Consider the following 71,193-nt stretch of genomic DNA (forward strand, 5'->3'; position numbering starts at 1 on the left):
AATACTAGTCCTCCAATATACACAGATTTTTCCATTTTTCTAGTTCTTTGTCTCTGAGGTTGAGCTTTACCTCTTTCTCTTGTCCTCCAACCGCTGTAATTTTTTTGTCTTCTCCGTGCTAATCTTCAGTCATAATATTCTGCTTTCCCGGTCTACCTGGTTAGTTATTCTCAGTACAACCTCCTTGCTCAGTGCACTGACCTTGAGATCGGCCACGAATCTAAGGTCGTGCACTTCCTGCCACGTAACGTGGCTCCTCCCATTTCATCTCTCAATGCTGCGGCCATTATTGCTTCTGGGACCGAGCTGAACCAATCTGGTGACTGCATGTGTCTTTGTCTCACTCCTGCAGGCATCCTGAGCCATCTTGTCGGCTTCTTCTCCACTCTCGGGACACTCATCAATGGGCTGCCGATATTTTCTATCAGCTTGATCAGGTTTTTGGGAATGCCGTACCGTCTCGCAGCTTGCCACAATCCTTTCTGCCGGATGCTATCAAAAGCCTGTTTGATGGCTGTAAAGTGGTCGGTTATGTTCTGTGTACTTCTCCGATATCTGCCTTATTAAAAATAAACCTGATCTATTGTCCTTCGTCCTAATCTAGATCTGGCCTGTTCCTCCACAAATCCTGCTTCCATGTATCTCTTCATTCTCCTCTGCAATGTCTTGGGGAATGCTTTCCCCGGCACGCTCAGTAAGCTGCGTCCTCTGGAATTCTTTTCTCATCTCCTTTTTCATAGATCAGTACTATTAATGTTTTCCCCGATTCGCTCGGCACTTGCTCTTGTTTCTAAATCTGGTCAAATAGCTTGTGCCTCCCCTTAGACATGCGTTCCTGGCCTGCTTGCAGCAGCTCCGCAGTGACATTGTTACTTCCCAGTGCCTTGTTCCTTTTTAAACTTTCGATTCAGATTTTTACGTCTTCTGCTACAAATCCCGGCATTGCCTGTCCCTCGTTGGTTGCCGGGAAGCTTCTCTGGAGCCGTTTCCTCGCCTGTGTTCTGCACAATTTACAGCTCTTCAAAATAGTCTTTCCAGCTCTTAGTCGTTCTTTTTCATCTTCAATCATCTGTGCCACTCAGTTCTATTATCTTGCCAAGGAACCCCTGTGTCGCACTGTTCTGCTTCTTTACATTATCTACTTATCCAGTTGTTTCTGTCTCTCTTCACTTTATCTCTCCAGTCAGCCTATTCCCCAGCTTGTAGACTTACATCTTCCTTCTTATTCCCCTTCAGCTTCCACACTTGTCATGCAGCTACAGCACTTCATCTGTTATCCACCTTCACATCTTCACTGTGGCCTTGTAGCTGCCACTTGTTCAGCCTCTCTCATAATCTCATTTTTTAACACCGTTCCCTGCCTCTTCAACATTCATTTCTTCTTCCACCAGAGACATGGCGTTTTCCCACACGGCTTCTTTGTAGTCTTTGCTGATATCTGCCTCTTTTAGGGCAACCAGATGTCCCGACTTTATAGGGACAGTCCCGATTTTTGGGTCTTTTTCTTATATAGGTTCCTCTTAACCACCCACCCCACGCCTTACCCCTCGTCCTGATTTTTCACATTTGCTGTCTGGTCACCCTGGGCTCTTTCAGTTTGTCATGTCCTAGATATTAGTTCTTAGTACTTTTTCTCAGTTGCTTTCATGCTCAACATTACTAACTTATGATCTGCATGACAACACCTTTGATTTCCACCTGCAATTCACAGGCATAAACTCTGTCATTCTCTTTGTTTGCCTGTTAGGTTAAATCCATGTCCACTTCCTCTGCTGAAATAGCGTGTTCGCTATCACCAGGTTGTTGTTTAGGCTACTAAATTTCTGACTTTCTCCTCGTTCGTTTTCTTCATCTGGTCCAAATTTGCCTATTGCTCCAGCCCAGGAATGCCAGTCCAGTCCTACTATTGCATTAAAATCTTCCATCACTCAATAGCACGTCTTGCCATGAAACATCTCACATTGTTCTCTATAAAGAGTTATAAAATTCATCCATTTCTTCCTTGGGTGCTACTGACATATGCTGTTGTAACTCCACTGGATTTGAATCTGGATTTGAGTCGGGCTCAGACCCACTCTCCAGGCAGATCCTATGATCCAGATCCTGAGTGCTTCCAGAAATGAGTTGGACAGGTTTGTACATGCACAGGGTGTGGAGGGGGGTGGGTGAAGGGGGTTGAGTTCAAACCTGAATCCAAGCCTGGATTTACAATGCAGTGTAAATATTCCCCCACTGGCCTGCTGGGTCACCGTGGGCAAGTCATGTCCCTGCTCTGTGCCTCAGTTTCCCCATCTGTAAAACGGGGATGGTGATACTGACCTTCATTGTAAAGTACTTTGAGGTTGACTGATTAAAAAGCTCTATATAAGAGCTAGGGATTATTACTGATATTGCTGTATCACCTAGAGATCGCAGCTGAAATCAGGGCCGAGTGCACTGGGCACTATATATAGGGTGACCAGATGTCCTGATTGTTATCGGGACCATCACGATATTAGGGGCTTTGCTTTATATATGCAAATGTACCCTCCACCCCAGGAAAAAGGTGTCCTGATCTTTCACACTTGCTCTCTGGTCAACCTATGTGGATAGACCCATATAAGGCCTGGTCTTATATTCAAAGTTGCATTGGCTTAACTTTTATTGTTGCTATCATTATTTATTTATTTATTTATTTATTTATTCGTTTGTACTGCGGTACCACCTAGAAACTCTAGTCAGGGCCCAGCATCCATTGTGTTAGGGGCTGTACAGACAAAGCACAACAAAAAATGCTCCCTGCCTGAAAAAACGTACAATCCAAGTATCAGCTTCAAAACTGACTTAGCTAAATGAGTGCAAAGCTCTGTCTAGACCAGTGGCTCCCAGACTTGTTCCGCCGCTTGTGTAGGGAAAGCCCCTGGCGGGCCGGGCCGATTTGTTTACCTGCCGCGTCCGCAGGTTCGGCCAATCATGGCTCCCACTGGCCGCGGTTCGCTGCTCCAGGCCAATGGGAGCTGCTGGAAGCAGTGACCAGTAAGTCCCTCGCAGGAGCGCCGGCAGCCTTTTTGGCGCCCTAGGTGGTGGAAGGTTCCGCCCCCGAAATACCGCCGATGACTGTGGCGGCCGGATGTTCGGCCGCCGCGGTCGCTGCCCCCCAAATGTCAGCACCGTAGGTGACCACCTAGGTTGCCTAATGGGTTGCTCCGGCCCTGGTCCCTCGGTCCGCGCCACTTTCTGCAGCCCGCATTGGCCTGGAGCAGCGAATCGCAGCCACTGAGAGCCGCGATCGGCCGAACCTGCAGACGCGGCAGGTAAACAAACCAGCCTGGCCTGCCAAGGGCTTTCCCTGCACAAAGGGCGGAACACGTCTGGAAACAACTGCTGTAGACACTTTGAATTCAATTTAAAATCAGCTGACATCAATTTATCTGAACTTGATATCAATAGACGTTAACTGGATCCTTTTTGTCCAGAAGCCCCACTTTGGGGCCTGATCCCACCCCCTAATTCTTGACGGGGGTATGCCACTACTGAAGAGATTCCCCTACGTAAATCACACAACCTTGTGTCTGAGTGAGATGGATAATGCAGCTTTAACACACACTTATTTGTCACCTAAGCAACTGGGGAAATCAAATCAAGGCTTTTTAAGCTCCTTCAAATTGCACCCGTTTATTATTGTCTCTCTCTCTCCCCGCTTCCCTTCTCTTCCTTTCTGATGTCCTGAAGATGTGCTAATTACGAGCTCAGGTTCGTCTATTATCATTTGGCGCTGTGAGCCAGCTCCGTAAAAGCATGACAACGAACATTAGAACTAAGGGATGCAAAGTTTTGCTCGAGCTGACAACACCACGGGGAGAGTTTCGTTGCTTTTAGACGAGGCACCAGGGAGCTGACAATTCAAAATAGCCCCAGGTGGATAGCGAAAGACGGCAATTTTACACTTTTTCTGGACATATTATCGACTATTAAGAAAAAAAAAGGATGTATTTTTATGTGCACTAAAGGGGCGGGGGAAAGGGACCTGTATTTTACTAATAGGCACTTGAATATTTAAAAAAAGTAGCATTCTTTTTATTTATTTTTAATTCCTTTTCTGTTTGGTTCCCCATTTTGTTTTGAAGGCCATCTCTCCGCTCCACTCTTTGACATTGATTGACAGCTGTACCGATCATTTGAAATGATGCACTCGTTGAAGTAACTTTTTTTTTATTCAATATATAGAATAATTATTTTAAAGACTCTTTTATGCACAGCCACCCCTTGATGGAAAGAAAGTTCTGATTTTAAATGGCAGGCACAGATCAATGCAGGAATAGGTAAATACGAAAACAGAAAATTCAGTAATAATGGGGAATTTCAGCTATCCCCAAAGTGACTGGGAACATGTCACCTCTGGAGAGGATGCAGAGATGAAATTTCTAGACACCATTAACAACTCCTTGGAACAGCTAGTCCTGGAACCCTCATGGGGAGAGACAATTCTTGATTCAGTCCTAAGTGGAGCAAAGAATCTGGTCCAAGAGGTGAATATAGCTGACCCGCTTGGTAATAGTGACCACAACATAGCACATTGAAACATCCTTGTAAGGGGCGAAAATACCAAAGAAACCCACCACTGTAGCACATAATTTTGGAAAGGGGAATGATACAAAGATGAGGAGGCTAATTCAATGGAATTGGCAAAGAACAGTCACAAGTGTGAAATGCCTGCAAGCTGCATGGAAACTTTTAAAAAAGACTATAATAGAGGCTGAAGCTATATGTATATCCCAAATAATAAATAAAAGCAGTAAGAAGACCAAAAAAAAATATATGCCACTATGGCTAAACAGAGTAGGCAGTCGGGGACAAAAAGACATCTTTTTAAAATTGGAAGGAAAATCCTACTGAGGAAAATCGAATGGAATATAAGCTCTGGCAAGTCAAATATAAAAGTGTAATTCGGCAGGCCAAAAAAGAATTTGAAAAGCAACTAGCAAAAGACAGAGGAAAAATGTTTAGAGGCACCAGAAGCAGGAAGCCTGTCAAACAGTCAGTGGGGCCACTGGACGATCGAGTGGTGCTAAAGGAAGATAAGTCCATTGCGGAAAAGTTAAATGGATTCTTTGCATTGGTCTTCACTGCCCGGGATGTGAGGGAGATTCCCACACCTGAGCCATTCTTTTTTGTGACAAATCTGAGGAGCTGTCCAAGGTTGAGGTCAATAGGGGAGGTTTAGGAACAAACCTTGGTAAATTCAATTGTAATAAGATGCCAGGGCCAGATGGAATTCACCCAAGAGTTCTGAAGGAACTCAAATGTGAAATTGCAGAACTAACTAACTGTGGTATGTAACCTATCGTTGAAATCATGCTCTGTACAAGATGACTGGAGGATTGCTAATATAACACTGATTTTTTAAAAAGTCTCAAGAGGTGATCCTTGCAGTTTCAGACCAGTAAGCCTAACTTCAGTACCAGGCAAATTGGTTAAAACTATAGAAAAGAACACAATGATCAGACATGCAGATGGACACGATATGTTGGGGAAGAGTCAACACAGCTTTCGTAAGGGGAAATCATGCCTCGCCAATCTATTAGAATTCTTTGGGGATGTCCGCAAACATGTGGACAAGGGTGATGTAGTGGACACAATGTACTTGAACTTCCAGAAAGCCTTTGACGAAGTCCCTCACCAAAGGCTCTTAAGCAAAGTAAGCCGTCATGAGTTAAGAGGGAAGGTTCTCTCATGGATCAGTGACTGGTTAAAAGATAGGAAACAAAGGGTAGGAATAAATGGTCAGTTTTCACAGTGGAGAAAGGTAAATAGCAGGGATCTGTACTGGGACCAGTGCTGTTCAGCATGTTCATAAATGATCTGGGAAAAGGGGTAAATAGTGAAGTGGCAAAGTTTACAGATGATAGAAAATTACTCAATGTAGTAAAGTCCAAAGCAGACTGTGAAGAGTTACAAAGGGAATCTCACAAACCTGTGTGACGGGATAACAAAATGGCAGATGAAATTCAGTCTTGATAAATCCAAAATAAGGCACATGGGGAAAATATAATCCCAACTCTCCATACAAAATGATGGGGTCTAATTAGCACTCAGGAAAGAGTCATTGTGGATAGTTCTCTGCAAACATCTGTTCAGTGTGCAGCAGCAGTCAGGAAAGCTAACAGGATGTCGGGAACCATTAAGAAAGCGATAGGTAGGTAATAAGACATTAAATACCAGAATGCCTCTATGTAAAGCCACGGTACACCCACACCTTGAAAACTGCAGGCAGTTCTGGTCATGCCAGCTCAAAAATATATATTAGAATTTGAAAAAACACAGAAAAAGGCAACAAAAATTATTAGGGGTGTGGAACAGCTTCCATACAAGGAGAGAGTAAAAGACAGGGGCTGGGCAGCTTAGAAAAAAAACAACTAAGGGGAGAGATGGCAGAGATCTGTCAAATCATGAATGGTGTGGGGAAAGTGACTAGGGAAATGTTATTTACCCCTGCACGTAACACAAGAACTATGGATCACCCAATGAGATTAATAGGCAGCAGGTTGAAAGCAAACAGAAGGAAGTACTTCATCACACAACACAGTCAACTTGTGGACAGAGGCGGATTAAGTTTTTGTGGGGCCCTGAGCCAGAGCAAGCGGGGGCCACTCCCCACCCCTTCTGCCTGCAGTCCCTCTGCCCCGCCGCCATACTTCTGTTGGGGGAATGGGGTCAGGGTGTGGGGGCTTCCCCTGCCCACCCAGCGATCCTGCCAGGGGCCCCCAACCCTGCTCCCTGGTAGGAGTGCTGGGTGGGTGGAGCAGGTCGGGCCATGGGGGTGCCCATTTTTCTAGAGACCCCCCAATTGCCCCTGCTTGTGGAACTCATTGCCAGGGGATGTTGTGAAGGCCAAAAGTATAACTGGGTTTAAAAAAAGAATTAGATAAGTTCATTAAGGAAGATCCATCAATGGCTATTAACCAAGATAGACAGGGACACAACCCCTTGCTATGGGTGTTTCTAAACCTCTGATTGCCAGAAGCGGGGACCGGGCGACGGGATGGATCACTTGATAAATTGCCCCGGTCTGTTCATTCCCTCTGAAGCACCTGGCACTGGCCACTCTTAGAAGACAGGATGCTGGGCTAGATGGACCATTGGTCTGACCCAATATGACCGTTCTTATGGCTTATGTTCTTAAGTCATTATTGGAACTAGATAGAAACTTTCTAGCTCTTGATTCTTTGGGTCTGTTGCTCATTTACACCAAGAACTCCTCTGCACGGCTCTGGTAGCATGAAGGGACCTTTGAGTGGGCGTACATAGCCAGAGAGGTGTAAGATCCTGAGTGTGAAGCCTTTATCTTTAATGCAGATAGGTTTGATTATTGAGTATTTTCTCCCCCAGTGAAAACTTTTCACAGTGGCCTTTCCAGATTGTCCTTGAATTAATTCCAGAGGACGCCCTCCTGTTGATGCGTGTAACATGTGTAATTCACCCTCTCAAATGTTTGTTTAAAATATTTCCCCTAGACGTTATTTATAGAAGGGTCAAGTGAAGCCGCGCCAATGTCCTTTGGTTTGAAAAGGCCATTTTTGACTTTTCTCTAATGGGCTTTTAAAAACCTGTAATAAAATATCGCCGCCTTCTGTGTGGCGATTCCCCCCCGCTCCTCCCAGACTTTGATTTCTAAGAAGGCTGTGGGTCCTTTCTGCTCGAAACATAGTCTGAGCAGAGATGCTGCGGACGGGAAGGATGGTCTAGTGGTTATTGCCTATTGGAGACAGTGAGAGCTTAAGCTAAGCCAAAGCTATCTATACTTGTAACGCAGGGAGTGGCAGACTGGCTCAGAACCAGGGTCCATTTGACACTGTGTCCCATCTCCACCATCTGCTTCAGAGAATGGTACGTTAGCCTTTGCAGTGATGGGATAATCTGCACCCAGGGATGTTTTCCTCCTGACCCCATCAATTTGAGGTTGTTTTTGTGCCCTGAAGCATGAGGGTTTACAGCCTTTGGGGCCTTTTAAAATCCCTGTTATCATACCCCTGGATATTCTTGTGTGTCCTATCACTGTCCCATCACTCTGGAGTTCAGGCTACTCGGCATCTTGCTAAATTAGGTCCTAACAGAACAGCCCAAGGCCTATATTGGCCGATAATTGTTCTTTGGTGGTGCGTGTGTGTGTCATCATTTCTGTGACTCTCAGTCCAGCCAGTACCTAGTAGCACAGTAGGGCTGAATTACTGCCAGAGAAGACACCAGTGGCGCATCGTCCAAGTCTGTGGAACTGGCCGCGAGAGCTTTGGCTGAGTACAAGGGTTGCAGTTGATTGCACGGACAAAGCAATCTGTTGGTGTTATGGAATGCAAATAGTCCTGCATCTGCTGACTTGCATCCTCCGCTTGGCAAAGGTTTTGCACTGAATCCAACCACTACACTGTTCTCTCTTCTCTTCTCTCTGGGTTCTTGTACCGCCCCTCAGCACCATCCTATCTCATCCCCTTCCAGTCGCGCATTAAACAACAGGTCTAACTAACATTGATCTTGGGTCGTTCATTCTCTCATCCTCACACCAGCGTTAGAGTTTTGCCTGCGTGGTGGGGTGATTTATTTTGGTAGGGTCTCCTTTTTTTGGAATGCACTGCTGTGTGTTTATATTAGAAAAGGCAGGTCAGAGACACGCACTGTGTGCTTAGATCAGCCCTCATCCCATGACGTGCGGTTCTTAGAGATATGCAGGGTGACATATGCTGATCCCAGGACTGGTCTCGTGCACAGCAGACAAGATCTCTGAATCTCCCTTGGCTAAAGCAGTTTCTCTGTTACGGTGCATCTCCCCTGCATCTCACCCAGACATCCCCAGGCTTACTGGCTCCGGACACCTGTGTTCCGGCTGCCCCATCAGCGAGTGCCCGAATCATGCTCTGGGGAGGTTTTTTAAGCCGCCTTCAAGCGATCAGGAGACGGAGAATAACAGATAAACAAACAATTAGGCTATTGTTGCTCCCGGCTGACAACAGGCACGAGGGGTGGAAGATTGCTGCGTTCAGCTTGATTGTTCCCAGTGGAGCCTGCCCCTGGCAGCAGTTGCTGAACAGATGGATAATAAGATGATGAGTTCCTAATGGGATATGCTCAGTACAGAGAGAAATGTTTGCAAACCCCACATTGTTCCCCTATTAGGAACTCAAAATGGAGGCTCCGGGCTGTCAGTTTTGCAGCCCCCAGAGGTGATGGATTCAGCCTGGGATCACCGCTGCAGCATCATTGGGAGGGGCAGCGTGGCCTTGTGGTTACAGCGCTAGACGGAGACCTGTCCCATAGCTCTTGATCTTGTTTAGTGGAGTGAAATGTGCAGGGAAGACAGCATGGTTTAGTAGGTAGGAGACTCAGGACATCTGGGTTCTATTTCTGACCTGCGCGGTGACCTTGGGCAAAGCACATCCCTCCTCCGTGCCTCAGTTTCCCTGTCCACCTTTTGTCTACTTAGCTTGTAAGCTTTTCAGGGCAGGCTTTGCCTCTCGCTCTCTGTCTGGGCCGAGCCTAGCACAATGGACTCTGATCTTGCCAGGGCTTTCTAGATGCTATAATAATATTTCTTTTTTTTTAAGTTTCTGTCCCGCTCCATGGGGCTGGCTAATCGGGGTCTGTCATCTGCATAATGGGACACCTGGCCCAGGAGTTGACGACACCACTCATTGTTATATGCTCAGCATTGAACCCTGTAACCAAGGCATTGAATGAAAGATCCCCAAATCAGAGCCACAAAACAGCCAGATCTGGGGTTCTGGTTCAGGCCACTCTACAGAAAAGATCCAGTGATGCAGTTGAGACCCAAACTTCCCCAGGGGTCAGTGGCGGTCGGAGCTACGGAGTTAGTCTGAGTACATCTCGGTGTGAGATCTTGCCCCCGACTAGGGTGACCAGACAGCAAATGTGAAAAATCGGGATGGGGTGGGATACTAGGAGCCTATATAAGAAAAAGACCCAAAAAACAGGACTATCCGTATAAAATTAGGACATCTGGTCACCCTCGCTACGGTCCAGGTTCAGTAAAGCATCCGCATGCAGGATTCGGGAATGACACTTCCATGCTGGCTTAAAGTTAAGCGCTCCTGGAATAAGTCTCCCTCCCTGAACTGCATCACCAGCCCTGCCTCCTTTACATTCTTTCCACCAAGGTAACATGTAACAGTCACGACTGGGCTAGATTTTCCCCGAGACACGTGCCCCATCCCACTAGGTGGGACCATCTGTCTCCGCTGCCGGTGGCTGGCGAACAGACAGCTCGGCTTCCCAAATGCGCAGAGCCCCAGGGCACTCCAGCAAGAAGAAGAAAACCTGGAATGAATTCAGCAATCATCAGTTTTAATTATAACACCAGCTCCACCAAAAAAAAAAAGAAGTGGTGGGTTTTTTTTTTGTTTTGTTTTGTTTTGTTTGTTTCCAAAGAGAAATCCACAATCCACAGCAAAATATCTTTACAAAGGAGAAGGGGAAAATTAAAAAACAAAAGGAGACGGGGGGGAGGGGAATATACACTTTCATGTTCAAGGGGAGAACAGAAGAATTCAGGATATAATATAGGTTTATTTTATTTATAAATAGTCCATGCCTCAGGCCTCTTTTATTCCAAGGGAATTGGTAAACTTCACCTGTCCCCATCCCACCACACACACACACACACACACACACGCGCGCGTGCACACACAGGCAATGAGATTGCAGGCTCAGCTTTGTGTGTGTCTTACCATGCCAGGACCCCCCCCCAAACCCCCCCTTTTTTTGACAACCCTCCTGCCCCCACCAAAAAGGGAGAGAGCAATTTGTCGCATGATCAAGGCCACTCCGGTAATGAGTCCTCAGTTCTCAGCTGCCGGACACCAAATATAGTCAAAAGCCAGAGACAGGCTCGCGTGGGCTCAGCTGCCCAGCTGCCGGGCAGCGGCAAGTCGTTGGGCGCTTGGAAGTCCCACGGATGAGGTGCAGGTTGTCCCTGGTTTGCAGAGTCCCCTCGCAGGCCGGGACAGGAGGAAGGTACAGATTTTTCCGTGCGTACAGGTCAAACAGAAGCAAACGGGTGCAGGTAGCTGCATGATTAAATGTAGTTATGTCTGTGTCACGCTGGTAGATTAGATCAGGGCTGGGAGTCGGGGGGACAAGTGGGAATTCCTGCCCCATTGGAAATGGAACAGGAAGGGCCTTTTGAGAATCGATCCCCTCAAGAATCAGTTCCACTCCCCTTTGTTCTCTGGAGTCCAGACACTGGGCCTCACGCCCCACGCCCCCGCGCCGGGGACCGTCAACCCCCGCCCTCCAACGTGCCGGCGGTGAGTCCTGCCCATTCCTCCAAAGCAGGGAGGGGTCACGGCGATCCTTCCTGCTCCGGACAGAATCCAGGGGCGCGTATCCGCTGCCCCACAAACCCCAGGTCCTCCTGCCGCCCTCCTCACTGCATGGGGATGTAGGGCCAGTTGAAGCTAGATCCCGACAGCAGCATGTCCCGGATTAAGGTCTCGATGGGCGTCTTGCCCACCAGGCGGACGAAGAAGAGCTGCTCGATGACGGGCGCAGAGACGATGCGCAGGGAGGGCATGCGGAGCAGCAGCCGGCCGAAGCGACTGGGCTGGTTGGGGTACTGATTCCGGACGTACTCCTCCAGGGCGCACTGCGACTTCTCCTGGATGCTCTCCACGGGGCCCAGATCTGAGAGGCCCACTGCGTCTGCAAGGAGAACAAGGGAGGAGGCGGGTGAGGGAACACAGCTCTCGGTAGCAGCCTGTACAGGGCAGTTCTGCAGGGCATGGTCAGGGTTAATCTGTGGAACTCCCTGCCGCAGGTCACAGTTGGGGCTAACCTGCAGGACTCCTTGGCAATGGGGATCAAATCAATGACCAGAAGCTTGTTAGGCACATTACAGGCTGACGAAACAGACTCAGTGCTTGTCTCCAAGCAGTTCCCAACCCAGTTATGTATGTGATGCAACAAGTGAGTATCAAACAATAGAGAGGGACTGGATGTGGAGAGGCAAGAGAACCTGGGAAACTGAGGCACTGATAAGTCAATTGACTGTCACAAGATCACAAGTGGAAATAGAACCTAGGGACGCCTGAATTTCAGTGACCTTTGTTCTAGTCACTTGACTGTTCTCCCTCCCAGAAACCCTGGCTCCTACTCCCCAATTTTAGCTGCACCCTTGTTTTGGTAAATGAGCGGGTTTTACAGTTTGTATAATTCCTGAACCAAACCACTAGCCACCTGGGCTCGTTAGAGTTCTGAGACCTTCGGCCGAGTAAGGGAGCTTGCGTCAGAATCTTGTTTAAACTGCAATATGCTACATAAGACCTTGCCAAAAGTTCCTCCCCCTCCACCCCCAAACATCAGCGGATACCAGCACTAAGTGAAAGGTTCTAAATGAAAACTCTTTGGAGGCATAAAAATGGCCATTTTTGCAATAACGGAAAATCCATGGCTAGAGACTCTCAGCTTTTCTTTCTCTGTGGCATGTTTTTACCAAAATCTTTCTCAAAAGCCGGATTTTTTTATAAATGAAAATCTTCAATCGTGATTTCAATTGTTAAACAATCCTAGGAAAAATCATTTTCCGGGTGAGAAATGGATCTCTTTCAAACCCGGCCCAAAAGAAAGAACTGGCACTTCGGTTTGAAGTTTTCAACCCGCTCTGCTGCATACGCTAGTTTTCCCTTCCGGCCCTAAAATGTGCGCAGCGTTTTTGTGCGCTGTTCCAAAGCTGCTGCGTCCCACCCCAGCAGTGGCTGCATCGTAGCAGCGGCTGCTGCAATTTCCCCAGGGCTTTTTGAGACCCTTTGGGATGGAAGGTGCCGATAAACATCTCCGTGATCAAAGAGAAGCGAGCGTTCCATTCCTCACCCTTCCAAACCCCTTCGCTAAGTGCAGCCTCGTCCCCAATCCCCAAACGCCTCCCTGCCTTGCCCACTAAGTCTCCCAGCGGCCTATTCTCTCTAGAGCAATGCTCACCCCCGGGCTCCTTCCAGACACATCTCCCCAACCCCAGCCATTCATCCTCGAAGCGGGAGCGGTTCCCCTAGGGCCCGACGTGCGAGGAGCAGGGTGAAGGTCGGTGTTTCCCAGCCTGCAATAAAGGACACCCCCGGCCCAGCCGAGTTTGCTCAATTCACGGCCTGAATTGAGGCAAAGGAGAAGGGGCTCCTTTCATAGCCCTGAATGAGCTCTCGCCATTCAGTCAGGGGCCGTGACCACCATTGACAGCTCTGAAAGGGGGCTCGGTGCTAACACATTCATACCCGCAGCCTTTCAGACGCGGCCCCGCTATTACACAGACATTTAGCCCGGGCTGAAAGAACGGCTCCAACGCCACAGACAATAGCTGGCTCCTAAAAACTCTCATCATGCCACCCTTCTTCCAAAGGCCACCAAGGGGCCTGGTGGATGGGGTGCCCCTGGAAGGTGCAGTGGGGGGGGAGGGGACAGGCTGTTTGTGCCTCACTCCCTTGGGTGCCTTAGGGGTGCCTTGCAAAAATCTCCCCAGTGTTGCGGCTTCGTTGTTATTATGGCAGGTCCTAGAGATCCCAGCTCAGATCAGGGCCCTGCGGTGCCGGGTGCTGCACATCCCGCCTCTGCTCTGCAGAGCTTAGTCTCAAAAGACAAGACCGACCAAGCATGGGAGTGGAAGCAGAGGCATAAAGACCCTTCCCCCAAATGAGATCATGGCCCCATCGTGCCAGGTGCTGTACATACACGTAGCAAGAGGCAGACCCTATCCCCAAGAACTTGTCATCGAAATGGACCAGACAGACAAAGAGTGGTTGAGGAAACTGAGGCAGAAAGGGACAAAGTGACTTACTCAAGATCACACAGCAGGTCAGTGGTAGAGCCAGGATTAAAAGATAGGTCTCATGAGAGCCTCGCCAGACGTTAGCCACTAGTCCATGCTGCCTTCCTCTTACTGGTGTGAGCAACCGGGTTACTCATGCCATTTGGCTCTGCCGATGCACCTTAGTCCTGTTCTGCATCCCGCCCTGCTTCCCCCCAGAGCTCTGATGATGGCCCTCATGGCTCCTGCTATTCCAGCCCCAGGACCCCCACTACCCACAGTTCTGCCCATGCACCTCATTCCTGACCCACACCCCATCCTGCTCTACCAGTCTTGATGTTCCCCCGATGCCCCTCAGTTGCAACGTGCAGCTTCGCCCCCTGCTATTCCAGCCCTAGTCCCCCCCACAAGCTTGGCCAATGCCCCTCAATTCTGACCTGCTTGCTCTTCTCTTCCAGGGCTCTCTGACTCTAGCACAGAGACAGCCAGTCCGATGGACTAGCAGCAACGGTTTTACAAAGGCGGGAGGAGCAGAAGCTTAGCTGTGATCCCCAAGCTTGCTGGGCCCGAGATGTAAAAAAAAAAATAAAAATCTGAGGCTCTTTTTTGATTTCCCTTCCACTGGGAGTCACATTTTCAAGCTTTTCTGTGCTCCCACAGGGGCCATAAACTTTGTGGTTTTGGTAACTGAAAGCCGAGATTTACACATCGTCACATGACTCCAGGAGCAGGGCCTTTAAAAAACCAAGTGACATAGCAGGAGACTCGCAATAAAGCCACAAGAGCTAGCAGCACTAGAGGAGACCTCATTGTGTGTGTGTCGGGAAGGGGGGTTTCCCAGAAAATGAATTCCACGCTAGGAATTCCTTGACAGCGAAAATGTATTTGGGGGGAAAGTGGGGAAGCCTGGAAAATTTCCCTTCTAAAAACCTGTCCACTTTCCGGCTCTAAATGGTCAGGGAAATTAACCTGAGTAAGACCGGCTGGCTCAGGGGATAGAGAAAGGGGTACATGCAGCTTGGCCTAGATGGAGTCGAGACCAAATATCACTGGTCAGTGGCCTGGAAACTGAGCTCTCTTCTCGGCTCGTCTGCCAGTCAAGGCTGGCAGCGTGCTGGGGCCGAGGGCAGTGTCCAGTTGCTGCAGTAGCTTGCTCTGCTGCACACATGGCCTTGACCGGAAAAAGGGGGTGCTTCTCCGGGGGCCCTGCGTGGTGCTATCTAGCAGGCTGGCACTTGGCCCTGGCGTGAGCGGCTGGGACAAATGACAAGTCGGATCAGGCTGAGTACAGAAGACACAGGAGATGGGATCTGTGAAGTGGCACACAGATGGATCACTGAGAGTTTCCTGGAGCAGCAAAACACATGGTCACTCAGGCTGGGAGGCAGAGGCCAGTAAAGGCAGTGTGGTCTAGTGGTGAGGGAGGTGGTCTAGGACCCCTGGGTTCTATTACTGGTTTCGCTGGGTGGCCTTGGGCAAATCATTTCTCCATCCCCTCTGGTGAGTTATAAGCTCTTTGGGGCAGGACCTTTTGCTAGACATGGTACAACACCTAGCACCACAGAGCCGCAAGGTCAGCTGGGGCCTCTGGGTGCTACTGTAATAACTGGCCCCTGGGAAGCTGGCATGAAAGGCTGACAGGGCCCCCTATGAAGCAAACCTGCCCATATTCCCCACTGAGATCAGCCTGATGGATGCCGTTTGATGTCAAAGTCTGAGCTCCTCTTTAGCTGCCTTCCCAGGCAATTGCGATGGGGGCCATGCCGTCAGGCATGGTGGGATCCCTCGCGTAAAGGGCACACGCATGGCTATTCCCGGATGGAGGGGAAACCCTGCCAGACCTGAGCTGCAACTCTCATCACGGCGTTGCCAGGCCTCTCGCAACAGCAGCTGATTTTCCTTAAAGCGCCAGCTCCCGGCATCAGGGGATGATGGGAGAATCTCAGCTTTCCTTCTTACTTCTGCTTGTTAATTATTTTTTTTAAAGTACCTTTCTCGCCCTGCCAGTTTCAGCTAGAAGCTGGAAAACATGAAGCCCACATTTGCTATTGAAAAAGAAATCGCCTCCCGGGAGAGAAAAGCGGGGAGAGGTGAGGGGGGAAATGTTCATTTCTGTTTTTTTTTTGCCGGGTTTTTGACTTCCCTGATTCAGTGGACCTCCTTAGTGACGCGGTCTGTTTTTAATCAGCTTCCCTTTCTCCTGAACTCACAAAATGCTGGCGATCTGTCAGGTCTCCAGCACTGCAAAAGAATTGTATAAAAACCCTTGTGGTTTTTGAGCCAATCTTGTGATTTAGGCAGAGGGGGCTGGACTCAGGATTTTCAGTGACTCCTACCTGTCAGTAATAGAACAGGCCTACAGGTCACTAATCCACCCAGGCATTCCCTGGCCAGTAAAATATCATCCCTTCCTGACTAGGATCAGATCGGGGATTTTAACCTTAATTGAGAAGGGCTGATTTTTCACCAGGTTTCCGCTTTAAAACCCCATCCATCGGTGATCAGGGGTCAATCTATCCGCCGACTGGAATGCTGCAGCAGCGAAACAGCCGACTCTTGGAAATACAGGCCTGAACTGAGTGCAAATGTCTAGTCTTTTTTAAGGACATCTGATCTCAGATTAATTTCCATGTGTGGCTAGGAATACCAGGAGTCTCCTTGCCAGGAGATGAACAGACTATTGATCCATTGATCCTGCTTTTTGCCAGACCGGAACAAATGTCTAAGCTATCCAGTCTGCAGGTCACCTGCCTACCAGGTCCTCAGAGACTTATGATCCTGCTGGAATAGAACAATAACCCATTCATATTTCTCCACCTACAACCAATGCTGGATGACCCAACCTAAGTATATGCCTCGCTGTGCGGTTCAGCACGAAGGGAGTGTGTGCTAGATTCCACCCAGACCCCAGCTAGCACTTCCATGTGGATTTTCCCACACCAGAGTGAGCGTGAAAAATCAGAACAAGGAAACACCCCCACCCATCACTGCCCTCTTGTGCTGCTGTGGGTAGTGGCTTTTACTAACAACCGCTCTTCTTTGTACCCCAGCTCCCGGTTCTCCTGTGCAGCGTTGCGGTGAAGTCAGACCCCCCAGTGCTTGTGACATCAGAACCTACTGCCCCGGCAATGGCTGATGTCACAAGTCCAACACAATGACTGCTGCAGGCACCCCAAGGGGCAAACCACCGATTTCAAGGAGAGCCACATAGCAAAGAGGAAACCAGAGCTAAGCCCCAGATTCCTATGTGGACTGAGGCCCCTAAGAAACATTCAGCAGTGCAGAGTGAGCGTAAGATGCTCCCAGATCAGAAACGGTAGTGGGCTGCATTCACTGTGCATCAGCCTAAATAACTGAGCAAGATGCAGGACAAATACAGAATCCACAAACTCTCCATGCAAGCCACGGTATTATCTGTAATGGATCCTCTTCTCACAGCTGGGCCACAAAGAGTTTTCCTGATCCATGAAAATTTTTGAGCTATTATCAAAAAATTTCCCACCCTGAATCAGGATGTAAAATCAAAATCTCAAAAATTTTTGCAAATCAAAATTATGGATGGCAGGCAAATTGGGTCAGATCGATTTGAAACATTTTGCTTTGATCATTTTTAAACGTTTTATTTCGATGTCAACCTTTTGATTAAAACCTCCCGTTTTTTTAAGCCTAAATTTACCAACATTTCAAAACAAACAATTGTTTCGTCTTGGGAAACAGACTCTTTTTGGTTTTGCAAATGTCAGAAATGAAACATTTTGACAGTCTCATAACTTTCTTTCCTCAGTAATTGTTTTGAGTTGGGAGGTTCATCGAAACTGACCCTGTTTTGAGAACAATTTGGGTTTGGGTGAATTTTCAGCAAAAAAAAATTGTGTGTCTCAAAATTCCACCTGATGAATGTTAATTAAGCCAGAAACTACCAAGAGGCAGATTTTGAAACAGACTCAGCAACCAGCAGCGCCTACTGAGAATTATAATCCAGTAGTTTCCATAGAGAACAATGCAAGCTACTGGGTGCTCAGCGCAGTCTTGAAAATCTGGCCCCTTTGTTGGTGTTTAGGTGCCTAAAAGAGAGCTGCTGGATGTTAAATTCTTCTGAAAAGCTGGAGGAAGGATTGAGAGAAATGAACTAAATCTGATTTTACTGCTGGATGCAGCTCATGGCCTGATCCATGGAGATGGGCCTCTGAACACACAAATCAGGGTTTAACTTTTTTCTTTAACTTTTTTTGCTTTGAAGTTCACCTTCAGAAAGACCTTTAGAACCTCCTGTGTTCAAAAACCACGTGTCAGATCCCGCCCCCCATCATGCAATTGGCTTTAAAATGATTAAAAAAAAATTAAAGAGAATTCATTTGGATTTCTTTGCATTCACCGTCTGTGCTTTTGTTTTTGTATTTGGGGGCTTTTTACCCTTTTGGGGTCATGGTTTCCAAGCTTTTTTTCTGCTACGACAAAAGAAAAGCAGAGAAAGAATAAAGTTAAGAGTCTCCCGTAGTCACATGAGTCTAGGAGCTGGGGCTTTAAGAAAACTAGCAAACATTGTGAGACTCACGGTAAAATCAATGAGTGTTGGCAACACCGCGCGGTCAATTTAGCCCAACCTCCCCAAATTAGGGTTTTGTTTTAAAAAGGAGGTGTTTTTACAAAACCCGATATTAACGGAAACATTTCATGACTTTTTTTAATGCAATTCTCTTGTGATGTTGAAAACCCTAAAGAGCACGAGCATTTTGCTCTAGCAGGTGAAAGTGAAACTGACCAAAAAAAAAAAAAAAGCAGAATGTGAAACAAACATTAAATCCTGACACTGAAAACAGAAATGAACATTTTTTCCATCTCCCCTGCCGCCCACCCCCTCCTCTCCCCAGAGGCGAAGGGACAGAGGAGACACCCCTCAAAACCAAAAGGCTTTAGATCCCATTAAGAAAATGTCAAACGAGGTGGAAAATTTGGGCCGAAAGCCACAATTTGTAACCAGCCCTAAGGATGGGGAGGAGGCAGCTACAAACAGGAGACAGACCTGCCCCATCCCCCAGTACAACTCACCTGGTCTGCGCAAGGCAATGGCTTTCAAAGACACCAGTCACCTGCTCTAGCTCCGCCCCTGCCCCTTGCTGCAACTCACCTGGTGCAAACAAAGGGAGGGGCTTGAGACAGGAATCACCAGTGGGGGGAGAGATCTGCCCGAGCCCCACCCCTGAGCGCCACTCACCTGGCGTGAACAGAGCGATGGCCTTGAGGCAGGAGTACTCTGCCGAGTCGACATGCAGGGCCTTGAGCTTCTCCACCTGCTCCTGGAAGACCCGGATGTGGTCCATGAAGGCCACCACCCGATCGGCCGACATGGGCGAGGCATGGAGGCCGGCGGCTGCCAGCAGTGGGGCCACGTGCAGCGGCATGGAGCACTGGGCGGCGTTGAGCACGAAGAGCTCGCTCCAGGTCATGCGCAGCAGGGACACCTGGTCGGAGAGCTGGAAGTCGGGGAAGAAGGGGATGTTCTTGGCCCACTCGATGGCACTGAAGAGCAGGCGGGCGGCCAGCTCGCAGATGTTCTCGATGCCCATGATGTTGGACTGCAGGCACTGGGCCCCGTAGCGGGAGGTTGGATAGGGCTCCGCCCGCAGCAGCAGGGAGATGAAGCCGGTCAGGTAGGAGTGGCCATTGTACGGGTCTCCGTTGTTCAGCAGGTACTGGCCCGGGCTGGTCTGCGTGTGGGCCATGCGTCCCCGTTGCACGGCTGCGGTGAGGGGGAGAGAAGAGAAGAGACGGGATCACCACAGGAATAGCTGCAGGGAAAGCCGGGGGCTAGCAGAGGTGCTCTGGCTCTGTCGGTAACTGCCTGGCCTGAGGCTCGGGTAACTTGGTTCTAATCCCAGTCCTGCCCTTGATCTGAGCCAGATCATCTTCCCTTCTCCGGGGTCTTGCAAGACACCCGGGCTGCAATGACGTCCCATCAAAGCTTGTGATTAGAATTGGGCCTTGGGACGGTCCTGGCCCAGGCAAATTGCTTCTACGTTCTGTGCCTCTGTTTCCCTCACCCACCCTTTGACCACCTGGCCTCTCTGGATTGGAAGCTCTTTGAGGGCAGAAGCGTCTAGTTGGGATTCTGCGCTTAGCCGGGGCCTCTACTCTAATACCAAGAAAGAAAGAAAGAATCACTGGGTTGCAGGGGAATTAAATGGGCTAGAATGAAGAGCGACTGGGGGAAGGGACTGAGATGCAGATGACACTTCGGGCAGGGTTGGCTGGAAAGCTAGGCCAGGAACTCAGGCCTTGCTCTCCCACATCTCCGATGAGCTCCCTCCCCACCTGGCTACCTGGGGTGGGTCACACTTGTGGAATTTTCCGTATTTATTCCCCCCCCCCCCCAAAAAAAATAATAATCAGAACGGCAAGGTAAAGGACTGGGCTGCGAGGGGGAGGGGGCAGGGAGAGGGAAGGTGAGTGACATCTTGGTTTCCATTTACGGGGGATCAATCAAAGCTTCCTAAAAAATCAGACTAAATCTTCTCCGCTTTGTCCAAGGTCTCTTTCGTCTAGCATGTTCCCCGCTTTTTAGCTGCAGGGTCGGCCGAGTCGCGGCGCCAAGCCTCTATCCCTAGAGCAGTGGGCTTTTCTTCCCTTGGCATTTCCCGATGAGAATCGTTTGGTCAGAAAGTTCCCAACCAGCTCTGGTTTAGGATTCAGGTCTGAGGCTGAACTGGGAGCTGGGTTCAGTGGGGAAGCTTGTGAGATTTGGGCCCAAGCTGCCAAGGGCAGGTAATAATGAGGTGGCTGAAACCCTGTGTGATCAGAGGCCTGTTCCTACAACCTTCGCAATGTCTTAGGCGTACGTGTCATGAGATTTCAGCGACCTCTGAATCTTCTGTGCCCTGAGGGGTGAGATTTAATCACCCTGGCACAGATACGACACGTCTTTCTGAATCAGGCCAGGCCTCCGATCAAAAGAGAGCGGAGTCAGGGAGAAATCAACCATATGAGTCTAGAGGGAGAAAAGAAAAGAAGGTCACAAAGATGGTAAGAACCACAGTGGGGGAAAATATCTGACTGCTGAGGTGGGTAGATTTATACCTGGTTTAGATGGTGTTAAATTTATAAGGGCTATAAACTCTCCTGCTTCAGGGCGTGAGCTAGCCACTCCCTGATGAGGTCAGGAAGGAACTTCCTCCAGGAGTAGGTTATTCCACCGGTGTCCACTACGGGGTGTCCTCTGAGGCATCTAGCCCCAGATGCTTTCAGAGACAGGTTACCAGACCAGATTCCTGCGTTTAAGGCCTGAGTTTTTTCAAGAGTGCTGAGCACGCACAGTCCCTGCCATGGCCATTGATCTTTATTGTCCAAGCTCTGAGTTCAGGGCGCCACCACAGTCTAGCATTCCCTGCTGCCGCCCCTAGGAAAATGAGAAAGGCTGAGTCTGTTCACAGCAGTCTACCTCTGTGGGCTTCCATGGAGTCGCTCCAGATTGACACCGGTCTGGGGCGAGAGCTGGGTCCAGACTGGGGCGTTAATTAGAAAAGCAAAAAGCAAATCTTGTCTGATTAGGAACACCGGCATTGCCAAACTGCAGCAGACCCGAGGTCCAGCTAGCCCAGCGGCCTGTCTCCCCCAGCACCCAGCATCAGCTGCTTTAGAGGAAGGCGTTGAATCCTGTAGAAGGCAGAAGTGGAAAAATCTGCCCCTATGATTATTAATAGTTAGAGCTTTGTTTGAACCCTGAAGCCTGGGGATTAATCATTATTATTATCATCATCCCTAGCTGTTATACAGCACTTTTCATCCATAGGTCTCAAACGCTTCACAAAGGAGGGTCAATATCATTATTCCCATTTTACAGATGGGGAAACTGAGGCACCAAGCAAGGCAGTGACTTGCCCACCGTCACCCACCCAGGCCAGTTTCAGAGCTAGGAGCAGAACCCAGTACTGCTGAGGACCCTGTCTTCCATATACTCAGCCACACTGCTGTCTAGATGGTTTGCTAGAAATAAACATTTAAAACTCAGATTCTCCACTGCCCTGCGCCTTGTGCTGTCATTGCCGCTGGTGCAAAATGCTACCACACCAGAATGGCAGAGTTTCACACTGGCGTTGCACTAGCGCAAATGACTGCACAAGGTGTGGGGCAAATGGACAACCAGGCTCCTTCTACAGGAATAAAAAATATCTTTTGTTGACTAAGCCCTGAGATGATTCAGACTGAAAGAACTTTTAAAATTAAATTTACTTTTCACCATTGATCCTGTTTTATTTGCTTGCATTTCTCCCAGCTCTCAGAGGAACATTATACCATGAAAGAAGGGTGAGGAGGGGTGGGGAAATCTGGCGATGGAACAAACTCCCTGGGGAGACGAGTCAAATCCAGAGGCTGACTGTCTTAGCGCTTCCTCTCCACATTTGCAACACTGACACCTCCTCTACCTTTGTACCCCAACACAGACTTCCCATCTACCCCCTTATACTGCCACCCCGTCTGTCCCTCACTCCCAATGCAGACACTGCATCTACCCCTGAACCAAGACTGGCACCCTGTCTGCACCCAAACATCTACAACCCCCCACACAAAAAGGAAATTAATAACATCTAATAAACCCCAACCCCTAAAAGCACCCTGCCCCAAGCAGAGTTTTGACCCCCTAAAAGGGAAAAGTGCCAGAGACACCATGAAATCTACTAGGGATTTTGCTCGTGCTCTAGATTTTAAATGGAATGTGTCCAGATATTGCGATGGTGAGTGGCCATGTGAAACCCTGAGCTAGATAGAGTGACACTGGTCAATTTAACTTGTTTGTTACTAGTCGGTTTCACTCTCAAATGCCCTTGGCTTTGAGATTCCAGATCGAGCTGTGTGTAACAGGTCTTTTGGTTTGCTGGCAGGTCTGAAAAGTTGAGGGGAGGGGAATTGTTTTTGGTGGACACGCAAATGAAATTTTTCAGCATTTTCAGCAAATCGAAAAAAAATATTTTCAGGTTGAACAAAATGTTCAACCCGACCCAAAACGTTTCCTTTCGACTTCCACCTTTTTAAAAACGGTTTTGCCTTTTTAACTCAAAATCTGAAAAAATGGAAACAGTTCGTTACCAAAATGTCAAAAAATGAAACCTTTTGACTTGTTCACAATTTTGTTTTAACAGAAACAATTCAACGAAATCGACCCAGACCCGTGAATCGGTCGACCAAAATCTGCACTGTGCAGTCAGAAAATGTTTCAGAGGCATAGTCTCACCCAACTCTATTTCCAGCATGCAAGGGAAAGGTCTGAATTAAAAACCTGTTTGGGCTGAAATGAAAACACAGCCAGTGCTCTGAGGGTGTAAGCAGATCAAGTTTTGTAAATCTTTCCCCTATATGCTGAGTCTGCTTCCCTGTTCAGAGCCGCTTCTGAATCACAGTTTTGTGGGGAAATGGGGAGTGGGGGAGGGGGGGCAGAGGGGCACCGTTAAGAAATGGAAGAGACACAGGAACCCAAGAGCAGAGCCGGTGACGTTAAGTGTATTGTCCTCCATGGAGCTGCAAAATTTGGATTTGGGTCTAATACAGGATTCAGCTCATTTGTGGGGACTTCTGTTATTTGCTTTGCGATATTAAACCCCGCAATCAGCGGTTGTTGGCTAGGACCAGAGTCGGGAAGTCCTGATTCTCCAGTGCCCTGCACCCTGTGCAGACGTTTACGTCAGTGCATGCCAAGTGGGTAAAAATCTGCTGTTCAGACGCTGACCACACGGGACACAGGGCTAAGGAGAACCAGGTTCAAGAGATTCTGTGCTTGGTATTGGTAAAGAATCCAGGAGGCTCCCGCAGGTGGCAAACCCAGGTTCAGCGCCACTTCCGGAGCCAGACTCCGATCTCAGTAACGCCAGGGTAAATGGGGAGTGATTCCACTGAAGTCAGTGGTGTTTCTGCTTTGTAAAACTGGTGTAAACAGGATCAGAATCAGGCCCTCTTTGTTCCCCTTGAATTCGGACTCTAAAATGGGACTTTCCCTCCCAGACAAAGACTAAACTGATTAAAATAAAATGACCTGCCAGTCGGGATGGGGTGTAAGGTTCTGCAATGAGGCTGATCCCGGGAACACTTACTTGGGAGTGAGGGCTTTGCAGGATCAGGTTCTGAGTCCCCGTTTCCCTTGCAGCGCAAAGGCGCTTCCCATTGGTGGAATGAGTTTGCCGGGTCTCAGGATCTAACCTGCCTCACGGGCAGCCCCAGCAGGGAGGCTGAACTCCTCTCTCACCCTAGAGGCAGGGTCAAGGCCTTGTACGTGGGAAGCTCACCCTGCCGCTTCCCCAGCTGTGCAGAGAGAGGACTTGGGGCTCCTGGGGCTTGTGAATTGGCGCTAGCATTGGCCGTCATCTCAGAGCCAATCTCCCCGAGGACGCATCCGGGTGAGCAGGGGGAGAGCAAGGGTCTCCCCTGCTGTGAGAAGATGAACATCGATCTCAGCTGGGCAGCTCGGAGGCATCTGAGTGCCCCACCCAACGCAGTCCGTGCGGACACCATGAGGCTGAACTTGGCATATAGAGAGTATTTAACAAGCGGCGTTAGCTACTGCGCTTCTAGCTGGATGGCGCAGTTCTAAAGCCAGGGGTGCTCTGCCTTAGTTCCCCACATCCCTGTAACTCAGTGGAAGGCGTGAGGTGGGCTGGGGGCGCATCTCGCATTGTTTCACTGAAAGAGACTAAAAGGACCAGGCTGAGGGGGAGGAAGAAAATGGGCCCAATGCCCTTCTCACTTACACTGGCACAAATCAGGAGTGACTCCTCTGAAATGAGCACAGGCGGTGGTGCTGGGTGCAAGCAAAGGGAGATGCAAACCCAAGGTGATTTACACGTGTGCCGGCGTGGGTGTGACAAAGAGAGAGCGAGAGATGGAATACGAGAGAAATGAAACGAGGTGCAGAAGAGACAGGTCTGGTGGATGTGGCTTTGAAATCCCACGTGGCACTTAGCAATTAAGAGAATCTGTCTATGCCTCTTAATCGGGCGAGGTTGCCAGGATTCAAAGAATCTAGTGGCCGGAGAGCTGCAGCGTCCACCGTGGTAGGATGGTACCATGGTGCGGGGCTTTAAGGGCAGCAGTGTAGCACAGCAGGTAAGGTACCGGTGTGGGGCTCAGGAGAAGTAGGTTCTAGTCGTGCCGGCTGTGTACCCTGGCTGAGCCACTTCTGATTCTCCTTCCACCTTTTGTCTAGCTCAGTGGTCCTCCACCTGCGGCTTCCAGGCCGCTTGCGGCCCAATCAGCACAGAACCGTGGCCCATGTGACTTCCTCAGGGCCATACAGGTAGTATTGGATGCGGCCCATGATGGTAAATAGGTTGAGAACCACTGGAGTTAGATCGTGAGCCCTTTGGGGTAGGGGCTGGCTCTCCCAGTGTTTGTGCAGCACCTGGCATGACGGTTGCCCTGATCTCAGGGCCTGTAGGAGCTACTTCAGCGATGCTGGCCAATCACTCCCGCCCACCCCTGCAGCAATTTGACCATTTACAGCACTAAATGGGGGGGGAGGGTGATGCCGTGATATTGAGTGGGGCAGATGGTTTTGTCCTAGGAGAGGCACAAATGCCCCCTCCCACCCATTCTGGGGTTTGGTTTTAATGGCATCAGGCTCTACCCATGAGTCAAGTGCAGCTGGTTGAGGGGTGGGTGGGGTAACCTGGGCACAGAGGTTTGTGAATGAAAAAGGTTTCTCCTGAGTAAGTAGTTCCCTGGCAATAGGAAGGTGAAAATATTTGACACTGTGATAACACTTGGAATTTCTATCACTGCTGCCCTCTAAGGGGCTGAGACCACTGGCGTCAATGGGTTTGGGACCCAGCCATAAACAATGTCCTAGTATTAATCCATACGCTGTCATGGTGATGCATTACAGACAGGGAAACTAAGGCATGGTGGCAGCATGTTCTAATCACACACATTAGGGACAGCGGGTGGAAACCCTGCCTCCTATCTGCTTTTACCACCTTCCTTTCCAGAAGCCGGGCTAGAACTCAAGTGTCCTAGCTCCCACTCTGCTTCCTAGACAACAGCCTGGCCTCCCTGTTTGCTAGGAAAAAAAATCTCCCCTGCCCTCTTGAAGCTCTGCAAATCACTGATGATGCTTTCGCTAAGCCGCTGAATCTCTCTTTAGAGACCACATGGGCACAGGTCACAAACCTGCAGGTGAAGCCCATTGGTGCAGGAGCTGTTTGCTCCACAGCTGACAAGCTTTTTATAAATGCACATGCATCTAACGAAGTGGATATTCACCCACGAAAGCTCATGCTCCAATATGTCTGTTAGTCTATAAAGTGCCACAGGACTCTGCTGCTTTTACAGATCCAGACTAACACGGCTACCCCTCTGATACTTTTTATAAAGGGTCGCTCTCATTAGGCATTGTTGTTATTGTTATTAGCCTTTCTGTAGTTAAGGTAACAAGGAGAGCTGGGTGGGAAATAAAAACATAAGAACGGCCAGACTGGGTCAGATCAAAGGTCCATCTAGCCCAGTGTCCTGTCTTCTCACAGTGGCCAATGCCAGGTGCTTCAGAGAGAATGAACAGAACAGGTGATCAAGTGATCCATCCCCTGTCGCCCATTCCCAGCTTCTGGCAAACGATTTTCCCATCCTGGGAAAATTTCTGAGATTTTGGAATTTTTCCCATGCTGAATCCGGAGGAAAAGTTGAAATTCCAAAAAATAAAAATAAATACATAAAATTGCTGACTAAAAAAAAAATCTTTCATTCGCGTCAGTAGAAACATTTTGGTTTGATAATTTCGATGTTTCATTTTGATTTCAACCATCTTTCATAGTTTTTAATTGTGCTATTGTTAGTTTGAATTGGAAAACAAAAAGTCATTTCAAACTAGGAAAAAAATGAAATTTTTCCTTTGGAAAATGTCAAAGGGTCCCATTTTGACAAAAAAATTTCAAGTCAAAACCCTTGGTCCAAACCCACCTTTTGCTGCAAGTTTCAGCTTTTCCCAACAAAAAAAATGTCCTTGAAAAATTCCCTACCAGCTCTAATGCCTTTTGTGCTTAATTCCTACCCCTTTCCTCTGATAAAACACTCCCTCTCTGTTGGCCAGGAACTTGGCCCACACGGTCCTGGAGTGATTTAATTCAGCTAGACAAAGTGGGTGAGGAGATCTCTCTTATTGGACCAACTTCTGTTGGTAAGAGAGACCAGCTTTCAAGCTTACATGGAGCTCTTCTTCGGGTCTGCGAAAGGTACTCCAGCTCCATACAAGGTGGAACGGATTGTTAAGCGTAAGGAGTTAACATGTGCTGTGAGAGACCATTAATTTAGCTAGTCAGAAGCAAATCAGCCATTTCCGACATGAAGTGGGGAGGGAGCAGATTTTCAAAAGCTCTCATCACCTGAGAATGCCTTTGCTTTCAGAGAAAGCTCTTGGAAATCTTATCTGGCCAGTTTATTTAGGTGCCTATGGGGAGCGAAGATGTTAGCCAGATTACCAGATATTAGTCACCTCCCTTAGGCCACAGCTGGGGGGCTGGGGGGCAGGATTAGCACCTATAGCGAATGCATGAAGCTCTTTCAAAAAATCAGCCCCCAGTTGTTGGTGTTTGAACCACTGGAATTCTGGCCTGGTGGCCCTTGCAGGAAAAGAGATTTGATTTAGTTTGAATGAGTCTCCTCTACCCTGTTTTTTAAGAGATGGATCTAATGAAAGCCACGCAACCCTGATCTCGCTTGCTCTGCAGGCATTCATAGAGAGATTTTCTCTGCCTCTTACTCAAATAAGTTCTCCCCGCTGCCACACTATGAAATCCGGGTTCAAACAAACTCTGAATCTCCCAGCAACAACCCAGCATCAGCTGGTTTGGTGTCTGAGTCACAGGACATTTGCACGTCTCCCATGGGCCAAAGCAAACGCTGTAGATCAGCCCAGAGGCAGCTGGGCCTGGGCTCTGGAGAGGAAGGGTGGACCAGTGCTAGCCAGGAAAGCTGCCTTTGGGGTTCCTGCTCCGCTACAACTTTCCTGTGAGACCTTGGGAAAGTCACTTAGTCTCTCTAGTGGGATAATAGCACTTCCCCGCCTCACAGAGGGGTTGTGAGGGCAACTGCAGTGCGAAATGCTCAGATACAATGGAGAGGGGTGCCAGGTAAGTACCACAGACAGGCTTAAAACAGTAGGAGAATGAACTCTTTGCCCAGTGCCTCTGATGAGGATTGGGGCTCCATTGTGTTGGATGCTTTACAGACAAAGATCCACAGGGAGGGAGGCCAGAGGGGACCACTGTGATCATCTAGTCTGGCTTTCTGCACAGTAGCGGGCCATAGGACTCCCCTGAATTAATTCCTGCCTCCAGCCCAATGGCTGTGCCTGAAATAGAGCAGGTCTTTTAGGAAAGCGCAGATAACAACCACCACCCCTCCTGGCTCTATCCTCAGTAGATCTCACAGCGCTTAATAGAGGAGGTCAAGAGCACTGTCCCCATTTTACTGATAGGGAAACTGAGGCACAGAGAGGGGACGAGATTTGCCCATGGCCATCCAGCAGGCCAACAGCAGAGCTCAGTTGAGTCCCCTGCATCCTAGTCCAGTCCACTATGCGCCAAGCCTCCCTTTCCTATCTACGTACCCTCTAAAAGACACAGAGCAGGTGGAGCCGAGGGGCTGGGGCACATAACGCGCACAAATGGGCCTCACTTCATCAGTGACACACTTTTTCGTTTGGTTGAGTAATTGGAGGGGAGGGTGGGGAACAGCCTCTCGCGATGGGACTGCAAGTCTCATAAGCTTTGTTGTTATTCGCCGGGTCCCAGCTCCTGGAATCATGGGAGAATCTCAGCTTTCATTATAAACAAGCAAAAAAACCCACCAAATGGTCTGGCCCTTGTGGCTGCGGAGGAAGGCTGGAAACCTGATCCCTGAAGGCACAATAAAACCAGAGGGCAAACGAAAAGAACCCCAAGGTTGATTGGCTTAGAAGTCATGACATTTTATAAAATAATCTCCTCATTTTTAGTGGCGCCCTGACTCCTGATTTCTGAACCCTTTGGGTCAGCGACACTGAATTAGTGAGAGTGGTTTGTTCGGCCCCTTGTACAGTTCAAGATAGGGGCTCCTAGATGCTACCATAATACACCTAATAGCAATAAAAAGCTACAGCCCATAGATGAGGTCCTGGTCCATGACTTGGGGCATCTACTGTACTGTAATACACCTAATAGCAATAAAAATATATATGTGACCTAGCACAATGGGTTTCTGAGTCCATGACTAGGGCTCCTAGGTATTACCAGGAGACAATGACATCAGAATCATAGCAGAGCAATGACACAAGCCATAGATTTTTTGGCTCCAGACCCAAAGCTGAAGGGTGTTTTGGATCCAGGGATGCTCTGTGCTTTGTGGTTTCTTTTGCCATAGAGATCCAAGCAGGCGGCACCCCATGAGTCCAGCTGCAGCACGGGGGCTGAAACAGCCTGCGCTGGCAAACACAGCAGCCTTGTCTGCTGCATGTTGCATTGAATTCTGCCGCCCTGCAGCTAGCGGGGTGGATCTGAGAGTCATAGATTCCAAGGACTGTTGTGATCAGCTAGCCTGACGCAAGCCAGAGAGCTTCCCCACAAGAATCCCGGAGCAGAACTTATCGAAAACCAGCCGATTTTGATTTCAAAATTGTCAGCGATGGAGAATCCCCCGCGATCCTTGGGAAGTTGATGAGTCTCGCTGTTAAAAATTTACACCTTATTTCTAGTCGGAATTTATCTAGCTTCAACATCCAGCCATTGGATCACAACATACCTTTCTCTGCTAGATGGAAGGGCCCGTTATTAAATATTTGCCCCCCTTGTACGGACAGACAGACGGTAATCAGCTCACCTCTCAACCTGCTCTTTGTTAAGCAAAATGGATTGAGCCCCTTGAGTCCGTCACTCTAAAGCAGGTTTTCTAATGGCTCCTCTTGGCGCCCTCTCCAGCTGATCAACCCCTCCTCAAATGACGCGCACCACACCTGGACACAGGAGTCCAGCCACTGTAGCACCCGTGGGTCTTGCAATAGCTTGATGTGCTCAGTTTAATTTGATGGGGCAGCTTCACAGGATGCAGCTGACCTCACATGAAAGGCAGAAAACTGCCTCTCGCCTGACTGTGGTTGTCATCGCCCGGACGAGCATTCACCGGTGGAGGAGACATGCATGGACCGATCCGGAGCGCGCCCCAAACAGCTGTTGGTACGACAGGTGCCCTCAGGATCAGGCCATTTGGTCTTAAACACTCCCATTGCGGGGTGCAAATGTGGGCCTTGCTGTACAGGTCGAACTCTATCCCCCATCTCGTTCAGAGCAGCAGGTTGCCGGAGGGCTAAATATGATTCTCGGATGCAGCTACTGGGCCTATTGCAAAGCAGGGGGGAGATTTAGCAAAGGCCGGCAGTGGGCTAAGACAGTATGTGTGTAGCCCACTTGGGAGCATATGTAACAGGCAACGGAGTTTTTGGTTTGGCGGCCAAACCAAAAAATCCAGAAAAAAATTAGTTTCAGGTCAATCGGAAACAAAAATTTTCATTTTTTTCCCTCACCAAAATTTTGTTTCATTCACTGCTCCTGAACTCACAGGGAGCCATCCACTTGGATCACCAGGCAAAGAGAAACCACAAGACACGAGATACCCCTGGATCCAAGACACCCTTCGGCTTTGGATCGGCAGCCAAAATTTGTAGCTTGTCATTTCCCGGCTAACTATTTGTTACTATTTATCATTTTATTTGACCAAAAAAAGAAAAAAATTGCATTTTGTTTTCTGTTTTTTTTAAAATCCTTGTTTGTTTGTTTGTTTGTTTAAAATAAATCTAGCTAAATTTCCAAATGAAATGTCATTTTGAAATGAAAAGTCTATTGAAAATGGACATTTTTTATTTAGTTTTTCCTGACTGGAACTATTTGCTGAATTCGATCCAGAGTTGCAATAGTTTCATGTAAATCAATAGGTCTATAAAATCATGAGTGTTGTGGAGAAAGTGAATAAGGAAAAGTTATTTATTTGTTCCCATAATATAAGAACCAGGGGCCACCAAATGAAATTAATGGGCAGCAGGTTTAAAACAAATACAGGGCACAGTCAACCTATGGAACTCCTTGCCTGAGGAGGTTGTGAGAGCTAGGACTATAACAGGGTTTAAAAGAGAACTGGATAAATTCATGGTGGTTAAGTCCTTTAATGGCTAGTAGCCAGGATGGGTAAGGAATGGTGTCCCTAGACTCTGTTTGTCAGAGGGTGGAGATGGATGGCAGGAGAGAGATCACTTGATCATTAGTGTTAGGTTCACTCCCTCTGGGGTACCTGGCATTGGCCACTGTCGGTAGACAGGATACTGGACTGGACGGACCTTTGGCCTGACCCAGTACAGCCATTCTTATGTTCTTAGGTTCATTGACCCGAAACTGCATTTTGTAGTGAATAAAGTATTTGACTGAAAATTTTTGCCCAGCTCCTGATCTACTGAGGATCTGAGTTCTCCCCCCTTGCCATGGATTTTAGCTCAAGCTGCCGCAGATCCTGGTTTTAGCTGTGGAGGAGTTCCCCAGTCTGATCCCCAGCGCATTGGCTGAGAGGGCAGCCATCACCCATGCATGACTGTTCAATGTCTCTAGCGCAATGGGTAGCAGGGCAGGCGGCTCCAACAGTGCATCCATGGCTGCTTTGTGCATCTGTTCTTCTTATTAGCACATGGGAGCAGAGAGACTGGTTCAATGAGCTCAGCCTTACCAAAAAAAAAAAAATCAACATACCAGCCCAGGCACAAGATCTGCTCCTCCACCTTCCCACCAGTGATGGAAAAATTGGTGAGACTTTGCTAACTTGTCAAAAAAACAAGCTCTCGACCCACCCGCCTAGGTGAGTAGGCGCAGAGACTGTTTTGCAAAGCTGGGTTAGCTAATCTATCCTGCCAGAAAGGAGCAACTGAAAGGGGTTCCGAGGGAGCTGAGAACCAAAACGGCTGGGATTTGGAAATGCCACCTCTTTCCCCTCCCGCCCCCCAATAACCGGTATCTATTGCCTGCCGTAAAGTTTAATCCCCACTCTAGCGCCGTACAGTCGCTCTCTAGAACAATCTCTGTTGGCGCCTTTCCTCCGACGTGCCCAAAGTGTCCCCTAAATACAGATGCCGCCTTCCTACACCATTCCACAAGGCAGAGAGCTGCCTTCCCATTGCACAGGCAGGTAAACTGAAGCACAGAGAGAGGAAATAACTTGCCACCGGTTGCATAGCAAATCTGAGGTAGTACTCGGAATAGAACCCAGGAATCCTGACTCTAATCTCTAGGCCCCACTCTGCTCCCAGAGCTGGGAACAGAAGCCTCATGTCCCCCTCTCCCTGCTGTAGCAATTAGCTCAAACATCTTCCCTAAGGTACACGTGTCACTCCGTTCTTCAAAGATCTTGACTGCTATTTAGGCAACTCAGTAAGGGCCAGATTTTCCCAAGAATACAACATTTGCAGTGTTGGGCTCTCTGGATTATTTTGGTGGCTAAATGGGAGCGAAGCTCTTACGAAGAGCTGGTCCTTAGGTAGCACCTGGTTACGACAGAGCCCCCGTGCAAGAACCGCAAACGTGACATCCTGCCATAATGAGCAGGGTTGCTGCGACGTGAACGCTCCAATCCGGGTTGTTTCTTTGGCCAAAACAATTGTTGTGTTTGTTCCGCTGTTCCCCAAAGAACAAACAACACGTTTTGTCCCAATCACATCGGCCAGGGATGCCCGGACACGTTGCACCTTTGAGAATACGCGGAGGGTTTCCCTCCCTGACTTATCCACACACCAGGCTTCTCACAAAACAAATGTTTGTCCTTCTTCATCTGAGCATCAAATAGCCCCAGTTTGGTGGACGAGGGCCAGATCCTCAGCTGGCGTAAATCAGCATAGATCAAAGGAGCTCCATTAAACTAGATGAGACTCTGACCCAGACTTTTTTTTGCCCTCTGGTCCTGGACCAAATTGATTAATTTCGCTCACGTCTTGTTTGGAGAGGTATCTAAAAGCCAAGACCTGCTCTGATCTGCCAGGAGAAAACCTAGGTGTTCTCAACTCTCCATTGCTAGGCATATTGGAAAGGTGGGTTCAAAAGACCCTTCCATTTTCTGGTGTATTAATTAGAGCTGTGAGAATAATTGAGTTTTTGGTTCACTGGCCATTCTCAAAGGAAATTTTTGGTGAATCGAAAAAGTAGCGGGGGGGGCGGGATAATTCGGGGTTGAATGGCACATTTTTTTTTACTCTTCTGATTTTTTCAAAAATAAGACCACAGTAAATTTCAAAACAAAAAGTCATTTCAAATCGAAACGTTTCATTTCAAAAGCATCAGATTAAAACGTTTTGATTTTTTTCTTTGTTTTTCGGCCAAAACAATTGAACAAACATGAGATCAATTCACACAATGTTTTGGTCAACCTGCATCTGCATTTTGGACAGGTGGGGGAAGGTTCCAGCCAGCCCTAGATTGAATTGGAAAAGATAGAACCCAGGATTTGGATCACGGAAAACTTCCGAGGCCACAGTTAGCTGACGCTGGTTGATTCTCATGCCCACTTTGCTTTGGGGTGTACAGCTGCAGAAGGTGCAGGAGAATCTGGACTCGGAGGGTCTGGGAGTTGGAGTGGGGGTAGTAATTTATCTGTGAACTTCCTAGAGGGAGGTGTTTATGTATGTGTGAAAAGAGCGGGAGAGGGAATATGGGACAAAGCCCTTGATGCTGCTGACCGAGGAACACATCAGACTGAGATGTATTTAGCAAAAGAGCATGCAAACCCTCGGAAAAATGGGGGTGGAGGGGAAGGGAATTTGCTTCTGTGACTTGGGAGAGACGGAGTTTAGAACTAGGGAGGAGTTTAGCACCCGGAGTTTAGATGTCTGCATTCAAAGGAAATCGATTTGGCTGTGCAGCTCTGTGGGCAAGTGGAGGAGATGGGGGATTTTTCTTGTTCCAGCCCAGCCTACTCGGCATCCCAGCAACAAATGTGAAAAACCAGTAAGGGCCTGAAAAGCTGACAGCCGTTTTTATACTGGTGGAAAACACCAAAAAAGGAGGTGCTTGCTTTTCCATTGGGTCCCCGCTCCTGGTGCTATCATTACACTCATGGATAGAAAAAGCAACCCAGGCAGAATGGGTGGACCTAGCTTTCACTTACTCCAAAGCCTTGTCTACATGGGAAAGTTTCTTTCAGTATAACCTAAGGCCAGGTCAGGTCTAGGCTGCAGACTTCTTCCGGCATAGCTCTGTCGGTCAGAGAGGTGTGAGCCCTGACCAACAGACCCGACCTGGCACAAGCACCTGGTGTAGGCACCGGGGCGCCAGCAATGCTGAGTTTTTACCAGTATCGCTTGTTTCGCTCAGACTAAGAGATACTCTTTTGCTGGTGCTTGCCCGTCTAGTATACTCCATAAGGGCATAGACCACACTGGTAGAAGGCCTACTGATACTGGTCTCCACTAGGGATTGCACTAGGACAACTATGCTGGTAAAAAATTGCCCCCTAACCGGCTTAGCCCGAGAATGCCCAAATGGAGGGCATGCCAGTAATGAAAGACGCAGCCTCGCAGGCCTGATTTGGCCAAGTCTCCTCAGGCAACCCATTGGCACTATGCCCTCCCTAAAGAGGGCAGGATCAGACCCTCACATTGTCCAGTGGATTGTGACTCAGCGAGGTCCTGGTAAGGGCTGTCATCACAGTTCTAGCACCATCCTATTGCATGCTGCAAGGCAAGTAGTCATGTCCTATCTCTGTGCCTCAGTTTCCCCTCCAAGCCTTTGTCTGTCTGGTCTACTTAGACTGCAAATCCATTGGAGCAAGGATTCTCTTCAACAACACCCAGTGCCATGGAGCCCTGATCTTACGTAAAGCCTGTATGTGCTACCATAACACACGTAATAATGTCTCTTCTCCCAGTGGCCATCTTCCTTCTGAGGATCTCGAAGCCCTTTACAAACACTAACCCCCGTGGGGTTGGGGTGGGGAAAACTGAGGCATGGAAAGGGGAATGAACCCATCCACGTTCACAAAGTCAGGAAGCAAAACCCTTCCCCTAGCTCAATCCTCGGGATTGTGAGTGAACGGACTAACTTGACCGATTCTGTATTTGAATCCTTTTCGGGTCAAAGCCTAAAGCTCCTTTCGCTGAATGACAGCACAGGCTCTGGTTCCAGCTAGTTGTTGCGCATAATACTGTGAAGTTAGGTGGAAAAAACAGAAAGGATTTGTTCTTTTTTTATATACAAAAAATTATGTATACACGTCCGAAAACTCTTCTGTAGCAGAGAACAACTACAGTTCGTTAGCTACTAGGCACTGAGGATCTTAAAAATTGGGAAGGATACCGGTTTTAGTGGATAGACAAGAGAGAGAACTGGAGATAGAGAGACAAGATGGAACTGGAATTGACTAAAAACAACCAGTGTCTTTCCTTCCACTGCACTGTAAATGGGCTTTTGCTCTAATCATGTGCAATACAGTCAGGTTGTACCAGGCATGCTTCCCCATAAAGCCATGAGAGTAATGCAGGAGAGGGCGAGAGAGGGGCTTTGTTTAATGAAAATGTGAGTGGTTTCTCTACCGCCGCTGCCTCAGAAACAAGGGGCCCGATCTCCCTTACTTCCACGAGTAGTCCTATGCAATTCAGTGACGTTGCGCAAGAGAATGAGAGTTGCCTTTGCATTTCAGGGGCACAAGACCTTTGGTCAATAGCTGTCTTTGCTGTGTGAAAGGATTCCTAGCGCCAGGTTTTCCCAACCAGCTAACAGGCGACAAGGGACGTTTAGGCACTTGGGGGCCCGATGGTCAGTCGGTGTAAATTGCCAACACGTAACATCAGAAAGGGAGGCTGACTGTTGCTGGCATTGAAGTCAATGGAGGAATGACAATATACACCCGCTGAAAATCTGCCCCTCAGTTTAGAAGGCCGCTAGTCTCGCTGTCTGAGGATTTCACAGAATAATAATAATCATGCATACACTGTTATACTATGGACCAGATCTGCCACTGGTGTCAATTGTGATAGCTTGATGGAGCAAGGACAACTTAGCCCAGCTGAAGAGATGCCTAAATCTACTGCAAGACCTTGCATCTAAAAGGACCTCACAGACATTAACAAATTAAGCCTAACAACATTCCTGAGAGGTAGGGGACATGCTGTGCATGCAATACCAGGGTACATCAGGCTTCTGTTGCCGGTATATTAACCGTCTGCCTTCCACAAGTACCAAAGAGTCTCATAATTGATTTGTTTGCAGCTACGGTAGGAACATGTTAAAAATCCACTCATGTCTCAGCAGTTAGGGTGAGCCCCGTTAGCAACACGCTGGCTGAGAAAATACATGTCCCATGGAGAGCAATTTTTTGTGGACAGCTTCTTCCCCACAAAAAAACAAAAACAAGGCAGATTCTGATCCAAATGGCACCAGCCTAAATCAGGAGTAACTCTGTTGAGTTCAGCCGTAGATTTATATCAGTAGTGCAACTCAGATCAGAATCTAGGCAGGATCTCTACATAAGTAGATAGCGAGTGGGAGAGTTAGCTTAGAAAACAAAACATGGCTCTGTGTCTATTGATCAGAAACTCTTCCGAACAAGGAAGGCACCTTTCTCTTTGTTGTGAAATACCATGTAAATTTAGGGGGAATACAGCAATTAGTAATAGCAATAATACAAAGAAGAGATATCTAAGAACTAAACCAGACAAGTGATTTCTCTGCCGTGTATTTCCTAGGCCCTGAGGGAATTGTTTCTAATCTTTGGTGATTGCTAGCAAAATACTGGTTACCACCCAAAAAATTGCTGATTTTTTTAGGCCTAAAATCATTCCTTTATTATTTAAAAAAAAAATCAAATGGCTTTGAAAAAAATCAAAGAGCTACACAGACACTCAAATTTTAAAAAATCAAACTTATTTTTAAAATAAATGCCCCTTCTCTCTCTCTTCCCTAATATTACTATGCTTTACAGACCAACTTTTCAAAAGAGCTCAGTTCCCATTTAGGCACCTACCTAAACCATCCAGATTTCCACCAGTGCTTCTCAATAGATGCCCGGCACTTTTAAAAAATCTACTCCCTCAATCATGTGTAAAACCAGAGAGAATTGTGACATTCAAATTTACTTTTTGGGGAGGAAGTGACCTGCCAGTGTCACTTGTTTCTAGTCAATTTCACTTTCAGGCCCTGATGCACAATGCTGCAAAGGGGAAACCAGCGAGCCAAGGAAATGGTTGCTTGGTTAAAAAGAGAAAAAAAAATCCTATTCTCTCTGGAATTAAACAAACAAATAAATAAATAATGGAAACGTTTTCACTAGTCTTAGGTTTTGTAAAAAGTTTCTTCCTAAGACTTCCTGTTTTATCTGTGCAAAGCCTAAATTCTGGACCAAACCTAGCAGATTATCGCCGTGGTAGATTAGCGCATAAATGCAATGTACCTAGTGAGTATGTAAAATCAGCCAGATACTCTGAGAGCAGATGCTTTAGAAATGCACTTAACAATAACACCACAGACTGAAGCCAACCCTTCGTTATGACCCCAGTGGCAAATCCTTTAAACTGGGCGGTTGAACTTCAGTGAGCTGGCTAGTAGATTGCTAGCCGTTTGGCCACCAAAAGCGACAAAGGTGTTTAAATGGCGAAAGGGGATTTCTCCTAATCGTTATAATAATTAACAAAAGACTTCATCTGCGGGGAACGCAACGTGATCCGTTTCCAGTGCCAAGTGCGAGGGGCAGAAAAGCAAAAATTCAGACTATTCGATTGCTGGGAAATGGGCTGGGGAATAGAGCTATTGAAAGTTGACTCAACGTCACTATACTCGGAGTGAATTCACCCCAATAAAATAATACTGATGAAACTAAAAAAAAAAACCCGTAACATTCTGCAAATCAGCACCTGTATTGGACCACTCCCCATGCCCTGGTTCAATCTATTTGTTTTCATGTGTCCCTTTTTAAAGTTAAATGACTTTCAAGACGAAGTCATCACTCACGGCCAAACCTTTGTGCAAGTCTATTTGTAATTAAATTTCCCGTAAATATTCTTGATCTGAGGAAAAGGGCTGCAATAAGAAACACCCCTTGTAAGATACAATTTGAATTCTATGTTTGTAATTCATTAATACACTCTAGAATTTTTCCGTAGAGCCCAGTTTTTGTAAATTGCATTTGAGGATTTGTATGGAAATTTGATATTTTTTTTTGAGTGGGGTTTCGTGGGGTTTCTCCAGCTATCATTCCCAGCCTACGATTACTGGCAAAGAATTAAAATATCATTTCTGAACCTACGCTCAATAATTTCAATTGAGCGTGTGTCTTCTGCACAGAAGCAAGGGAATCATTCAAACAATGCTTGAAATCCTTTGAATCAAAAAATTATCCCAAATTTAAACTGGCATGGAACAAATTATATAATGTATCATTGTATAATCAGAAAAAAAGATAAGTAGATGTATCTTGATAGATAGATCTCTTTGTTTATTTTCACCTAATAGTTGAAGCTTACTTGCCAATGTAAATATTTACCTGGAATAAAATTCCAAGTAAGGTGGATGTTAAAAAATCAAAAGGAATACAAAAAACAGAGTTGTTTACAAATGCTTTTGAATCTCTCAGCATAGATGTTTCAAATGTTGAGTAACCACTAAAAAAACACAGTGTCCACTCAACCAGAATTGTAGTGATCTAAGCTCACCTTGGGCTATAAAGACACATTTGTTAATGAACATAGGCCAACAATTTTCTTATTATGCTCCCTAATGCTGTGTAGGGTTATGACAGACATCATGTTTAGCTCAGCAGTTCAATAAGGTACATATGTGGGTTTCCTGACCTGGCTTCTCTCTTTATTTACAAAAAAAAAAAAAAAGACTTTGTCAAATCCTCAGCTCATGTTGATTTCAGCTGAGCTGTGCCAGTCTACACCACATGAGAATCTGGCCACGGTGTGATGCGTGTTTGGACTAAAGGGCTCTTTTTGCATTGACCACATCTTGACATCAATTTTATTTTAAAGAGTTGACTTCTAAGGCAGAGGTTTCCAGGTGTGAATATGGCTCCAGATTGCAAGAACTTTTGCCCTATGGAAACTCTCTAACCTAGTGCTTTACCAGATGCCCGTCACCGTGTCACCCAAATGCGTTACGGGGGCCGCAGTAAAAGGAATAATAGAGGTAAAACCACCCCCTTTCTAACTTCCTTTTCTCAAAGCCATGCCCATGATCTGAGAAGACATAATCGTCAGATTTGATAGAGAGCTTAATAAAGAAATTAACACATGTAACTAAAAAGAAAATACGGGGAGAAGGAAATCCATTGAGCTATCCCAGCTCCCATTTGGCTCAGGGATAAATCATAAGGATTTTATGCTGATGATTTGAATGGTCATTGGTGCAGAATGAACTTATTAGAAGCTTTCTTGTATATATATAAGTATATATAAATAAATGAGAGTAGCAAGAGTTGCTAAGATCTGCTAGTAGTATCCAGTGGGATTTGCAGTAATCATCTCACCAAAAGGAGATTAAATGCCATGAATGCATTATTGCAGCCAAATTACTGGGCACATTCATAGAACGGGAGGGGGCAACGTTTTCAAAGACAAATCTTTACCCTAGGGAGTGGGGGGGAAGGGATTTGCCTTGATGTTTTTCTTAAATATGTCCCATCGTGGGAGAGAAACTTTGCCACTTTTTCCAGTCCACTCCTTAACTGAGAAAATTAAATGTACAAGAGAAGTTTTTAATAGTATGGTTGAAATGCTGGTCATCTTGTGAAAAGGTTCAAAAAGAATGTGATTCCTATTTAAGTCGTATGGATTCTTGATTGTTACTAGTTAAAGAAGGTATTTTGCATTATAAACGAAGTACCATAAATACTGAGTATTATTATTATATGCATACATCATCATATGTGTATCTTATACTGAGAGATACCCAAGCTGTCACACGCTTTTTGCAATCCTACATTTGCTCAAGTGTATCTCCAGGGCTTTGAGATCTGATGAAAGATGCTATCTGAAAGCCAGGTATGTTGTTCCTTCCACTCAATATATTCATGTGAGGAACCCATGAATGTTACATTACTGCTAAAGTCTAGTTTAATTCTAAATCCTGAGAATGGTTACTATAAGGGCGATGAATTCAGTGTAGTCAGTTTTGGCCTTTTTTTGTATTCCTATCACAGACATACAGATGCGTTTTGAAAAAAAAACAATTTTCTGATCCCACTGTCTTCACTGCCTACCTTGTTCTAAATAAAATGCATATAGGCACAGTGAAAATTCCTACCTCTGCGGAGCAACTCGCTCTAAATCAAGCCCTGTTTAAAAATCCAAGAGAAACTAAAGGTTCACTGGTTCAAAGGATTAATTTAGCTGATCAGATAGTCAAGTGAAATATGAATTAGGGTTATTTCCCATGATCCTTTTGTTGTAATCGACAAGTACAGGGACGTGGGGAAATTTAGCCTTTTAAGGATTCTGCTTTTTTCTTGCTAAAAAACAATCAACAAATATCCAGGCTTTATTTTCTCAGGCCCAAATGGGGAAGTACAGTAGACAACTCTGGGAATCGGTATGCAGGAATGTTAAGGGGGAGCGCTGATGAATTTGGGATTGGCAAAAAGGCCAAACCATCTGATTTTGTTTAGATCAGAAATTTCAGCCAAGGGCTGGTGCAATGGTTAATTCAGTGGAATGAAAGTTCCCTGATATTTGCCTTGCATCAGATACTGTGAAGTTTTCCCTTCATTTAAAAAACAAAATAGCTACATGGAACAAGAAAGGAAAACCAGTCCGAGCAGCAAATAAAACAGAGATGGGTTGAGACCTCGACAAAAGCAATTCTGATGCATTTCTAGCCTATGGGTTTCCACTTTACCCTAATCCCCTGTTAAGAGCTAGGATTCTCTTGGTGCTGGGGAATATGTGGGGATGGGATGGGAATGATATTAAGAATATACTGAGTCCCTAAGACAGCAGTGTAGGAACTGTAAACTCCCAGCTAGAGAGGGAGAGCCCTGGCTAGGGCTTTGGGGACAGATAGCAGGGTGGCAAGTAGGGAAGGGAGACAATACACAGGGAACCACAGGGTGCTTGCAAGGAGGATTGTCAAGCGGAAGGATGATGCCTGGTACACATGACCCTGTGGCCTTCAGTAAGGGGGAAGCTGAGGAGTTCTGCAGAGGTGGGCATCCTGTCTCAAGAGCAGAGAAAGGGTGGGAAAGGAGAGGGTGAGAAAACAGACGGGGACAGAAAGAAAAGAGAGATGTCATGAGAGAGGAGAGGGAGAGAGACAATTAGGGAAAGAGAAAAAGGGATGGAGAAAGAGGAGGAGGGAACAGGAAGGGAAGAAAGATTTAGAGAAGGAAAAGAAAAGTAGTGAGAAAAGAGAAAGTGGATGAATGAGAAAATGGTAGAGATGCAGAAAAAAAGGCAAGAAGAAATTCAAGAGAGAGAAAAGAGAGAGAGAGAAAAGAAAAAGAATAAAAAGATTTTCTCTCTCTTTTTCATTTCTTGTTTTTGGAATGAGAGAGAGGAATGACCAAAGAAAGAAAACCTTTCCTTCTTTCTCCCCTTTCACATTCCCATTTTTCTCTCTCACACCTCCTCCTTCCTGAGAAAGAGGAAACAGAGAGAGAGAGAAGAAAGACTAGAGAAGGAACATCAAAAGAAACCAAAGAAAAGAAAGCAAGATAACAGAGAGAAAGGAAAAAGAAACACAGAAGGGATGAAAAAAGAAAAAGAAAAGAGAGAACACAGAAAGAAAAAGAAAGAAAGAGAAGAAAGATGAAGAAAGGGAGAGCAGAGAGAGGGACCCCAGGAAGAGACACAGAAAGGGAGAGCAGAGAGGGGGAAGGGACCTCAAGAAGAGACAGAGAGAAGAGGACACAGGGAGAGCAGAGAGAGGGACCCCAGGAAGAGACACAGAAAGGGAGAAGGGACCCCAGGAAGAGACAGAGAGAAGAGGCCAGAGAAAGGGAAAGCAGAGAGGGGGACCCCAGAGGGACACGGCAGCCAGGCGAGGCTGGAAAGCGAAGGAGCGGTGGGGCCGGGCCGGGCCGGGCCGAGCCGAGCCGAGCCAGGCCGGGTGGGGACGACGAGGGGGGCTCACCTTCCCGGCGCATGCCGACCTTGAGGCACTTCTTGAGGCGGCAGTACTGGCACTGGTTGCGGTGGTGCTGGTCGATGGGGCACTCCCGGTTGCTGCGGCAGGTGTAGCTCAGGTTGCGGCGCACCGAGCGCTTGAAGAAGCTCTTGCAGCCCTCGCAGGTGAACTGCCCGTAGTGCTTCCCGCTGGACTTGTCCCCGCACACCATGCAGTCCACGCTCGGCGGGGCGCCCCCCTTCTCCGCCGCCTCCGGCGGGCCCGGGGCCACCGCGCCCTTCGGGGGGCCCGGCGGCGGAGGGGCCACCCCCGGCTCCGGAGCGCACGGCAGGCCCGGAGGGGGCTGGGCGCCTGGCGGGCCCCCGGGGATCTCCTCCTGCCAAGGGTTCACGACCATGGCCATACTAGCGCGGGGAGGGGCAGGGGCAGGGGCAGGAGGAGAGGAGTCAGGATGGGGGGAAGGAGGAAGGAGCGGGAGAGGAGAGAACTCGGGACGGGAGGAAGGAGCGGTGGAGGAGAGGACTCGGGATGGAGGGAAGAGTGATGGAGAAGACGACTCGGGATGGGGGAAGAAGGAAGGAGTGGTGGAGGAGAGAACTCAGGATGGGAGGAAGGAGTGGTGGAAGAGAGGACTCGTGAAGGAGGGAAGGAGGAAGGAGCGGTGGAGGAGAGGACTCGGGATGGGAGGAAGGAGTGGTGGAGGAGAGGACTCGGGATGGGGGAAAGAAGGAAGGAGTGGTAGAGGAGAAGAGTCAGGATGGGAGGAAGGAGGAAGGAGTGGTAGAGGAGAGGGCTCAGGATGGGAGGAAGGAGGAAGGAGTGGTTGAGGAGAGGACTCGGGATGGGAGGAAGGAGTGGTGGAGGAGAGGACTCGGGATGGGGGAAAGGAGGAAGGAGTGGTAGAGGAGAGGACTCAGGATGGGAGGAAGGAGTGGTGGAAGAGAGGACTCGTGATGGAGGGAAGGAGGAAGGAGTGGTAGAGGAGAAGACTCAGGATGGGAGGAAGGAGCGGTGGAGGAGAGGACTCGGGATGGGAGGAAGGAGTGGTGGAGGAGAGGACTCGGGATGGGGGAAAGGAGGAAGGAGTGGTAGAGGAGAGGACTCAGGATGGGAGGAAGGAGTGGTAGAGGAGAGGACCCAGGATAGGAGGAAGGAGTGGTGGAGGAGAAGACGGGATGGAGGAAGGGGTGGTGGAAGAGGGGACTCGAGGGAGGAAGGAGCGGTAGAGGACAAGACTTAGGATGGGAGGAAGGAGCGGTGGAAGAGAGGACTTGGGATGGGGGCGAGGGCAGGAAGAAGGGAAGGGGGAGCAGATAGGTGGATAGAGGAGGAGAGAGAAAGTTAATCCACCCAGCAAGGAAAGGAACCAATGAAACGGGAGTGGTATTTTGAAGTCTCTCCTCTGTGATCGAAATGGAATTCGGTCCGTTTCTTCGTGGCTCCCAAACTCTCCAGCAACCGAAAGAGAGAGAAAGAGAAAACAACAACCTCCTTTTTAAAAATACCCCCTCTGTCCTGGCGCAGGGGGAACGGGAGAAATAAGGTTTTGTTTAGATTAAATTCTCTCTCCCTGCTGGGTGTGTAGCTATAATAACAAATAATTAATATTTGCAACGTCGATTTGGTCTTTGCAAAGAGCAGAATTATAATCAGAGGGAAAGGGGCGGGGGGGGGAGAGAAAAGAGCTAAAATGACGAAGCTAGATTCCTGGAGGGTTTTATTGTCATTTCAGCCACACCAAAAATCCATCGCTCTTGTCTTCCCCACCCCATTCAAACAACCCCAACCAAACTTTGCTGGACGCAGAAACTCCCAAGGGACTTCCAATTCCTTACGGATCTGGGACGGGGCAGGAGGGAGACAGAGAAAGGGAGAAAAGGGGGGAGAGAGAGAAGAAAAAAACCCATCAAAAGGCTACCAAGCGGTAAGTATTTCACAATAAACTCTCAGCAAATGTGGACCGTGGTTTCTCTTCCAAACCCAGCTGAATAAAATACCAGAAGCCGAACACACACCGCGCACGTTGGCAACAGATTTAAAAAAAATAAATAAAAAAAGATTCTCCCCCTGTCTCTCTCACGTGCATCCACATTTAAAAGCGATTAATTCCTAATCAACCCCAGAGAACCCTAATTACAAACACAACCGGTCGCCAAGATCTAAAATAAAACCACCCGCCCTCCCCACGCACCGAGGGATCCCGCATCCACGGGGAGCGCGGGGGATTCCTCGCTTATCCTCCGTCAATGCAAATGGGAACCCAGATATCCCACCAAATTGGCTTTTGGATGCAGAGACTAGGCTCGGATCCGCCCTCGGTTTCTTTCGACAATTTCACTGCCTCTGATCAGGCGGACAAGTTGGGCGGAAAAGGGTAAGAGGAAAAATAAACATAACATATAAAATAAGGCAGCGTTTAAATCCTCCAGGGCCTTGCGGAGTTTATCCGTCTCCGATTCCTCCTTCCCTGTATGGAAGGAACTATGCCCGCGTCTCTTTCACACACGCGATTATCTGCCAGTACTTCGGTGCGTGTTTTGTTTAGTCTGAATCGAAATATTTCCCGTCGTTTTCTCTCCTTCCTTCGATTTCTAGCCGGCAAGCAGACGGGCTTCTTTTTATTTTGCACCACTCTGACCATTTGGTTTAAAGTGACTTTATTTGGGGAGGGGGTCAAGCTGTACCAAACTACGTACATTGGCAAAGAAACGCGTCCAGAAGAGGCAAAAGTAGGGTGGGGAGGAAACAATGGGAGCAGAGCTTAAATAGAGATTTAAAGAAATGTACTGTACCTTGTGAAAGGCAATTTCGTTTCTCTTCTGTCTCAGCCTTGGGGAAGGATGGTCTAGAGTGTAACTGCTGTTTTGTGTCTTTTCAAAGCTAGATTATTAATCACACGCACATTTCACAAGATTTTCTCTCCCCCCCCCTCCTTTTTGTGTGTGTGTGTGTCTGCGTATGACTTGCAGGCTCATAAAAGTCAAGATCTGAAATGAGATGGAGACAGATTCCACCTTTTGAATTTTCCTCTGTCTCCTGTTCCCCCTCCTTGGAGAGAAGCAAGGGGTGTTTTTTTGGGGGGGGGCTGCGGAGGAAGGGGGGGAAATCGCAACACACACAAACTTTTAAAGTGAAAGAATGGCCCTTGTGCTTGTCAATTCCGCCTCCCCCCCCCCCCCCGTCTCCTCCCCCTCGAAGATGGTCCCTGGGAGGATCACGTGGAGAGCTGCTGAACTCTGACAGTGAAATTCATTGACAATGTGGCCATGGAGACACTTTCCTTATAAGGCCCAACATTCCATGTAGGGGAGGGGGCTGGGGGTGGAACCAGCCCGTGCAACGCGGCGGAGCCCTGCCTCAATCAACGATTGCGGAGGGCCCTGATTGGTGCAGCCCTCGGGAGGCGGTGGGTGGGCGTGGCTTGCCCTGGTCTGTGGGTGCAAAGTCAGGGAGGGGAGCGATTTAAAAGGGGTGGAGACGCCGCGGGTTGGGGCCCCTCCTCCTGCTGTCACTTGGCCCCGCTTGCAAGGGCGCTGCGAGGTCTGGCGCATGGAGGGGAGGGAAAGTGACACAGGGAAATCTGCCTGTTGCTGTGACTTAATAAACGCCCCTGGAACGCAGTGCCACCTCGGATTGCTCACGTCTCATAAGGTTGCATAATTCGAATGAGTCAAGACCGGGCTGGCTTTGCTCCCTATTAAAGGCAGAAAGCTCTGATTTAACCCGGAGAGTGGGATAGGAGACGTTAGAGAGAGGAATGTCCCCATGCCTGCAAATGCGAGATCTGTAGCTTGCCAGTTAGGGTGACCAGGTGTCCCAACTTTATAGGCACAGTCCTGATTTTTGGGTCTTTTTTCTTATATAGGCTCCTATTACCCCCACCCCCGTCCCAATTTTTCACTCTTGCTGTCTGGTCACCCTAATGCCAGCAGATCAGTTATTCCGCTGACTGATTAGTAAACGTTTGAAGAGAGAAAGCACTGGATGTTGTGATGATGCTTCCATAGATACCAGGGTGGTATATATGTATATACTGCTTGCATCTGAAGAAGTGAGGTTTTTTTAACTATGAAAGCTTATGCCCAAATAAATCTGTTAGTCTTTAAGGTGCCACCGGACTCCTTGTTGTTTTTTCAGGGTGCTATAGATAGTCCTGAAAATAGATAGCTTAGTTCAGGTATTATCAATTCATTATTATTATTTTGTATATTATGCACATTCAGCGCCGCAATGGTGCTACACTTTTTTTTTTTACAGCCAAATAAAATATACACAAACTCTTCAGTGAGTGTGCAATCTAGCACAGTAGTTTTCAACCTTTTTTTTTCATTTTCTGGCTGCCTAAAAAATTTCAAATGGAGGGGCAGATCCCTTTGGAAATCGTAGACAGAGTCTGCAGACAGCAGGTTGAAAAGCCTCTGTTCTAAGGTGAGAACAACCTTTTGCGGAATCCTTAGACATAGTTTGTGGACCCCCAGGGGTCCATGGATAACAGGTTGAAAACCACCAGTCTAGCACAATGCTGTTACTATACAAATAATACTAGTTTAGCCTTAGCTAGAGCAGGGTTGTTTCAAATTTTTAAAAGCTAAAACTCCTGATGCGTTTACTTACATTAATATTTCTAGCCTGCACTTATTTATGTTTGTAAAGAGCAGCCTAAATATATAGCCTAATAGAAATGATTTTAATTGTTTTTAAATAGATTACAAAAATAGTTTAGATAGGGTAGTCATATAACCTCACCGTTGCAGAATTGGTTGATGATCTAATATAATTATAATTAATTATAATTAATTAAAATTTCAATTACTTGACCTTTATATTTGTGTTTATATTTTTAGATTTTTGACAAATTAAATTAAAAGAGAGAACTGAAAAGGACCAAAACATTAATGTAAGGATGAGATTAAAAAAGCAAACCTCCTGGTGGGAAAACACATTTTCACAATAATACTTATAGGAGATAATACTATATTACTTGAGCCCTTTGTTACTTTGATTTAAAACACAGATTTAACGCTCAAAACAGAAAGAATAACTGGCAAGATTAAATAGCCGAATGAAAAACAGTTAAGGTTTGTACCACACTTTGAAAAGGTAAAGCACTATCTAAGTGCTAAATATTTTTAAATAAGGAAATAAACTCACATGAATTAATCCTAAAGTTCTGAAAAAGGCTGACCACATGCCTAAAATAATCATCATAATAATAATAAGGTGACCTATTGTTAAGCTGATGGGAATACATCTGCACAGAGCTGTCAAGATGTGACAATTTGAATGAGTGAAAAAAAAATCCAAGTGAGATTTTTAAGTGTCTAATTGAAGCTACACATTACATGCGGGCACACACATCCTTCCTTCTTGAACGAGCCTTAAAAATGTGCTTTAAAACACATCCAGAAGTCTGGGGGGTCTCCCTTCCCAGATGAGCTATCAGGAGGAAAAATGAGGGTTTCTTGCCAAGGAAGAAATGTTACTTTGTTAACAGAGTTGTCCCAGGTACCACCTCCAAAATCATATGCTCTCACTACCTAACCTGGCCTACCCGTTACCCAGAAAATGAGTGGGGCAGGGGGATCGTTATTTTAAAATAAAGATTCCCGGGAGAATGATTGTAAGTCGACCAAGTGCTAGTCTCATCAGCATGCAGCTCCAGCGCTGTGCCGTGAAAGGTAGAACTGAGTGGGGGGAGAGGAGGTTGCGAAATTAAAACTCCACAGAAACAGGAGACTAAAAGGAAGATAAAAGGAGAGAGTGAAAGAAACCGACAGCTTCTCAGCCAAACTGGGGAAGATGGCGAAGGCATGGCGGTGACATAAACCCGCTGGGCTCTTTGTCTGCCAGAGCTGAGAACCTCCTTCCTACAAACTCTGTCTGCCATGGTGCCTCTCCTTAAATAGAGTTCCTACATTCCAGATCACCCTGTGGCAAAGGAATGAATGAGCAGGGTCACATCCTGATCCCTTTGCCATGGGTGCTGAATTTGTGCCATTCTCTGTGCTCTGTGTGGCCCACTGTCTTGCTTTCAATGGATTTCCCTTCCCTCCCATAAGAAAAGAGACTGCCATGAATGGTGAATTTAACAGGGGCACATATAGGTAGCTATACCCTCTTGAGGCTGTCTACACAGTGGTTATAGGATATAGCATTGATCATACTCATCTTTTACCTTGTGCCCCCTTCGTTGAAGCTGCTTGTTGTCTCTTGCTTTGTACTGTTATGGCAGACGTCACCAGGTGGTGCTGTTACAAAGAGTCTTTGTGTTAGCATGCAAGCAACATACAGTCTTACAAGAAATGCTGCGTTGTTGTTAGTGTTGCAATGTTGTAATTGGCAGGGGAGCTTTGGCAAGCAACAAGAGAGTTTGCTCTCTGTTTCTCTTTCTCTCTCTCCTCTAGTGTATTTAACCAGGGTTAATTCTTGAGGCAGAATTTCTGCCTGGGAGCCTGGAGCTGCTAGCTGGACTGAGATTCCTGTAAGGGGCTTGCTTGCATGCTGTTTGTGACCACCTCTGTTCCAGGACTGGTGTAAATAAATTGAATCACACCAAGAAAATGTCCAGACTTTGTATCACTAATTTCTCCTCCAGTAAGAAACCAACCTGCCAGGCCCCAATATCTGCTTTCCTTTGATAGAAGGGGGACAATATTTTAGATCAGAGCAGGGATGGCAAAACTCCCATTGAGTTCCCTGGGGCAGGATTTTGCCCATAGATTTTTAAGGGCAGAAGGGATCATCTAGCCCAGTGATACTCAGATGTCAGTGGTTCAGGAACCAAATAAGTGACCAACAGTGCCCAACAGAGCCACAGGAGTGTGAATTCATTGTTTCATTTACTATCGTACTATATATTCATATTTAGTTTATATGTATATATTATTCTCACAGCAAAATGACTGACCAAGTATTATTATCAACTACAATTGGCTAATAATATAGTAAATGCATCCTGACTGGTTAATGACTTAGATTGATTAATAATTAAATCACCCAGTGTTTTAATATCATGTACTTCAAAGAGCTGCAGGAGATGCATTAAAGAGCCACTCGCAACTCATGAGCCATTTGCGACTCAGTCTGAGTATCACCGATCTAGCCTGACCTCCTACGTAACATACAGGCCATTTCTGGCACCTTGCTTTGCAGCAACTGGCATTGGCCACTGTCAGAGACAGGTTACTGGGCTAGACATTCTGATGCTGTTTAATTTTTATAATGCTGATACCAGATGCCACGGTGATGGGCACATTAGAGGTTTTTTCCTTATGGTCCAAAATGCTACAGTCGTCAATGGTGTTGCCACAGTGTAACTGTGCCATTCTGGTAGTATTATTTGATACACACACCCAGCTGAGACTATCTTTCTTACGAGATTGATGTTAGGTGAGCGGAAGAAAATGCAAACAGTTTGCACTCTTGTAAGCAGGTATCTGCTCTCTGTCACACCTGTTCACTGGATTCTTTCAATTCCATGCTGACCTTCACGAGACATCCCTTCCCTTTCCTGCCTGTCAGCAGAGAGTAGCTGCAGGCGCCTCAAAGCTCAGGTGTCTTGGATGAACTAGTCAAACCAGCCTAGCCTGTGACACTGGGGCTTGGAGAATGCACCTTTGGGCCCGTGCTACAGAATGCAACACGCAGCTCAGAAACCACTGGCTGGAAATCCCTTGCAGAGCAAATCTTTGCCCTATAGAGAGTCTTTGGTTGGGGAGGAGCTCAAAGCTCTTGCATTAATCAGTGAAGATCCCCACTGCCCTTTGGAGTTTTAGAAATAAAGTGACTTTCACAAGGCCGTGCAGCATGTGTGAGACCTGGTAATATGCCCTAGGAATTTCAGCTGCCAGCCGCTCACTCACAGACCACCCTCCCTCACCAGCGGCAGGAATAGAATCCAAGAGTCCAGTCACTAGACCCATGCTCTGTGCCAGAAACAGGGATAGAACCTCGGAGTCCTGACTCCCTGTCCCTCTCCAGCTGTAATCACTAGTCCACACTCCCTGACCCATTCTGCGTGACATGTTCTTTGTATTTTTCACTCCTTCTTGCATGAAAATAGGGTCTTTGTTGCTTGGAGATTCAGCCATTCCCTGTCTGAGGTCATAATCCTCTGACATCACTTCCGTCTTCATGGCAACCAAGTGATGTATCAGAGGAGAGGGAGGAGTAGCAGGAATGAAGCAATGAAGAAGAGGCCTCATTTTCGTGTGTCTGTTAGGAAAAGCGGAGGAAAGACAAACCGTTAAGAGCTCTGAGACTGCAGTGGTACAAATAACTACACAAAGGCAATGGAGTGTCAGGTCAAACCTGGGAGCATGAGTAGGGTGCCAAAAAAAAATCCAGAGATTGGCTTAAAAATCATGCAATTTTACCCAAATAATAATAAATGTTGGGTTCTCTTTTTTTGCCCCCCTTTTTTAATTTAGTAATTTGAGTCATGCTCACTACATGTTTTCAGGTTTCCCTTCACAATTGCGAGTGCTAGAAACTCACTTAAAAAAAACAAAATTCCCATGTAATTACATTAATCCGGGAGCTGGGGCTTTAAGAAAAGCACCAAATGGCGCAAGGCTCATGAAAAGACCTTGAGAGTTGGCAACGCTGCAGCAGGCTGGAGTCTCAAGAGCATCATCCAGAGTTCTCTATCAGCTCTTTTGACTAATCTGGCCTTACTGAAACGCTGTCATTTTAACTTAGAGCTGGAATGGAGCTTTCCAGAGAGCTCGCTTCTCACCTTACATTTTTCAACTGTAAATCACCATCTGGGGCTCTAATTTTGGTCGAGCACCAGGATGCAATGCGCTTGTGCTCCCAGGTCACAGGAAATCGAAAGGGCTCACCTATTCAACTAGCCACATTCCATGTGGTGGGAAAAGGAACTGTGGTTTTGCAGTCCAGCAAACATATCTATATATCATACACATGTGTCTAAATAGATATATTTAGCTTTGCTCAGGATTGCTTCAATGTCTTGATTGCATCGTTAAGTGGCCGATAATTATACTTGTTGTGTCCATAGTTACCAGAAACTCTTTAAATCAAGACACTGAGAGCCTGATTCATCATTGCCTGGCACCTCGTGCAGTCATCGACACCCGAATGAAGTGAGGGCAAATCAGAAAGGCGGCATTTTACTCTTGCCTGGCACTGGTTTAAATAAGTGGGCAAGGGGCAGGACATTGGAGGGGCAGGCCCAGGGGACTGAGCAGTGAGGTGTGTAACTCTGAGTTGTGTCTGCACTGCGCCAGCATGTATACAGCACTGATGAAATTCCCAAAGTCTGATGCAGTTCAGTGTAAGAATGGAAACAATGGATTCGCTATGTGTCTGGGTGGGGTGAGGGTTCTAACTGATTCACTGGTTTGGTTTGAAATCAAGAGGCAATATCCCCATGACATGAACTTAGAACAATTAAATTCGCAAACCGATCAATTTCTTTTCTTTTCTTTTTGCTTCTGGTCAGTTTCACTTTCTGGCTTTTGTCACACGCTATCAAGATTCTGTTGAGTTTGGATTCCCAGGAAGGCACACATCCAAGCTATGGTCCCGATTCTGTGATCAGATCCATGCCTTTCTTCACTTAAGAGGGGCACTCTGTATGAATCCGATTGCAGTGTCGGGCTCAGAACTGTTTCCAATCCCTTTTTCACCCCTCCTTTCCAAGAAAATATCAGGAAACCTCTTTTAGTCCCATTTCAAAACTTAAAAACAAACCAACCTTACATCTGAGGCTTAATCTTCTTGAGCCAAGCCTTCATCTGGTGTAAACCAGCAAGGCTCCCCACTGATGGAGTTACACTGATTTACATGAGCTGAGGATCTTGGCCTTGGAGTGCCCCTTTAAGAATGCAAGGGACTCGTTCGAACTCAGCAGTCAGTGATGTCTTTAAGAAACACCCACATCTCTAGGACCCTTTTAAGCTGTGTGGTTGGTCAAAGGAGACAGTAAATAAGCTGGTTCCTATAATTGCTCATAAAACCGTTCACTTGAAATTTCATTATTCATTCTCTGCAGGGCCAGAGGGCCATCAGCGCCATAAATTTGCTTTGGGTTCCCTTTTAGGAAAAATTCATTACCTTTTACCTCAAGATGGAGTGAAATCCTTGCATTGAGGTCAGAACTTCCAAGGGCCGTTGGGTGATTTATAAAGTCGAGGGGGGAGGGTGGTCTCAGCTTTCAAGATGATTCACTCCGTCAGGTGTGACTTCAGCTTTGAATTAGGTTGGAGGAGGAGGAACTTACTTCGAGATTTTAAAAACCTGATTTTTCCAGCCGGCCTTTTAACTTCACTTGGTTATTTGTATTCCCCCCACCCCCTCCTTTCTAAGAACCAGATTTTCCAAAGAGCCTTGGGCCATGTTTTCAAGTGTCCAGAACCCACAATTGGAGCCAGATATTCCCAAAAGCTAAACACCTCATGAGCTGAAAATCCAGTGCCTGATGCCTGGGCTCTTTAGAAAATCCAACCCTGATTTTCATTGCTGATCCTGCTTGTAAATCTGACCTCCTAATGCCTTGATTTGGGACAGTGCTTAAGCATGTACTTAAGCCTATCCCTGTTTAGGACAGCAGTTAATAGGCATCCTTCAGTCTCGAGAGACCGTGAGTATGGACCTCGGAGAGGTAAAGATTTACTCAGTTGGTTTTATGGCAGTCAGGGCCCTGGCTGAAGAGACTCACTGGAGAGAGACAGTCTCTGCAGCATGTGTCACATTTAAAGGTGACGTTTCGACCCTTTGGGCTCTGCTTTCTGTGATCTATTTTCTCCTCTGCTAAACTGGACGGCTTCCTCTCATAACTCTGGAGACCTTTGTTAAGCTCTTCCTTCCAAAGGCTGTGCTCAAAATGGGAAACGACTGCCTCGGACGGAGTACTGCGGAAAGGGATCTGGGGGTCGTAGTGGACCACAAGCTAAATATGAGTCACTAGTGTAACGCTGTTGCAAAAAAGGCGAACATCACACTCTGAGATGTATTAGCAATAGTGTTGTAAGCAAGACATGAGAAATAATTCTATTCTGCTCCACTCTGCGCTGATTAGGCCTCAACTGGACTATTGTAACCAGTTCTGGGTGCCCCATTTCAGGAAAGATGTGGACAAATTGGAGAAAATCCAGAGAAGAGCAATAAAAATTATGAAAGGTCTAGAAAACATGACTTGTAAGGAAATATTGAAAAAAATTTAGTCTGGAGAAGAGAAGACTGAGAGGGGACATGATAACAGTTTTCAAGTACGTAAAAGATTGTTACAAGGAGGAGGGAGAAAAACTGTTCTTCTTAACCTCTGAGGATAGGACAAGAAGCAATGAGCTAAAATTGCAGCAAGGGAGGTTTAGGTTGGATGTTAGGAAAAACTTCCTGTCTGGGTGGTTAAGCACTGGAATAAATTGCCTAGGGAGGTTGTGGAATCTCCATCATTGGAGATTTTTAAGAGCAGGTTGGACAAACCTCTGTCAGGGATGGTCTAGATAATACTTAGTCCTGCCACAAGTGCAGGGGACTGGACTAGATGATCTCTTGAGGTCCTTTCCAGTCCTGTGATTCAATGATCTTCCCAGTTGTCCACATCCAGGTCCAGTTCTTCGAGGTCTCACTTTCATGCATCCTTGAAACACAATTTTGGGCATCCTTTGGGTCTTTATCCAGATGCCAAATGGCCACAGAGGATGTCCTTTTGAATGCACCCATCGTTCATGCAGCACACCAAGTCTCTGTGTGAGGAGTGTTTGCATGCTGGATATGCTGGCCCGCTTGCAGTTACACACGTGACTTCAATGGGAGGTCAGAATATGCTTAAAGTTAAGCCTGCACTTATATTTGTCCCAAAGGTGGATGCTGTCCAGAATCGGGACCCTAACTAAGGGCTGTGTTTTCAAAGCTCCCAGCACCTCCCTCTGTGACAGCAACGGACAGATTTTCTCAAGAACGTAGCTCTTTGGAAAACCTCCCCACTTGTTTAGGTGCCTAAAAGAGAGATGGGCTCTTGCAAAGCCTGGGCCCAATTATGGGAGCCGAGCCTGTTCAAAAAATTGGCCTGATATATTTGGAGTGATTCCTCCCCCGCGCACACATGCAATATAATTTGCCAGGAGGGGGAAAAAATAGAACTAAGAACCTTTTAATTAGGGTTAGAGAAAGTAACGCGGTGAGCTCATCCCAGACTGGTTTAAGGCCCTAATCCCGCAAACACTTGCACTCATAAGGAACTTCATGCACTTCACAAGCAGCATCGGGGGCTCCTATTGGACAGTATTTCACCCCCAGGTGTCACTGGCTTAATAATGCAGAGAGAGAGAAATTAAGACACAGGCTCTAGAAACTATCTGTCAGTGGAGAATCCTGGAGGTAGAGACACACAAGCGGGCAGCTCCAGACAGCAAAGGCTGCAGAGGAGAAGGCTCTCATTCCCTCGGTGCTGAGCTCGTGAATGAGTAGACTAGGAGGTGACAAAGGCTGTGCAGTGACAATCCAAGCCAGGGCAACAGGCCCAGTTTCTCAACGGTCTTTAGGCTCCCAGCTTCCATGGGACCCGTGGTGAGTCTGTCTGATGATTGTTTTCTCATGCTTTTATAACTGACAAACACTTACAGGCATGCTTAACTTCATCCGCATGAATCCCCTTGTGCAAGTCAACGTGGGTAAAGTTAAATGCATGTTTGTAGGGTCTGAGCCCAGGCGTCTCATGGAAAAAATATCCAGAGTCCTAGTTTGGTGAATTTGCAATGAATTATTGCCAAGCAGTTAGTAGTATTATGGTAGTGCCTAAGGGCTCCACAGAGACTGAGGACTCCCTTGTGCTAGGTGAGGTACAGACATAAAATAATCATCATCATAATTAATAAATAAGTATCTAGTTCTTCTAGAGTGATGTCCATTAGTCGATCTCAAAGTGGTCCCTGTCCTGAAGAATTAACAGTCTAAACAGCCAAGACAAAGGAAGAATTGTTATCTCCCTTTAACATATGGGGAACTTGTATGTCGTGAGACTTCCCCATGGTCACACAGCTGGCCAGTGGCAGAGTTGAGACTAGCCTGCAGACTTCCTGAGTCTCAGTCCAGTGCACTATAAACACTGCTGCCGCAATTGGTACCCTGAAGTTTTTAAGCAAAAGGAAATGCTTCCTCCTTGCAGGTGGAAATCTGTTATTTTTTCTCTATCGCTAAGGCATCTGTCACTATGGTTTTAGGTGCCAAGAATCTCTGTATCTTTACCAAGAAAAGAGGATTTTACATTCTGCCTTCCTAAATATCCTCCCACAGAATTTTCAAATGGACATGGTATGTTTCACTCTTGCCCTAAGATGTTATTGCTGTGCGCTGTTATAAATCTTCAGCGGTTCACCCCAGAGGTGGCTACATTTCAGCCAGGTGAAAAGATCCCATTGCCATGTTGCTGTATGTCATTAAACAGCTGCAACATTCCACCCTACAGGTGGCTGCATTTCAGCAGCAGGCAAAAGGATCCCAAGAGAGCATTGCTGTGTACTGTTATACAACTGCAGCGTCCCACCCCAGAGCTGTCTGCACCTCAGCTGCAGGCAAAGGAATCACAGTACAGCTTTGCTTTGCGCTGTTAATCAGTTACTGCTCTTCATTCTAGGGAAGGCTCCATTTCCATAGTGGGTAAAGAGATCCCTATATGCCTATGAAATTAGAGATGTAAGATGTATTTTTGTTTTTTCAATATTTCGGAGGAATGCGTGAGATTTTAGCAGCCGCTCTGCTCACGGATTTTATATGCATTTATCAAGAAATATGTATATTTGCCACCGGGGTGGCACACACTAATCTCTTACTGTTGCCTTGCCAAGCAGAGGGAAAGTGTAGCCGCGTACAGGGTCGCTCCATTTAAAAAGCAATTGTGCAACTAATCTTGCTCCATTATTTCTGACAGGGAATCGTCACCATATCATATCTTAGAGCAACAGAGAACTATTTGCACATCTCATTCCCGTAATGGATGGAGAGAGAATGCGATTGCAAGGGCTGATCGGCGTGATGCAGGCAGCCAAATGGGAAAATAAAATGGATGTAGGGCGTGAGGAAGATGGGGCGTTCGCTGCCCACAGAGGCTGTAGCCGAGTTGGGGAAAATACATCTTGTGGGTAGCACAGACGGACGAAGCAGCAGGGATGTGGGACTGGGGGCTAAACCTTTGGACTAGTCTAGGAGGGATGGTGCACGTGGGTGGATACGGAAGCAGTCCATCACAGGCATTTGAAATTGCAATACATTCATCCCAGTATTTCCTAGGCCAGGGGTTCTCAAACTGGGGGTCGGGACCCCTCCGGGGGTCATGAGGTTATTACATGGAGGGTCGCAAGCTGCAGCCTCCACCCCAAACCCTGTTTTGCTTCCAGCATTTATAATGGTGTTAAATATATAAAAATGTGTTTTTAATTTATAGGGGGGGTCGCACCAGAGGCTTGCTGTATGAAAGGGGTCACCACTACAAAAGTTTGAGAACCAGTGTCCTAGGCACTGGTTCTGGTGTAGTCTGAGTAACCAAAGAGTCCATTCTGTCTGACAACCACTTGCATGTGCTTTTCGAGCCCAGTGTGCCAGGTCCCATCCCTGCAGACAGCCCCTCCGGGGGTTGTTACAAACAAGGCTTCACTTCCTGTCCTAAAATCTTGCCTAGCACAGCTGTTCAATCGGCGGGTATGTCTGCACTGCTTTTGGAGAGGCAACTGCAGCTCAGGGAGGCCTACCTAGGCTAGCTTTAATCTAGCTAGCACGGCTGAAAATAGCAGCGAAGACATGGCCCGGATCCTGGCGCGAGCTAGCAGTGTGGCTGCATTGCTGTGCTGGGCGAAGTGATCTCTCTGTGCAGGGCAACCTGCATTCTTCCTGCCTGGAGTGTTGTCTGAGTGGAAGCTGGTTGGCCAACCCTCTTAGCCAAGACATTAAATAACACTCCCAATGGGAATAGAATTTCAGCCCCTTTTCTTTGGGGTTGAGTTTTATTTCTCCAAATCAGATCACTGGATAGGTATGGCGGCCCTGTGATTGATTGGTTGGTTGGTTGATTGATAAATAGATCTATCTCCCTCACTCTGTCTGAACTCAGGCTGCCCGTTATAACTCTCAGCAGGCCTGGTTCTGAGTCACATGCTCCCATCACCTGACCCCCTGGACTCATTGCCGTCACCTAGGGAGGTGGGCTACACCTGGCACAGGTGAGACTGAGCTCCAACCCTCATAAAGGGCCTGCACCCCCGTGACACGGAGCCTGCAGGCCACCTGGAGCAATGGCTCAGAGACGGGTGGACCACCGTGTTTGTCTTCTTTGGGCTACAGCATCTCACGCTGGCTGGGGATCGGGTCCAGTAGGTCTGCCTCTTTTCATTGCCATGTGTCTTCCAATCGTCCACTTGTGCAGTGCCCCGTGCGCACGTGCGTGCGGCAAGAGAGAACCCCTGCCCCAAGGAGCTCACCAGCAAAAGAGGCCCGACAGACAGCACGGGGGAAAGACGGGGGGCAGGGCTGGTGCAACCATTTAGGCAACCTAGGCAATCGCCTAGGGTGCTAGGATTTAGGGGGTGCCATTTTCTTCGGCAGCGGCGGCCGGATCTTCGGCCGCCCCAGTCGCCACTGGCATTTAGGCGGAGGGAGATGGGGCAGGGGGGCACGGGGAGGGCCACCTGCAGCAAGTGGGGGGGGGCAGAACGCAGGGGAACTCCCCGCCCCAGCTCACCCCTGCCCCACCTCCTCTCTGAACTTGCCCTGGCTGCTTCACTTCTCCCACCTACCAGGCTTGCGGTGCCAATCAGCTTAGGCGCCACAAGCCTGGGGGGTGGGAGAAGTGACGCGACGACGGCGTGCTCGGGGAGGAGGCGGGGCAGGAGTGAGCTGGGGCGGGGGGGTGCCTCAGGGCGGAGGGCTGGGATTGGGGAGCTGCCACAGGAGTGGGGAACGCCTCAAGGCGGAGGGGGGGAGCTGCCGCAGGCGTAGGAGAGGGAGGGCACAAGGTGGAAATTTTGCCTAGGGCGTGAAACATCCCTGGCCCAGGCGGAGGAGTGATCAAGGAGCAATGTTTCTTGAGTCCCAGCCTAACGTCCGGGATGCCACGCCATGCGATGTGCTTGAAAAGCTGCCTTCCCCGGCTACTCCTGCCCACTCCATCTGGAGTCGAGGGCTTGCAGCGCCCTTCCAGGATAGGGCCTGCTGTTGTTTTTGGCGAGTGCTTGGACCCGCTATGTCGCCACAGAATGAAGAGCTGGCTCCCCCACCCCACTAATGACATGCTAACCCGGGCACGTCTGCTCATTGCAATGCGCGATATGGAGGCCTGTCTCCCTTGGGGCTGGGCTGGGACCTCCCAAATTCCTATCACCCAGGGCCGTCTGATAGGAGCAGCTTACAGACCAACACGAGCCATGGGGTGACAGTGTTTGTACATCCGGAACCCGCCCCGTCCTCCCTGATCCTCATTCCAATTCCTCCCCCCACCCTCCCACCGCCGCCTGACCACAACGCCTGCAGAGACAAAACGCTTCCAGCCTCCTGGTCCTGAACGGGCCTCTAGGGATAGAGCCTATCCTCCTCTGGAACCAGCCATAAATAGAAACCCACACAGCACATTCCCACCTGAACCGGGCTGCCGGACGCGCAGAGTGATGGATGGCGGATTTCATGCTGTGTTTTTCAAGGCCGGAAGAGAGTTGGTGGCGGATCGGGGGTGGGGGCAGACCCCGTTTTCAACCAGCCGCCCTGGGTGACCCGCAGAACGAACAGGCCCCTGATGGAATGAAAACAATCCCTTGGCTCTCTCCCCATAAAGGGGGCCGGTGCATGACAGCAGCAACTGCCTCAGCCCTGAGCAATGGAAGACTGGGTCGGTGTCACAGCTGGGTCAGGCCCAGGCAGAAGAATGGGATCCAGCTGTAATTTACGACCCAGGCTGACACTTCGAGTTAACACTTGGCCGGAGCTGATGGAGGGAAGGAAAGTTTTCAGGGATCCCAAGGAGCCAGCTGAACCCAGAGGACAGAACTAGTGCAGCATATACAGGCACAGGAGGAGGGAGTGTTAAAGAGACAGGATCATCTTCAATAGCGCCTGTTTAAGGAGCCCCCCAAAACTCTGATCCAGCCCCCCTACGAGTTCAGGATGATTCTGATCCGGGATTGTTGAGTCAGCCTGTTATAAGGAGCTGCAAGGTTTAGATGGAGGAAACTGAAGCACAGAGAGACGTGACATGCCCTGGACATCTGGTGAGTCAGTGGCAGAGCTAAGAAGGAAACCCAGATCGCTTCACTGGAAATCTTGTGTCACATCCACTCAACCATGTTGCCAATGATAAAGCCCTTCAAAACACACTGAAGCAGTGTCTTAAAGCAAAGATTGTCACAATCAGACAGGGTGGGGGACAGTCCAAGGGTGCTGCCTGTCCTAGGAACAGGAATCACGGTCCGCCTGGGACAGGAGTAAAAAATCAACCACAAACAGGCTTCCACGCAGTTCAAGTTCCACCTTGGATGTCCGCTGTTAACCAGGGACCACGCCCTACCTGAACCCTCAACAACCCAGAGACCTCTGGAGGCTGAACAGCATCCTGCACATAAACACAGCGGGAAGCCAAGGAGCAGTCCCAGCTGGAAAGTGAGTGGGTGGGATCCATACACCAAAGTGCCCCATGGGACAGGGAAAGGGTGTCATGATAGCTGCTTCACAGCCGGTCCCGAGGAGCCCCACACTGAGTCTAATTCCTTGGGCTGGCCTGGAAGATCAAGAATTTTGGAGTGGATGGGTGAGCCTGTCCTGGCGGAGTGGGAGGGAGAGTGGTGGAGAAGGTGCCCCAGCAGCCAGCCGGCCACGCTGCTCTATTTAGCTTGCAAGCACGAGCCCAGCTAGTACCAGCCTGTCTCTAGGCAGGTGGAAGTCCCAGCTGCAGCGTGTAATTACCCTCTCAGAGCCCAAGTCAGCTGACTCAGGCTTGTGCTATGGGGCTAAAAGCAGCCGCATGGACCTTTGGGCTCAGGCTGGAGCCTGGGCTCTGAGACCCACCCGGACTCTGAGGTTCGCTGACGCGTTTTGGGGGCTTTTTTTTTGCAGTGTAGACATATCCTGTGTGTCTTGGTTCCTCACCCGTGAAATGATGGCGGTGGGGGGGGAATGGAAATTCTTGGGGCTTTAATCCAGCTCGCACGGGTTCCAGGAGCAATGTAGATGTGGAAGCGCCGGCTAGCAGCCTGAATGTGTTCCCAAGATCCCTGGACTTGTTCTCCGGTGGCCAGCCCCTGCCGCCACTGGTCTTGTAACCCGTGCTAACTAGTTTTAAGGCTACCCGCCCGGGTAGGCCTGCCCATGCTACAATCGCACCTTTCCTTGCAGAGCAGATGGACCCCACGGGGGAGCCCCTGTCTCCAGATCTATGTCTGTGCAGCCCCTGGCACAAAGGGGCCCTGGTATCAGCCACTCTCATGCCAATGGTAATATTTAGAGCTGTCCCTGGGACCCTGATGTTTAGGTAGATTCAAGCCTCATTTAGCCTTAACTTCACCCCCAACCCCGGTGGCCTCTCCCGCTCTAGAGCCATCTGCCAAAGATGCTGGCGCCCAGAGCAGGGCTGCAACTCAGACTTCCCAGGGCTCGGAGTCCCCGCTGGGCTAACCTTTCCAGACCCCTCTCCACTGGAGCAGCAGGAGGGAGGGGCTGTTGATCCCAGAAAAGTGCCAAAACAAACAAGAGGCGGAGAGGGGACTCTGGTGGCCGGGGAGCGAGGACGCAAGGTCAGCGCAGGAACAGATCAATCCCGCCCGGCGACGCCGGCCCAGGCAATATTTTTAACCTCATAATTAACTCCCTGGCTGACAAGGAAACAGGAGGGTCGTGTGTCAGCGCTGGCTTAGCAAGCGGCGTTCACCGTTTCACGCTGTTGATGCGGCGACAGCGAAGAGAAACTGTCCTTTCTCCCACCTCCGGCCCTCCGGGCTCATTAGCAACAAGCTGTGCAACGAACAAGCAGAGTTGCAGGAAAGAGATCTTTGCTCAGCAAGCAGAGAGGCTGGTGTTACATGCAGAGAGGCCTGGGATGTTTGTCCGAGAGCAGTCCAGCCACTGGCTTCCATTCCTTACCACCTAACTAGACCTCCACTTCCTGGAACCTTCATACGATGCCCCTTGTATCCCCCAGTCCACAGGACCACGGCCACGTCAGCCCCCTGCTCTGCTCTGCTCTGCTCTGCCAGCTGCTTAGGACGCAGAGCACGTGGCCTGCTGGCTAGTCCCAGCCTTTTCCACTTCTCTCTTCGGGTGTGTCTACACTGCAAGCAGGAGGTGTGATGGCACCCAATGTAGCTGGCAGCATAGCCCTGGCAGGTGGCCACTCCAGTGAGTACCCAGGGTCCTGGGTGAGGCTGAGGCTAGCCCATGCTGCCGTGGCTTCGCGGCTATCATCACTCGCGCTAGCTTTGATCTGAATCACACCTTTGAATCACACCTTCTGACTGTAGCAATGGTTAGCCCTGGCCTCTTCTCCGCCCTCATGGGGTTTCTCTCATTCCTGGCCTGCCTACCCCAGTCATGGAAGGGGCTGTTGGCTATCACACAGCTTGAACTGATTGGCTAGTAGAGCGGGCCAGGAACCGGATTTTCCATTTCACAGGAAAGGCTGCAGTTTCGAATGGTGTCCCGTTTCGAAATGGACCGATTTAGGGATGAGGGAGCTAGCTATTGGTTAGATCTCAGGAAGCAGTTTCTAAGGCTCGTTAAGCACTGGAATAGATGTTCTAGGGAGGCTGTGGCATTGGAGGTTTTTAAGACCAAGTTAGACAAACACCTGTTAGGGATGGTGGAGGTATTCTTGGTCCAGCCTCAGCACAAGGGGGTGGAGTAAACCTCCTCTCCATTTCTATGAAAATAACAAAAAATGTCAGAATTATCCATGACATGAAATTCCAAGGGAAAGGGTTGATTTGGTTCCGATTCTGGCCTTTTAAAACTTTCTAAAATGGGAGGTGGTTTTCTGTGGTTTTGTTTTTTTAGAATCGACAAATTTCATTTCAAAGGGAAAATTGAAAGGGCCCTTTCAGGAAAATGTCGAAACAGGAAGGTTTGCTGTTATCAAAATGTTTCATTTTGGGGCGGGGAGGCTGGGGTTCAAGAAGCAACTTTGCCGCCACCGACGCTTTTCCCAGCAGTTTCGGTTTCAACAAAAACTGCGTTTGCCATTGAAAAAAATGTCTGACCAGCCGGGCAGTTTCTCAGATACGCTGGAAAGGGAGTGGACCATCGTCTGCTCAAATTGTCCATCTAACCTCACTGCCCCTCTGTGCTATTGGAAACCACTGAGTGGTCTCTAGACCCCTGTGGCCCCCCAACCCCAGAACAGGTGAAGCTGGAACCATGCTGAGCGACTGGACATCAGGGTTGAGTTATTCAGCAACAGGTGGTTTGGTCATTGGCAGAGCTTGGGAAAATTCCCAGAGCCTCCTCCTGACCCCACCCCAGCCCCGTCACTTAGATTTCTGAGCTGAGGGGACAAGGGAAAAGTGCCTGGCTGCAGCCCATTACCCCCAAGGGGATAACAAAGGGTTAAGGGTTGAATGAACAACAGGAGAATAGACCCTGAATATTGGGCAAATCTTGCTGGTGGACCTGCATACAGGTAGGGGTGGGACTTTTAAACCAGATCCCTGGGGACTGGACTGTAGGGAAACTGACTAGCCAGGGCTCAGTCCTCTGTGATGCAGTTATTTCCCTTTTAACTCAATGAGCCCTGACCCCATCTGGCGTAAATCAGCGTCACTCCATTGGAGTCCCTGGGGCCCCCTCTTATCTGTGCTCCAGACTAGACGCCGTTCCACGGGGGATGGGAGCTCCCTATGGTTGATCTGCCTCCAAGCTAGCGACCACTCCACCGGTTCGAATCACTCCAACTCCCTGCATGTGTCCTGGGTTCGAGTCACTCCAACTCCCTGCTTCTGCGTTTGGATCTGATTTCTCACCCTGCAGCTGCTTTGCTTCTAAGGGGATGTCCACACTGCAGCTGGGGAGTGCTTCCCAGCCCGACTAGGCAGACATGCGCTAGTGCACTAAATACAGCAGTGTGGATGCGGGTACGGACCCGGACCCAAGTACAGGCCTATGCTGCAACCTAAGATTTGTCAACTCTGTCATGTGTGTGGATATGGGCTCTGACACATGTCCTACCATCCTCACACAAAGCACTCTGAAATATGCCTGCACCCCGTCTGCACAGGGGCTGACTGACTGGCTCGTCCAGGGGTACAGGTACGAGCCCAACCTGCTCACTTTGCAGTGAGGACGCAGCTAAAGCTCACGTTTGGAGAGTCCTCCAATGCTGTCCCACAATCCCTGGGGCCCGGGTCTTCCTTCCCGGCCCTCCTGCCTCCCCATGTCCCACTTGCTGCCCTGAACTCGTGGGCGATTCCTCCTGGTAGCTGCGCGTGCCGGGGTTCCTTGTGGCTCAGCCACCTTCCCCCTTGCCCAGCACATGATCCCGTCCTCCCGCAGAATAACCCTCCTTGTTGTCAGAAATGAAACAAGGGGCTCCCTTGTCTTCCCCATTCGCCTCCCTTCCCTCCCCCTCTCCCCAGCAAAGGTCGCAACCCCCGTGCCCTTTGCATGACATGCTCGGTCATGCCTTCTGTGCATTCCACAGCCCTGCATTCCAGCTGCCCCAGGGCGGCAGAGCCCCCACAGCCTGTTCACCTCCCCCCTTAGCTGAGGTTTTGTAGTTTTTTTTCCTCTGAGCTCAGCGACACCTGAAGATACCAGAGAAGGAGAAATACCCGCTCTGCCTCCCACACAGCGGCATATCCCTGCAGCATCAGTGTCCAGACCCATAAGCAGACCTACCGATGCAGTGCCAGGCTGCCAGAGCCTGATGGCTAGAACGTCTGTATATATATATAAAGCTAAATTGAAAGGCAGTGTTGCCTAGTGGGTAGTGCACTCAAGTAAGAATCGGGACATTTGGGTTCCAGTCCCGTCTGTGCTGTGTCACCCATGCAAGTTGCTTCTCCTCTTCCCTGTGCATATGTTTCTTCTCCCAAACTGTAGTGTGCGGCTCAGGCTGGCCCCTCTTCACACAGTTTGTGAGCCATCTAGTGGCGCTTGCTGAGTTCTAGCCTTGGAGAAGAGGCCAGAGAAATCAGCCAGAGCAGCAGTACGCATGTAGTTAAGGCCCACTCTGTTCGCGCGGTGTTCCGTAAGCACAGCTATTTGCGACCCAGCGCGTGGGTTTCTTTGTATTGCTTTGCTTGCATAAAGGGCAAAAGGCACAATGCAATCCTTGTCTGTATTAGGCTGGTGCTGTTCGAAGGAAACCCCAGGAGCTGGTTGCTGAAGGCTCTTTGAAAAGTCAGGCGTTAGATCGCAAGGGACTGTCTCTGACGATGAGCGTGTGCAGCTCCGAGCGCGATGGGGGCCTTGCTCTCAGCTGTGGCCTCTCAGAATGACAGGAATAGAAATAAGTAATGAAGGATTGCTGTGGCTCTGCATGGTGCTAGCAGGACACCTTTCCCCAGCCAAGGCTGAGTCTCGCTACATACAGAATTTGTGCTCCCCCAAAAATAGGAACCACGAGAGATAAGGAGCAGAGCCTTAAATTAGTGGGATACAGGAGCTGATGAAAGTGAGAACAGCTTTCAAGATACTGCAAATGCTCTCCAGAATAGTATTTAAAAAAAGCAGAGGGACAACAAGTTTCTGCTCTCGGCCGCCCCTACAGGTGTAAATTCGGATTCTGCTCTCAGCCCCAGTGGGGTAGTTATTTACATCACTAGGGATTGGGTGTAACATGAGGCACAAGTACAGAGCAACGGAGAAGCTGTATAATTTGGAGGGCAAGGAAAGAGACAGCAGAAAGAGGCAACATTGCCAGGAGGAGTGAAATAAATGACAGCAGCGTAAAAGGGATGATCGATTTCAGACTGGGTTTGCGGTTGTGGTGGATTGAGGACTACATGGGCATTGCAAGCTATTGCTTTAATATTGGGAGGCTTTGCTGCTTGGTTTGCAGGCTAGGGGCCTCTCTAGCAAAGTGTGAGACCAGAGTCAGTTTGGAAAGAGCCAGCCTTAAATCAAGATGGGGTGAGATGAGTCGCGCTGTGTTAGGGAGCAGCCTGTTTTCTCTCTCTCTGTTTTTGGGTTCTTGTGTATTATCATTCTGAATTCCAAGAAATAATATTGTGTTATTCATTCCAGCAACAGAATCTATATTTTTATCCAACTTCTCTTTGTGTATGGGGTGAACTGTACAGTAGTGTTGCCTTCTGTCATGATATTATCACAGGTGTTGAGATTTTGAAGGCTCCCAACAGCTGAAGTCCTGCTATTATGTGAGAATTTCAGCTTTCTTTCTTTCTTTCTTTCTTTCTTTCTTTCTTTCTTTCTTTCTTGTATATTTCTAGCCCCTGTGGCTGTAGAGACGTTACAAAACATGACCCATAAAACCTCTAGGAGCTGAAGACAAATATACAGGACCCTATATTTGCTCAATTTTAATGAGTTTTGGGGCAGCTTGTGACAGTTTTAAAAATATCCTGCAATATCCTGGATGAACCTTACTGAATTAAATTAAATCTTGTTGAATTAAGTTCATTACCTTTGGAGTCCACTGTATTGATGATTTTGGAACACGTGGGGTTGGCAGATCAAGGCGCGGAGTCCGTTTTGCCGTGAGTCTCAGGGTCATATTCAGGCAGCTGCCAGGCATCTGTGAGAATGTCGAGGGCTCCCGAAGCGTTCATGAATATTAGCCGCCTTGATGGCTTCTAGTGCAGAAAGTGTCATTTGCTGCTCATTATTTCCCAATTTTAAAAGGTTCAGCTGTTTAATGAGGGAGAAGAAACAGCACCATGTGATTTTGGTGACCAGTTGCACATCAGGAATGAGCAAATAATAACTAGTCAGAGGAATGCTTTGGGAGCATCTCATAGGCTGAGAAAGATTGGTTCAACCCAATTAGAAATACTTATGGATAACAAAATATCCTTCCTTCCTTCCTTCCTTTCTATCTATCTATCTATCTATCTATCTATCTATCTATCTATCTATCCTCATATACCTCATCTCTCCCCTCTCTCTCTCTCTCTCTCTCTCCACCTCAGGGCTGCTCTATTTTACCCTCAGGGCCCATGGTCCCCTAGAAGCAAAGAGCAGCCACAGTGCGCAGCATATTCTGGCCCACCCAGTGCCCCTGATCCTGGGATCAAGGCCCTGATGCTGGCTCTGCTCCAGCTAGGAAGGAATCTGTGTGGGGAAGTTGTTTCTGACCACTTTAAGGCATTGTGGTGCTGCCAGAATAGCCTGGCAGGGCCCAAGTGTGACTGAGAACCAGGACCGGGATTTTTATGATTTTTAGTAGGGAAAGTTTGAGCACCTGGTCTGGGCAGAGAGGTAACCAGGGGACAGCCTGTTGCAAAGGGCATGTGAGTATACGCAAATGACTGTGTGTGTAGACAAGGTGTGTGTGTATATGTGTGTGCACACATAGGGGGTATGTGTGTGCATACAGCTATGTGTATGTACATACCTGTGTGCATGTGTGTAGGTGCATGTGGTTGGGTATGTGTGTGTACATACAAGAGTGTGTGTGTGCATATGCACCTATATACTTGTATATGTGTGTGTTTACATCCATGTGTGTATGTGCATGTGTGTTCACATGTATGTGTGTACACATGTGCATATGTGTGCATGTTTGCATGTGTATGTGTGTGAGCCTATGTACATGTATGTGTGTGCAGAGGAGCATGTGGGTGTACACACCTGCATGTATGTGTGTGTGAACACAAGTGTGTTGTGTGTACGTATGCATGCATATGAGTGTATATGTATGTGTATATGAGTGTGTGTGTGCAATGTTATGAGTGTGTGCATATGTGTGTGTGTGCAAAGTGTGTATGCCTATGAATACATGTTTGTGCATGTCCTCACATATGTGTATACATGTGCACACATGATCTCCCGTTGGTCTCCCTTGCAATCCCGGCATCACAGGCTGGTGACCTATCCATGACTTTTACTAAAAATATCCTTAAGTAAATCTTAGGTGCTGGGCAGGGGGCACTTCTGGGAACAGTGCTGATCCTGGGGGAGGGCACTCCTGGCCCTGCCATGCCTGGGGGCGGGGGACTGCCCGGGGCCCTGCCGCTGCTGGGGTCGGGGCAGGGGGCACAGCTTCAGGCACTGCTGCTGCTCCCGGACCGCTGCTCCGGGGTAACACCTGGGACCAGCTGCCTGGAGCCACCTGAGCAGTGGCTGCGCGGGTGGCCCTGGGGTCAGCTGCACCAGCCGCTGCAGAAGTCACGGAGGTCCCAGAAAGTCGTGGAATCCGTGACCTCCGTGAAAGGCTCACAGCCTCATTTATCAATCATCCTGGTCAGGCAGTACTACAAAAATCCAGTCAAGCAGGTCAAGCATCAGGGGCCGGCTGGCGGGCGGATTCCTGGCTAATAGCCTGTAGGTGCATTGCAAGGCGTGAGATGTTGGGACGTGTTTGCTTGATCCTCTCCACCCGGAGCAGGGATTACTTTGTCCACAGCCACCTGGCCGATCGTCCCCTGGCCCTGGTAATTGCTGCTGGCATGTGCACTGACAGGAAGCCTAACCCTCCCACCCCCAAGCCCTCATGAGGCTCAAAACTGCAGACTCTAACCAGGACGGGGCTGTGGTGGGAGGGGAGAGCCGCAGGGACCTGCCCTTCTCTAGCACATCAGCGAGTAGGCGCTGCAGGGGATCGGGTTTTAGTCCTCGCTTTGCCGCTGGCCTGCTGGGCGACCTCATGCAAGTCACTTCCCCGCCCTGGGCCTCAGTTTCCCATCTGTACAATGGGGATAATGATAGTGCCCTTCTGGGTAAAGTGCTTGGAGATCTGCTGATGAACAGCAGTAGATAAGAGCTAGGGATTATTCTTGTCTCCACTTTCATGGCCCCCCCTTGGCGCATCCTCCCAGCTACCTCTCATCCTCCTACCTCTCATTCACTATGGAGCCGGCGACACCAGCCTCCGTCCCCCGCTTGTTACATTTCCAAAGAAAGCCCCTCTGCGCCTTCTCCTGCGCTGCCCCTCACACGTGGGAGGCGCTCCCCGTAAACCAGCAGCCTCTCCTTTGCCACAATGCCGGCAAATACATCGACACGGGATAGGCAGCTGGTGTGTGTGGCTACTGCCCATCAGCATGATCTGTCTCTGCCTCCACTGTCTGTCACCTAGCACCATGAGGTACCGTCTGTGATAAGGCTCCTAATGCTATGGTAATTAATATAATAAGAAGAATTGATAAACAATTAATGAACGCAGTACAGGTGAGTCAGCAGGGGGCACTCTCCCCTTGGAGTCAGTGCTGCCCCCGCTGCCCCAGTGCAGCACAACGGGGCGCTGCATTGCAGGGAGCGTGGCGGGTGGCCCAGTAGGGGGCACTCTCTCCTCTGAGTCACCTCTCGCCCCCCAAACCAAAGTCCCAACAAGCTGTGAGGTCGCAAAAGATCCCTCGACTGGTTTCATAGCAGCACCCCCCGAGTCAATGGGACCCAGGAGTGGCTGGCCGCTCTGCCAAGCCAGCCCTGGGTGTCTCAAGTTGGCTTCCCCGCCCTGCAAAAAAAATGGAGACATCCTCTAAACATCAGAAGCCTCTTTGGAAAAGTTTAGCCTTGAAGGATCAATTGGGCCTGCACCAAAAACCTGGTGCCAACCCCCACACCCCCACCAAGCTCTGGATGCAGTGACGTGGTTCAGGGTGGCCACTAACTGCTCTTAGTAACCCCCTCCCCCAAGCACCACTGATGGGGGCACTGGAAGATAATCTGCCCATTGCTGGCTTTGGGTTCGGGGGGTGGGACAGGGAGAGGATTCAGGGCCAGAGCGCGTCACAGGCCCGCAGTGGCTGTTTGAGGGGGATGCGAAAGGGGCGTGGGGGTTCTTGTAACCCTCACACTTCGCCTCCCTCCTGAGGCCCTATTCACTGACGGCTCAGCCAGCTAATTTGAGGCAGTGACTAAGTGCCAGACATGATCCCTGCTTGAGAAAGAAACCTGCCTCTCCTCCAGTTGTTTAAGTACTTAATGAACATTTGTAGCCCATATGGCAAGACTATATTAACCCCGTGCAACCCGCCCCCCACCTCAGGAAAGCAAACACTGCCACCATTCAGCAGCCCCGCGCCCCCCCGCCACACTCCCGGGGTCGTCCCGTCCCTGTCGCTTTGATATTTTCTAGCAGGCGAAATGCTTTCGGAGGACGGTTTTAGCAGCAGCTCGAACTCTTTGACCTCTAGCCCTTCTCTCCTCCACTGGCGGGAGGGGTTTCAAAAGAAGGGGTCAGCGAGTGGTCAGATGGTTCCTAAAAACCAGGCTGGGATCTCTGGCCCTTGAAGAATTGAGGCAGCAGGGTGGGGAGGGGCAGATGGAAGATGTGCCAGAAGGAAATGGGCTTAGCTCAGCATTGGCCTTGCATCGTGGCTATGAAGGGTGTAGGCTGGGACTTGTGAACAATTAATGGATCAGGGAATTCTGCAATAATTGCTTGCCCGCTTTCTCCCACCTGCCCCACCCCCAGGAGAAATGCATAGGTCATTACAGGTTAAAGCCCCAGTATTTCATTCCATCCCAAGCCACTGGGAGAAGCAGCAGCTGCTGCTATACAAGGGTGATGGTCCCAGGCAATGCCACTTGCCAACGTAACGAACGCTGGATCTCGCAAGGAACAGACCCCGTCACTGCCCCCCTGCCCTGCAAACACCTGACGCTACAACCCGTGACAAGTTAATGCGCTTTCCAGAGCTGGGGGTCTGTGAGGTCAGGCCACGGGGTCAGCGGAAGCCCATCTTCCACATACGCACAAAGCCTGCCCTGGGTGGATGTGGGGAAGAGACGGGGTGGGGATAGGGACCATCACAGAGCGAGAGAGATCCAAAGGAGATTTAATCAGAAAATGAGGAGCTGGGGCCGGATTTTCAGACGGGCTCAATGCCCACACTCAGGGGCTGCATTCTCAGAAAGCTCCAGCACTCTTTAAATTCCTAAATAAAGATTTTTCCAATGGGCTCAGACACTGACGGGCAACATGTCCTGAATTTTCACCGGGCCGTGTGCTGAGTGCTTGTGAAAATCCAGCCCTTAATGGTTAAAGGTGTCATGGCTGGAACTAGCATGGAGGGGAACTAAACTATCTGAGTAGCTTTCAACTCAAAGCAGCCAGCACACATGTACGTAGATACATTTATGCAAACATACGTTCATTGATCACTGCACATCTGTGCACGCACATTTACCTGTGTGCACATGCATCTCAATACCGGCACATATGTGCAAACAGACATGTATGCCCACACACATGCACTGCACAAATATATGCACATGCTCATACATGCATATACAGCTACACAGGAGCATATGCTCATATACAGAAACTCCCCGCCCAGCACATGTACACTGCTGACACCCCACATATCCCACCACGGTAAAGTAGCTTCCTATACTCTGGGTGCCTTTGTTTAGATTTCATTTAGGGCTCTTTGAAGGCACGACTGTCAAATCTCCCCCCGGGATACAAGTCAGCTGTGCTAGGCCACAATACAAGCAGAAAGGGGGAGCGACAGGCCAGCAGAGGAGGAGAGAAATATTTGCTGCTTCCCTGTTTCCCGCGATGGATCCTGTTTCAGGACACGCATCGGCGAACGCAGACACCCAACTCCCAAGCCGCTTTCCCCCTCGACAAAGGTTTCCGGCTGCCCATGGAGACAGATTTACTGCTCCGGGAAGGAAATTAGATGAGTTTCTTCCCATCAGTCAGTGTACAGTTATTGCCGTCACGGTCATGGCTGTACCTCGGCATCCCCTTGCCCAGCCGAGATGCTTTTAGCCGTCGTACCCCATGGGTGACTGCGCGTGACAGGTCCCAGCGCACACATGAGCCGAGTCAGTTACAGCCCCAACTAGGGTCTTGGGAGGGCCCCCGTGTTAATAACATGCTCAGGGCAGTGATGTGTTTACGGCACAGACGAGCTAATGGGACATTTTCCGGGCCGGATTCTCATTTATAGCAGCGCCCCGCTCTGGCAGGGGGGGAAGGGGGCATTAAGGCAGGCGTCTACCTCCTCCAACCCCTCTCCTTCCCCCGACACCTCCAGGATGGCCATGGCTGGGGTGTGGGAGATTGGACAGGGCCCTGAGGGGAGACTGTGCAGTTCCTCTCTCTCTCTCTCTGGGGCTTGGCTGACTGCTCTTGCTCACGTGCCCAGCCCAGTTGCCAATTTTCACATGGTAAAGAAGCCCCCCGACTTTCACAATAAGCCAAAAATCCAGCTAATCCCGTTTCAAAGCAAGGCCAAAACAAGCCAATCCCTA

At 48.5% G+C, this 71,193-nt stretch overlaps 1 protein-coding gene across 2 annotated transcripts; it reads right to left on the bottom strand.

Annotated features, from left to right (window-relative positions):
• Positions 1-10,337: 10,337 nt before the first annotated feature.
• On the bottom strand, positions 10,338-42,661 carry LOC115639566 (nuclear receptor subfamily 2 group F member 5-like). Of its 2 annotated transcripts, XM_030542511.1 has the most exons (4): positions 41,878-42,661; positions 18,996-19,520; positions 18,830-18,908; positions 10,338-11,688 (listed from the first exon to the last, which is right to left on the bottom strand). In XM_030542511.1, the coding sequence occupies exons 1-4, from the start codon at positions 42,272-42,274 to the stop codon at positions 11,445-11,447; spliced, it is 1,245 nt and encodes a 414-aa protein (XP_030398371.1). In that variant the 5' UTR covers positions 42,275-42,661; the 3' UTR covers positions 10,338-11,444. The 2 variants fall into 2 exon arrangements, with proteins under 2 accessions (XP_030398371.1, XP_030398372.1); XM_030542512.1 differs by lacking the exon at positions 18,830-18,908.
• Positions 42,662-71,193: the final 28,532 nt, after the last annotated feature.

Source organism: Gopherus evgoodei, chromosome 24, assembly GCF_007399415.2.
Source record: "Gopherus evgoodei ecotype Sinaloan lineage chromosome 24, rGopEvg1_v1.p, whole genome shotgun sequence".
Lineage (NCBI taxonomy): Eukaryota > Metazoa > Chordata > Testudines > Testudinidae > Gopherus > Gopherus evgoodei.

Excerpts from the sequence above, each read along its gene's own strand:
- LOC115639566 (XM_030542511.1), bottom strand. The coding sequence starts at position 42,274 with ATGGCCATGGTCGTGAACCCTTGGCAGGAGGAGATCCCCGGGGGCCCG. Across the intron at positions 18,909-18,995 it reads CATCGCTCTGTTCACGCCAG|GTGAGTTGCAGCAAGGGGCA; the intron begins GTGAGTGGCGCT and ends TGTTTGCACCAG. Across the intron at positions 11,689-18,829 it reads CATTGCCTTGCGCAGACCAG|ACGCAGTGGGCCTCTCAGAT; the intron begins GTGAGTTGTACT and ends TTCTCCTTGCAG.